We start from the raw sequence: 72,089 nt of genomic DNA on the forward strand, positions 1-72,089 counted from the left end.
TATTGGGAAATACCATAAACAGGTGTAGTGAGTGGCAGGTGAACAGGAGCGCTGAGGGGTGGAATCTGTCGATTTTGTTCACGTGTTATTACCCTTTATCAAAATGCCTTCTTCACTTGAAGCAGGACAGTATCATTAAAGATAATACTCGACCTGGTTTTATCGCGTGAGGTAGATTAGCCCTTACATTTAGATTGTCATTTTTGGAGGCTATTTGCCAGTCATAACTTCAAATATGTCAGCAATTAAACAACTAGATGGCAACGGTCCAAACTCATCACACACATCATGCCTGAGATCATTTGCCTTTTATGGTAGATGTCTTCCAATGGCAGGCTGAGCTCAGACCCTGGCTCCTCCCTTCGACATAGAAGTTTCCTCAGTTTCCCGGGCTGCATCCACAAACTGTCACAAACCCGTCCCGTTGCTACGAGGGGAAACACACGCAGGAGAAAAGGCCTAGACCATGTCATTATTCAAAAGTCGAGGTGTATTTGCGAGTCTTTGTTGGTGGAGTATCTTGTTCTTGAGTGTCAATGCGAAGACGAAGAGGGAAGACGAGACCCGGTCGATGAACGACGTCTACCGAGGGAGATGTGCGTCCAGGTGCCTCAGCTTGCACAGCACGCGCATAGCGACGCTCTCCAAACAATCTCAGGTGGAGGTAAGGCCAAAACAAGCGGGCGAGCATGCTGCTGTCTTCATGGAATAAAGTCAAAGTTTGATTGTTTCTACTGCATTAGATAATATTCCCTTTGCTTTTTATGCGCAAATGAATTAATAAACCAGAATGTGCTTGAAATAGACCATCCCATTGTTGATAAGAGAATGTTTGTTTTTCTTGTTTTGCTTTTGGTTTATTTATTTAGTTGATTATTAACTGATAACTGAAGTTTGGTTTTGGCCTCACAATAAGTGTTTTAGATTTGGTAAGTTTGCAAGCAAACTAGACACAATAAATGAAATGAGTTCAGTATCATATTCTGACAGAGGAAACTGTGAGTACACTGTACTCCTCATTAGAACGTTCTCTTCACCATGTCCCATTTGTAAATCTGATTCTGCATTGAGAAGTGGAGCAACCTACTGGCTGATGGAGAGAGAGAAGCTTGTTATCCAAATTACGTCCATATCAAGCCCTTCACTACCCCTCCAGTCCCAAGCCTATGACACTGTGACTGAGCCACCCAGGTCACATGATCAAGTTCATGTTCTCCTCCTTGGATTTACAGATGACATCTGTAAATAGCCCGTCCAACTACCTCATCCCCATATTGTTATTTATTTTTTTTCTCCTTTGCACCCCAGTATCTCTACTTGCAAGTTCATCTTCTGCACATCTATCACGCCAGTGTTTAATTGCTAAATTGTAATTACTTTGCCACTATGGCCTATTTATTGCCTTACCTCCCTAATCTTACCTCAAGTGCACACTCTGTATATTGATTTTTTTCTATTGTGTTATTGACTGTATATTTGTTTATTCCATGTGTAACTCTGTGTTGTTGTTTGTGTTGCACTGCTTTGCTTTATCTTGGCCAGGTCGCAGTTGCAAATGAGTTGTTTGTTGTTCTCAACTAGCCTACCTGGTTAAATAAAGGTGAAATAAATCAAATCAAATAAAACAGACAGTACATGGAGATAACTAAGCCTTAGCAGTGAACATGCCCAGTTACTCACTATTCAGCCTCAGGATTCAGAAGGATGGTCCTGTGAGAATACACACTAGTATACTCCCATATAGTAGGCCTATATAGTTGACTGAATGAATGGCTCCATAGGGAATATGGAATGGTGAACTAGTGAGACACATGGCTATTAGCTATGGTTTATTATCATAGGACTGGAACTGCACTGACATCACATCATTAGCCACACTGTTAAGCACTTGTGACCTCTCTAAGGGTCAGGATATGACCTTTAACCTGTTTAATCACTACTTCCCACGGATCATGTAGCAGGGTCAATGTTAGATTGCAAGGGCAGCCCATCTATTCCCTCTGCGATGGAATTCCTGTCATAGATCGTAGATCAAGTCTACCCATTGTAGGAGTGGATAGGATACTATGTCATGTCAGCCTATAAAATGGCTAATTCTTATTGCCAGACTTGGGTTTAGCTACAGTACGCTTCAGCTATACGTTTTCATCAATTCGACACATAGTAATGAACAGGTGAACGTGACTAAAATGAAGCATATTGTTTGAAAGGTCTCTGCTGGAAGCAGCCATGGAAATGCATCTTGGTACAGATTGTTGAATCTATCGTAAGCTTTCCATATTGAAAAGTGCCTTTCTGAGATTTTTTTAACATGACATAATCTACGTCAGACAGTGAATTCAAATCATGTTAATGCCACCATCAATCTGGATTATAGATGTTGGACAGGACCATTAGAGTCTGCTTTGAGGTGGTTCAAATTTAGGCTTGCATCCCAAATGACACACATTCCCTATGTAGTGCACTACTTTTTACCAGGGCCCACAGGGCTCTGGTGAAAAGTAGTGCACTATATAAGAAATAGGGTGCCATTTAGGGTGTAGCCTTACCATTGATTTTCAGTCTTTCACGTGTAATATTTCGGAAAACAATTGTCTGCCTTTTGAGACTAGTTCTGATTTGCGTCAGAGGTCACATGGTGCTCCACTCATTTAGTCAAAGTGACATAACAAAATGTCCTTATCTTTTTAAAATTTGTTTTATTCCACCTTTATCTGTTCTGACTTTCATGTCCCTTGCGCTGCCATGGGAGCCTTCATAACATGGGTATGATGAATTGTGTGAGTCCCAAATAGTATCCTATTCCCTTCATAGTGCACTACTTTTGACCAGAGCCCTATAGGCCCTGTTCAAAAGTAGTGCACTATAATGGAAATATGGTGCCATTTGGGATGCAGACATTCATTGACCTGATAATGACAGAGAGGTCAGATGACTATCTGTCTTTAGCCTTGCCTGCACTGTACACATCTGTGTGAACGTGCCTTAGGAATGCTGCAAGGAGGCATGAGGACTGCAGATGTGGCCAGAGCAATAAATTGCAATGTCTGTACTGTGAGATGCCCAAGACAGCACTATAGGGAGACAAGACGGACAGCTGATCGTCTTCGCAGTGGCAGACCACATGTAACAACACATGCACAGGATCGGTACATCCGAACATCACACCTCCGGGACAGGTACAGGATGGCAACAACTGCCCAAGTTACACAAGGAACGCACAATCCCTCCATCAGTGCTCAGACTGTCCGCAACAGGCTGAGAGAGTCTGAACTGAGGGCTTGTAGGTCTGTTGTAAGGCAGGTCCTCACCAGACATCACCGGCAATGGGCACAAACCCACCATCGCTGGACCAGACAGGACTGGCAAAAAGTGTTCTTCACTGACGAGTCGGGTTTTTTGTCTCACCAGGTGTGATGGTCGGATTCGCGTTTATCGTCGAAGGAATGTGCATTACACCGAGGCCTGTACTCTGGAGCAGGAACGATTTGGAGGTGGAGGGTCCGTCATGGTCTGGGGCGGTGTGTCACAGCATCATCGGACTGAGCTTGTTGTCATTGCAGGCAATCTCAACACTGTGCGTTACAGGGAAGACATCCTCCTCCCTCATGTGGTACCCTTCCTGCAGGCTCATCCTGACATGACCCTCCAGCATGACAATGCCACCAGCCATACTGCTCGTTATGTGAGTGATTTCCTGTAAGACAGGAATGTCAGTGTTCTGCCATGGCCAGCGAAGAACCCGGATCTCAATCCCATTGAGCACGTCTGGGACCTGTTGGATCGGAGGGTGAGGGCTAGGGCCATTCCCCCCAGAAATGTCTGGGAACTTGCAGGTGCCTTGGTGGAAGAGTGGCGTAACATCTCACAGCAAGAACTGGCAGATCTGGTGCAGTCCATGAGGAGGAGATGCTCTGCAGTACTTAATTAATGCATCTGGTGGCCACACCAGATACTGACTGTTACTTTTGATTTTGACCCCCCCCCCCCCCCTCTGTTCAGGGACATATTATTCCATTTCTGTTAGTCACATGTCTGTGGAAAATGTTCAGTTTATGTCTCAGTTGTTGAATCTTATGTTCATACAAATATTTACACATGTTAAGTTTGCTGAAAATAAACGCAGTTGACACTGAGAGGACGTTTCTTTTTTTGCCGAGTTTACCACTGACGGTCCTCTACTCTCTTCTCTCACTAGTAATTACACTACTGACTGTCCTCTACTCTCTTCTCTCCCTAGTAATTACACTACTGAATGTCCTCTACTTTCTTCTCTCCCTAGTAATTACATGACTGACTGTCCTCTACTCTCTTCTCTCCCTAGTAATTACACTACTGAATGTCCTCTACTTTCTTCTCTCCCTAGTAAATACACTACTGACTGTCCTCTACTCTCTTCTCTCCCTAGTAATTACACTACTGAATGTCCTCTACTTTCTTCTCTCCCTAGTAAATACACTACTGACTGTCCTCTACTCTCTACTCTCCCTAGTAATTATACTACTGACTGTCCTCTACTCTCTACTCTCCCTAGTAATTATACTACTGACTGTCCTCTACTCTTTACTCTCCCTAGTAATTATACTACTGACTGTCCTCTACTCTCTACTCTTCCTAGTAATTATACTACTGACTGTCCTCTACTCTCCCTAGTAATTATACTACTGACTGTCCTCTACTCTCCCTAGTAATTATACTACTGTCTGTCCTCTACTCTCTTCTCCCCCTAAAACTTACACTACTGACTGTCCTCTACTCTCTCTAGTAATTACACTACTGACTGTCCTCTACTCTCCCTAGTAATTATACTACTGACTGTCCTCTACTCTCCCTAGTAATTACACTACTGACTGTCCTCTACTCTCTTCTCCCCCTAGTAATTATACTACTGACTGTCCTCTACTCTCTTCTCCCCCCTAGTAATTACATTACTGACTGTCCTCTACTCTCCCTAGTAATTACACTACTGACTGTCCTCTACTCTCTTCTCCCCCTAGTAATTATACTACTGACTGTCCTCTACTCTCTTCTCCCCCTAGTAATTATACTACTGACTGTCCTCTACTCTCTTCTCCCCCTAGAACTTACACTACTGACTGTCCTCTACTCTCTCTAGTAATTACACTACTGACTGTCCTCTACTCTCCCTAGTAATTATACTACTGACTGTCCTCTACTCTCCCTAGTAATTACACTACTGACTGTCCTCTACTCTCTTCTCCCCCTAGTAATTATACTACTGACTGTCCTCTACTCTCTTCTCCCCCCTAGTAATTACACTACTGACTGTCCTCTACTCTCCCTAGTAATTACACTCCTGACTGTCCTCTACTCTCTTCTCCCCCTAGTAATTATACTACTGACTGTCCTCTACTCTCTTCTCCCCCTAGTAATTATACTACTGACTGTCCTCTACTCTCTTCTCCCCCTAGAACTTACACTACTGACTGTCCTCTACTCTCTCTAGTAATTACACTACTGACTGTCCTCTACTCTCCCTAGTAATTATACTACTGACTGTCCTCTACTCTCCCTAGTAATTATACTACTGACTGTCCTCTACTCTCTTCTCCCCCTAGTAATTATACTACTGACTGTCCTCTACTCTCTTCTCCCCCTAGTAATTACACTACTGACTGTCCTCTACTCTCCCTAGTAATTACACTACTGACTGTCCTCTACTCTCTTCTTTCCTTTCAGAACAATGGATCCCTGGGCTGGTGTCAAAATCATAGACAGTGTGCCAAGGTAACGTACTGATGTTTACATTCATACCATACCTAACATGACGGAAATCGCACAAAACTGAATGATCTATTTTCAGAGAGGAAAAGCTCTCAGGGAAAGTCAGCAGCTGAACAAATAGCAGGATAAATCATTGTCATATTGGTTCTTACACAGTACTCTATGTACCATGCAATACCATACATCACTGTCAGCCAATATACTGCAGCTAGCTATGTACTGTTCCTCTGTAGATCATAGAGCCTACAAAATATATGATTGCAACGTATTGCGACAGGTGCTTTAGATGGATGCTTGGCTGTTAAGCTCTTAGTCTCTCCACTTTGTATTTTCATCAAATACATTTCTGCATATCCCTTTCTGGAGGTCATAATTGTCTTTGGGTACAGAGGTCCACTCATTTTTGGTAATGAGGAAAGTAACGTTCTCTAACAGCCCTTCAGTATACTATCCCCACAGTGTACAGAAGTGAAGCTGACATGTTGCCTTTGTGCTTTTTCCACAGGCTTCAGTATATTGTAGTATACGCTAATAGAATGGTTGCACAGTTGTCATATCTCATCATGCAAACAGCAGTCAAATACCATTATGAACAATATTATCTCATGTTTTTGATCAATTGAATGTTTTTTTCAATAACACATTCACACTCGTAGCTATTTATTCTGAAGCCATATTCCTAATTAGTTTCGAATTGTCGTTGTGATTGTTTTGTTACTTTGTTTACTACAGTATAATACTCTGGTTAGTTGTGTGTTTGTGTCACCGTGTGGGAGTGAAGCACAACAACACGCATCTCTTTCTGAGACAGACAGACAGACAGACAGACAGACAGACAGACAGACAGACAGACAGACAGACAGACAGAACCCAGGGTAAGCTCACAGCAGAAACACAGTCAGCCCACCGCTGACCTCTCTTGGTGGATCCATAAAAACATTTGGCCAACTGCTCAGCAGATTTCTCCAGAACTCCAGAGAGAGTTTTCACTCAAACTTTAAACCAGGTCAATCCCTGTAGCATGATCGCATCCTCCACACTAGGACCAAACCGATGTGCTGTTTTTTTTGCTCTGTTTTTAATGGTGAAACTGAGCATATAATAAATAATACAATTATACATTTCAGCGCTCTCCTTGTTTTCGTGAGGAGTGATGATAATGCTATTTTATTCTCGTTAAGAAAGTAATAATGATATTCTATTCTCGTTAAGAAAGAACACAGCCAATTAGAATCCTCTTCGTTGTGGAATGTTCATTACATGGTAGCTAATTGCCAAATTAGAGGCTCTGAAGTGGAGATGAAGAATCAATTTATTCTCACTAAGGAGATCTTAATGTCTCTGCGGTCTCACTTTAAAAGTAATCTTGCTTTGCTTTCAGTTACGTATCACCAATGGTTCAGTATAGCACCAGAACTCAACATTAGATTTGATTGGCTGCTCAAGGATTTCAGTCTGATTTAAGGTCTTCCTGAAATGCCACTGCCTACTATGTAATCTGTAGTTCCAGCTCAACCACAAAATTGGAAGTCAGATTCTCATGTTTTGCAGTATTTGATTACAGGCGATGATTTGTTTCGCTGCGTAAGCCATCGCATGTCTGCATTTGGTGATTGCTTGCAGCAGTGTTTACGGCTACCCTAAAAGTCCACCCACAACTTATCGGAGACAACAACAGTGATGCCATTTTTTAATGCCCTCAGTGATTACATCCAGTAGAGCTATGATAATGTTTGGTCACAATAGTCCGATCATCCTGTACTTTGCCCATGCACACTCAGCATCACGTTGTCTCTATGGACCTCCCTGGTAACGATGAGTGACTGTTAATCTGCCTGTCACTATCTCGTCGAGGCAGGCAGTCAATTAAGGCTACTATAGATGATTACCATAGTCTGACACAATAGAGTCCGGTCACATCTTCATTCAAAGGCTTAGCAGGGGATGACAGGATCGCTTCAGTGCCTCATTTAGGAGAGCCGTGGACGGTTATAATTGCCATGCCATTACACCGGGCTGCCCGTCAGCCTCTCAGCTCTGCAGATATGAATGCTTAGTTGAAGTCATTATTTTTTTATCACCTCACGACAAGCCAAGGCTCTTTCAGATTGGCATTTAGGCAGCACTTGGGAGTCATTAGTGTACCAACTAACACTTACTGGTCTAGCAGTTGGGATGATGTGGACCTAAGGACTAAAAACAAGGCTGAAATGGCACCCTGTTCCATATATAGTGCACTACTTTTGACCAGAGCCCTATGCAGGCAATAGGGTGCCATTTCTAACACACCACATCTTCTTCCTTCCACCACAGACATGACCATGTGAAATAATGAACAGTGTTAGCACTACAGAGAGCTGGCATGGGCTTGTCCTCTTGTGAAAGACTCTGGAACCCCCCCAAAGCCTGTTCAATTTGTAGAAACAGGAAGGGAGAGACAAAGGCAGGGTCTTTTTTTTTCTCCAGGGAGGGTGTCATCTGGGCACGGTATCAAACACTGCTGTGTGCTACAGTACAAACAGCGTGCATCCCAAACGGCACCCGTTTCCCTATTTAGTGCATTTATTTTGACCAGGGCCCATATGGCGCTGGTCAAAAGGAGTGCACTATATAGAGAACAGGGTACCGTTTGAGAAGCAGGCTCAGTCTTCACCACGCAAACAGAACAGCAGCGTTATGCACGGTCAGAAGTCACTAAGGCCATTATCTACTGTCGTTCAGAGAGGAAACGGTTCAGTCTTGTCCTACTGCATACTGAAATGGCCATGTGCACCCTGCTGGTGCTTATCGTGTTTTCCCTGGTTCCTTTGTAAAAACAGAGCAGGTTTTCCTGTGTTCAAAAATTAAGAGTAAGCATAATTGACTTTCAAATGTCTATCAAATTTCTGCCATCAAGGGGTAATACTCCTTTGTCTTTTTCCATCAGTGGAAGAGAGTCCTTAGGTGTTCTGTAAATTCCTAGGCATTCTATTAGAGTCCCAGAGCTCTGCTTTATTTGCGGCCGGTCGCTAGTGGAAAGGAATGCTTGGTTTGAGTTTGAAATGGGGCGGAAAATGAAGCGTAGCCGAGAGGCACAATAAGAACGAGGAGACGAGAGAGTCTGAGCGTCAGTTGGGATTAGAGGAAGAATCTCAAGTTGGAGACCAGAGAAGGGAGATAAGAGATGACAGGCCGGGGACAGTCATAGTACGACATGGTACTAGGCTATGGCAGGGAGCCGAGGATCTAGACACTATGGGAGAGCTTTAAACATGCAGTACACTGTAGTATGGAGGGACTGTAGGAGAGATAAAGCGAGGACAGGGTACTACAGGAGAGTAAAGGGGTAAGAGAGAGCTAGTTGAATGGATGAGCAATGTATGAGCATGTGTTAGTGAATGGGAAAGGGTACAATGTCAGCCTGTAGCAGTTTCAGGATGTTCCTTCCATACAAGTAGCAGTGGGGCCTGGCGCGAGCTCGGCAGGGTCTCCGCATTTTCCCCACCATAAAGTGGGCACCTCAGCTGCATTTAAACGTGTGCCTCCTTCCTTCACGTTATTCAGAGTTTCCGACAACTACCAGCACTCTCCACCCCATTCCACCCCTCACACAATACCTCACACACACACATACACACGCTCACACACACACACACACACACACACACACACACACACACACACACACACACACACACACACACACACACACACACACACACACACTTGCTCATGTTTTCACAGCAACTGAAGATAAATGTGTTTCCCACTCTCATTCCGACCAAAACGTTGCCCCAGGACAACTCCGATCTTCACGCCTTGAAAACCTTCAACAACGCATTACATGGTTGAGGTTTTCTCTAGAAGGTTGTAGGAGTGTATTGGACATGCTGTTATACTTGTGTCAAGGCATAAGTAAGTAAGAAATAATAACCATAAGCATACCGAGTTTATATACTGAACACAAATATAAACGCAACATGTAAAGTGTTGGTCCCATGTTTCATGAGCTGAAAAAGATCCCAGAGATTGCCAAGACAATCCATCCACCTGACAGGTGTGGTATATCAAGAAGCTGATTAAACAGCATGATAATTACAAAGGTACACTGTGTGCTGGGGACAATAAAAGGCCACTCTAAAATGTGCAGTTTTGTCACACAACACAATGCCACAGATGTCTCAAATTTTGAGGGAGTGTACAATTGGCATGCTGACTGCAGGAATGTCCACCAGAGCTGTTTCCAGAGAATTTAATGTTAATTTCTCTACCGTAAGCCGCCCCCAGCGTCTTTTTAGAAATTTTGCCAGTACGTCCAACCGGCCTCACAACCACAGACCAATTGTAACAACGCCAGCCCAGGACCTCCACATCCGGCCTCTTCACCTGCGGGATCATCTGAGACCAGCCCCTCGGACAGCTGATGAAACTGAGGAGTATTTCTGTCTGTAATAAAGCCCTTTTTGTGGGGAAAAACCTGTTCTCATTGGCTAGGCCTGGCTCCCAAGTGGGTGGGTCTATGCCCTACCATGCCCACCCATGGCTGCACCCATTCTCAGTCATGTGAAATCTATAGATTAGGGCCCAATTTTTTTTTTTTAATTGACTGATTGCCTCATATGAAATGTAACTCAGTAAAATCATTGAAATTGTTGCATGTTGCGTTTTATATTTGTGTTCAGCATAGTTAAACCTGGATATCAAATGGATATTGTTACTCTAATATGGTAACTTTCAAATTACCCTTAGAGCCACCAGCCTTACTGTACATTGTGATGCAACATTCCCCACTGCCTTCCTCCATGGCTACCAACCACGGTGTTTCATTGCAGCATGAAATTGGAAATGTGAATATTCCCCATGGCAGCCTATCCTGGGTTACTCATGCAGGAAGAGTGTCTCTCAGGGGACAAGGACAGCAGTACAGATTTACAAGCCACTACAGGAAGCACATAGTTAATAACAAACACACTGTGGAAGAGTGGTGTTCTTTGATTTTCAAACATCCTATTTATTTCCCTTAAACTGATGTTCCCCAAATTAAATGTGGGTCCAGCAACCGGCTGTCAAGTTCTTTAGCTGTTCTTTCCTCAAGAGAGTCAGGAACACCGACAAAGCCACAGATGTCAGATGCATACAAAGATTCCTCCCAATAAACCTCAAGCTGCTAAAGTTTGTGGTAACACTTTTTGCTGTTATATTGAGGGAGATTGAGGGCAGAAGAAGTATTCAAGTATTTCTTTTGAATACCGTGGTGACACGTTTTTAATTTATTAAGCTGCTTCAGAAATCTCCTGTGGTGGCATGGAAGGTGTAACAAGCCCTCACCTCCATCTCTGTTTCTCTCACTTTCAAAGTGCCTGGAACCCTGCAAGGCCTCCTGGGACCTGAAGAGCCAGTGTCGGGAGCTTTGTGAGGTACGATGACTTTTGACAGCCTCCCACTTCGTTAAGTTAGGGGGGAGGAACACGCTGAGGAGAGGCTTCATGTTGAGAGGCTAAATTAGTAGAGTTCAGTTCAGATTCTCCTCCATAGACATTTTCTTGGCAAAAGTAATCTGACACAGGCATATTTTACCTCAGTGCTTCTTCAATTTCCTTAATCAGTAAGTAATCAGAAACGGATCTTTTTCCTACAGTTTCTGTACAGTTTTTCTGCATGTTATTTTAGTAGTAAAGCATCTATGCTTTCTAACACTCTCTCTCTCTCTGTCCCCCAATCCTCCACCCCAGCGATCAATTCCCAAGAAGCACTGGGAGTGTGTGACGAGTTGTGAGTTCCTGCGCTCGGTGGTGGCAGTGAAGCAAGGTGACTGCCCTGCTCCTGAGAAGGCCAGCGGATTTGCGGCGGCATGTGTGGAGGGTTGCGAGGAGGACAGAGAGTGCTCTGCCCAGAAGAAGTGCTGTTCCAACGGCTGTGGGCACACCTGCCAACCTCCCAAGAACCTTAACAAAGGTACAGCAACCTCCGGTACACACAGTATGTTTAGTAAAATAGACGGGAAACTTCAGTACACACATTTTTTGTTGGTTGGTTACAACCAATATATTATCTGCAACCAATTTGTCGGCCAATTCAAAGATGAGATAAAAAAATGAACTTTCTCTTAGATAATTCACTGATATCAGTGGAAGGTTCGATTCCCTGAGCTAACTATGTAAAAAAAAACAAATTGCTCTGGATAAGAACATCTGCTCAATGACTAAAATCGAATGATCACATAACCTTGAAACGACCCACTTCACCCTTCCAGGAGCCCCTCTGAAGCCCAGGAAGGAGCTGAGTTTTGAGGAGCTGAGGTCTGGCCAGATGGAGGTGAGCTGGTCCTCCCGATTCAACGTGTCGGCCGAGCCGGTCATCTACGTGGTCCAGAGGAGGTGGAACTACGGGATACAACCCAGTGAGGATGCTGCTACGCAGTGGGAGGTGGTAGCACAGGTTAGTCAGCCTTTTTTTGGGGATGCTCACTTATTAATACTGGATTTAGTTGATTATAAGGGGACAAATTAATGTAATCTACTTAGAGTTCACTGTGTGGCAATGTATTGATTGTTTGTGAAGTTAAACAACTCTCTGTCTCTCTCTCTCTCTGTCTCTCTCTCTCTCTAGACCACAGAGGAGAAAGCGCGGCTGGCTGACATCCGGGCAGGCCGGTGGTACCAGTTCAGAGTGGCAGCAGTGAACGTCCACGGGACCAGAGGGTTCACCACTCCCAGTCGCCACATCCACACCAAGAAAGGTGTGCGCGTGTGTTTGTTTGTGTGTCTGCTTGCGTGTGTGTCTGTGTGTGTGTGTGAGGCTGGCTTAAACAACCTGGGGTGATATTGCACTGGCTGTAATGAAGATGAATACAGACTAATTACATTGGCTTTTGGCCATTTCTGAAGTGCTTTATTGTGCTTAAGCCCCCTAGAGCTGTAATACCTTCCAGTCAATGTATGAATAGCTTTAATATACAGTTACTAAAGCTTCATGTATTTGGCAGCTGTAATGTGCGGTGTGGGTTAGCTGTGCTGCATTTGTCAGTGAGAATGCCTCCATGATTGATTGACCTTTTTACTGCAGTGGGTTAAATCAGGGTCACACAGGCTGATTTTCGGTACAAATCTACTTTGAAACTGAAGTATACACCTCACACACATGGTTATGGGCTTTAAAAAAAGAAGACAAATGTACCATGTCCATGTCAGATATAGAGTTTAAATGTATTACATTTTGAGTTTGCATCCCAATGTTACACTTTATATACATCACAGAAGACTGAAATATAACAAAACGGTTTAACATAGAAACACCAGAAACACTACTGATGTTTACTTCAGACCAATGACACCTGATTGATTAATGATGTCGTCCCCAGACCCCTCCGGCCCCCCTGCCCCATCTGAGCTGAGGGTGTCCAACGTGACCTTTGGCCCTGGCGGCAGGGCAGTGTCGGTCCGGCTGCGCTGGTCCATCCCCTCAGACCTGGATGTCCCTGTACACCACTACAAGGTTTCCTGGAGCTGGGCCACAGGCAGCACTGGGGCCACAGCACCACCTAAGACAAAGAGGAGGAAGATGGTCAATGGGGTAAGTCGTAGAGTTGACATGTTGGGCCCATGTGGTAGGTCAGTCATACCAATAGAAATGGAATGATGTGGTCTGAGGGGCTTTGGCGGTCGAGTTCTAGAAACTAAAAGGGTTCTTCGGCTGTCCCCATAGGAGAGAACCCTTTTGGAACCCTTTTTCTACCCTGACATGTAGGCACTCATTAACATGGGACATTCCCTGGGACAATGTAGAGTGGAAGCCTGTTCTTTCTTTCCTCAAGCCACAACAAATGGCTTGTTGTAAGGATAAACAATGGCAGTGTGTGTGGCTTTGATGGCATAAACCTTCCAATCGCATGGTGCTTAGTGCTTACACACCAAATCAAGCAATTGTATAGTTGTTGCCTCTGGCAAATGAATCGCAAATTGATGCTATTAAATCTGCATTAGCTTGTGTCTGTTTTGGAAAATGAAAATTTCCCGGCAAGTTATTGCTGTGGTTATTGGACCTACTTTGTACCTTTTGTTGTGTGGATGCAGAGGACACAGCACGGTCTTCCTGACCCCATAACCCCTCTGTCCTGTGTGTGTATCCAGGGGCAGAGCTATGTGGAGCTGGAGAGTCTGCGAGCTAAAAGGAGTTACAGTGTGGAGCTACAGGCCGTATCCTACTGGGGACAGACCCCACTGAAGAGTCCCAAAGCCACCCTGCACTTCAACACACAACACAGTACGTCAACAACAGTCAAAGCTTATCAGCTGTCATTTGTTAAGGAAAATGTTTGATAATTAGGCTCCTCAAATTCTGGGAACATTCTCAAAGTTCCCTGGTTTTTCTAGGAAATCCCAGTTGGAGGATTTACAGAATTTTGCAACTCTATTAAATATTTACCCAGTATATTGAGGTTGGAAGAGTGATACACTACATGACCAGTCACGAGTCATGACTGCAGTCAAATACCGTTTATCACGGTAATTAGGCTTCTCCAAGCTCTGATGCTGCTGATGGTCATTATTAGCCTACCAAACTTGCAAACTGCCTGGTACTCAGCATCAATGCAATTGTAATCAAAGATCTAATCAAACACTTCATGAGAGCCAATGAGCTCATATTGCGCAACATTTCTATAGGCTATGCAATTGCGTGAGAAAACAGAGTGATGGCCTCTATTAAAAAGAGGAGGACCCCATCAGCTTTCATAGGCTAGGCCTATTATATTTATTTCTCAACTTTCCTAATATTAAGCACATTGTTTATCTTTACAACAGCGGTATAGCCTTCCTGGCTGGCGTGAAAATTAACCACGGGAAAAGCTTCCTCCATTTGCTGTTTAAGTGCATAGATGGCATGTATTTGTTCCACTGCCCATGTTTTGAGACAGGTGCCTGATAATGGACCATTTTAAATCAAAACAAATTTCACACATATATTATTTCGGATATGTAAAGACAAGATTAAATTAAGAATAGTCTGATGGGTGACAATATTAGCCTATCACTTGTGAATTCTATATTACTTGTGAATGATGCCCAGCATAAGAAACAATGCCTTTTTTTGCGACTTTTTCTAATCATAGTCGCACACATAGCCCATAGGCCTGTTTTGATAAGGTTTGTATTACAACTAAAGTGGCCAAATAACTTGGTGGAGTGGTGAACTTTACACTACTCCAGCCGAGGCTTGGCATTGTGCATGTTGATCTTAGGCTTGTGTGCGGCTGCTCGGCCATGGAAACCCATTTCATGGAGCTCCAGACTAGCAGTTCTTGTGCTGACGTTGCTTCCAGAAGCAGTTTGAAACTTGGTAGTCAGTATTGCAACCGAGGACAGGCGATTTTTACGGGCTTCAGCACTCGGTGGTTCCATTCTGTGAGCTTGTGTGGCCTACCTCTTCGCGGCTGAGCCGTTGTTGCTCCTAGACATTTCCACTTCACAATAACTGCAATTAGAGTTGGGCGGAAATTTGACGAACTGACTTATTGAAAAGGTGGCATCTTATGATGGTGCCACGTTGAAAGTCACTGAGCTCTTCAGTAAGGCCATTCTACTGCCAATGTTTGTCTATGGAGATTGCATGGCTGTGTGCTCGATTTCATACGTCTGTCAGCAACGGGTGGGGCTGACATAGCCAAATCCACTAATTTGAAGGAGTGTCCACATACTTTTGAATATACTGTATTGTGTATGTACATTGGATGGTGGCCTCATTGATCGTGTCCCAGCTGAAAAATTTTCTGGGTATCTGGATTGACGGAAAAGGCTAATTGAGGACCTTTTTACTGAAGAGTGTGTTTGTTTCCTATGAATGTGTTTTGCATTTTGTGTATTGATGTGTATATTGATGTGAATATTGATGTGTATATTGGTGTGTATACAGGGCTGATCTGTGAAAGAGACCTTCGTCTCAGCATGACACCCTGTCAAAATTAGGGTAAAAAGGGAAAGCTATAGTGTTTTGGCATGTAGTGTATGTTTGCATCTGATCTAACATCGCTTTGTTCCCATTTTCATTGTTCCACAATCAGGGGAGGAGCAGAGGTCTGGCGCCCGCCCGGTCCCCATCTCCGAGGGCCTTATCCCTGATGTGTTGGATGTGGGCACCCCCTTCTACCAGGATGGCCAGCTGCAGGTCCGGGTCTACTGGCAGAGGAGCACAGGTATGCAGGGAGAAACCAAGACACAGCCACACACGCATGAATGAACGCACTCATAGGCGCACACACGCAAGCACACACACACACACACACACACACACACACACACACACACACACACACACACATTTGATTTGGCCTTTGATAAGAACAGCAGTGCTGCTGAGGAAATAATCCTCTAACCACCACCTCCCTATCGTGATGTAAACAGAGAGATTATCGTAAATGTACAGGCTGCTTGTGGGTAATTAAACAAACAAAAGGCTGAAACAAAAGGCTGCTTTCTTACAAGCTGATAAGATGCACAGAAGTACATCCTGAATCCTGTTCATGCAGGAATATGAGCACAGTAAGCTAGCATCGCTGATTCACTGGGCTACCCAGAGCACACACACTGGGCTACCCAGAGCACACACACACTGGGCTACCCAGAGCACACACACTGGGCTGCCCAGAGCACACACACTGGGCTACCCAGAGCACACACACTGGGTTACCCAGAGCACACACACTGGGCTACCCAGAGCACACACACTGGGCTACCCAGAGCACACACACTGGGCTACCCAGAGCACACACACTGGGCTACACAAAGAGCCAACTGAGGAACAGCTTTTCTTACATTTTGCATCAAATAATCTGTTCTGTCTGAACAAGTTGAGCTTTATTGTCCTTTTTTGAAAGGACAATGTGTGCTTCGTCACCAGTGTTATGCGACAAATCGGCAGTTGATGATGAATGATTATTGATTTATACTACTTTCAATTTCTCTCAGATCCCACTGTAGTTCGGTATCGTGTCCAGTGGGTACCAGAGTACTGTGGACACAACCAGACCAAAGGAGTGGACAATATCATCACACAGGTAACCAGTTTCATTCAGCCATACAACCGATTTATGGTGAAACAAGTTATGGTGAAACTTCAAGTAAGGCAAAGGGTATCTATCTCTATTGGAGTTACAGTATAGGCTGCTCTCATCATATCTGTGTCCGCTGTCTTATAGGAGGGCTTTGCCAGCCTCCCCGGCCTGCTCTTCTCCTGTAAGTACAGAGTGAACCTCCAGCCACTGGGTACTAAGGGACGTGCCCAAGCAGAAACCACCTTCTTCTTTACCCCCTCCTGCGCCAGCATCAGGGCCAAGAGCCCCAAACACATAGCCTGTCCCGGCCAGGAAGGTGAGACACCACTGACCACCCAAAGACCACTTTGGACACTTTGTCATTGACCTAGTGACCCTTCAGTTCACATGTCCATTGGTGTACCTCTCTATGTTTGAGAGGAACTACATTGAAGTCGGACTGAATCACTGATCTACATATCACCTTGCATCCTAAATGAATCGTCATTATGTGATCAAGATTTGCAATTCTGCGCATTGCTTTGCTCAAACTGGTCCCCTCAAACACTCTTTATGTTTGTCCCATAGGAACTCCTCCTCTGAAGGTGCTGTCCAAGGCAGAGAACCTGACCGCCTCCTTCATTGCCCACAAGGGTAACGTCACAGCTGTGTTTACATGGGAGGTGTCTGCGCCACTCCCACCCCGACAGCTCCACGGGTTCCAGGTCACATGGGCGGAAGTGACCTCAGCCAGTCGCCATAACAACCTTCCCAACAGCCTAATCTCACAGTCCCAGATACTACCACCAGTAAGTCCATCATTATAAAACCAAATAGTGCTGTCCCACCAGGCACAGACGTCATTTCAGCTTCTTTTCCACGTTGGTTCAACATAATTTCATTGAAATGACATGGAAACAACGTCGATTCAACCAGTGTCTCCCCAGTGGGGTACCACCATAACTGGAAACCCATATCAACTCAATGAATTAGCCCACCTTTATGCAACAAATCTGCCCATTTGTCTCAGGAAATCAAAATTCCCATAAATAACCAAAAAATGTCCAAGTAATCCATTTTCACAAATTCCCATGATTTGTTGCAGTTTAAATAAGTAGTTTCACGGCAAGGGGGGGGGGGGGGGGTAGTAGAGTAAGGTGACCAAAACATCCATATAGGAAAAAGCCAACCAGCCCCTTTTAACAGTTAATGAGCCCCTGTATTGTTGTCTTCCCTCTTCTGTCAGGAGCGTAATGTCCTGGTAGTGTCAGGTCTGCAGCTAGCCACCCTCTACAGGCTGGAGATCCAGGTGATTGGAGCCGGAGGAGAGGGTCCTGCCACCACCAAGACTTTTTGCACTCCCGACATCTCACCAGTCCTGCAGCACAGTAAGATCATGGATTGGATTATCTTGCTCTTTTCCAGACGCTAAAAGAGATTTATGATGTTGCAGTCTGACTAGGGTTGCAAAAGGAGAGTATATTACTGGAAACTTTCAAAGTCTACCAGTAAACTACTATAATTTTGTAACTTTCAAGAAATGTATGGAATTTTACCATATGACATCTAGTGTCCTTTTGGGGTACTGCTGACTATCTCTGGCCCTCTGCGTGGCCTCATGTAAAATATATTACAACAAATCCAATAAGATGATTTTAAAATAAATAAATGAATGACAAAGCTATACAACTTTATTCTAAATATAACTTTGTAAATGTATGTGTTTAATGTAAGGATTTCAGCATGAACTATCCTTTCTATTTTTTACTCACTTACTTATTTGACTATATCAATATGTTTTTGCTGTAAATGTTTTGGGTACAAACTGGTTGTAGTTGTGAAAAAAATACAATAGTTGGAGGAGTTGCAGAGTTCACTGAAAATAACGCCATTGTTGATTAGATGCTTTTTTTCATTAATTAGGCTATTTTCTCTTGAACCATGTGGTCTATCCACTAGAAACTCATGGACAATATGAACACAAATATAATAAATGTATACTTTATATATGAATAAATATACGTTTTGGTTATTCAAGTATAAATCACTATAGTTTCCATAGATTATCTGTTAATTGCCATTATTACTGAAGAATCTAGTAACTTTCGTAAATTACCGGTAGTTTTGCAACCCTAACTCTGACCATATTGTTGACTTGTTTGTCCTATCTCAGGACCTAGACTCAGGAACCATCACCAGCACCAGCCCAACATAGAGGCACTGAGAGATCAGCTGACCAGAGCTGACCAGACTGCACAGAACTAACCTCCCTGACCCAGGACACTAGAGAACAGCCACCAACAGAAGGGAGAAGGGTTCTCTTTCAGACTCTACTCAGTCATGCCTCTACTGTTGTATGTACACCCTACCAATCAAATAAATTGCTAACAAGTAGCCCACCAATAAACAGTTCACCCAACCCTTCAATGAGGAAATGCTTCTGAATGTTGCATGTGGATATGAGTCGTTATACAGTAGATTAAGATTCCTTAGAGACCTTGGCTTTGCATGTAAAATCCTAGTGTTTCTGGCATGAAATGGTTTGTATTACAACCTCCCTCTCTCCGACAAATAGACAGTGACTTGTCGCTGTTAATTAATACATTTTGTTATTTGACATTTTAATATGCTGAAGATGTCATTTTGTGCCCCAACTCATGTACTGTAAATGGTGTACATACAGTTAAGTCTATAATTTATTTATGTCTACAATGGTTTATTTGTATGTATTACTGTACACAGTTGTCTTTGTGTTACTTTTGACGGTGTATGTTCTTTCTAGTTCACCCTTTTGTAAACTGACATACCCTGTACAGAGATGTTCTAAGTCAAAGTAAATTCCATGTCAAAAAGCATTGTGTCTGTGCATATTTTATACTGTATGGTTCAAAAGTCCATCGTTATAAACCAGAGAAAATGGACGACCATTGTGTTTCTATTGACATTATATATTTGTTGGTGTGCAAACAAAAGGTTAGCTGGGGACGTGTGGAAACACAAACACACACACCACCCGGCAACGCAGTCTGTCAGCGTTCTATACTCATGGTGCATGGCTTCACACTTGTTCCCATTCAACCCAACCAACTGGGTCTCTGTTTCTGCCCGTCTAACTACACTATGTGTGCACATGCACCTGAATGTGACTGCTATGGTTTCTCTCTCTCTATTTTACATCTTCGGGGTCCTTTACCTGTTTATTTTTTATCTTATGAGGGAGTTGTTGGTTCAAGCGTCGAAGCCATGATTACTGATATGTTAATGCTGATTTAATTTGCTGTCTGTAACCCCGTTTCCATCCACAGATTTAATGTGAGTAAAGTCTAACTATATAAAAAAAATAGAATGACAGCTGTGATGGATGCAGGAATTTACCGACACACCCCTTGACTTTCAATTGGCACCCTTGACTTGTATGTATTCTCTCCTGATTGGTCTCTGTGGTGCTTAGTCAATGGGAACTCCGTTGCCGGCCCCATCATAATGTTTTTTACACAATCTGGCAGTCTGACTAAAGTGCCAGAGGTATGAGGAGAGACATCCTCCTTTGTATTTATGGGAACAAATATATCCTAACACTTTGGATCCTATTCTTGGACAGTTAGAAGACACAATGCGTCAATGCAACAAAAAAAAGGAAAAATGACTAATTACTGTCCATGAGTAACCTCAACCCTGCGGGTCTGTGGGTGTTTGGGCCAATAAAGTGCCAACTCAATTCTACCACTGACTAGTCTCTCATGCCCCTATGATTGGGGGCACAGGACAACAGTTTCTAATCTAAACCAGCCATTTTTTACTGGAGTACACTGACCCCTAATTGGGGCTCTTTTCTTGACACACTTTAATACACTTTGGTGCTTACAAACACTCTACATTTATTCATTCTGTGATAGGGTTGGATCCTATATGCTACTTGTATTATTCTCCTGTAAATGGTTCAGTGCCTATACTTTAGGCTGTGTAGAATGGGGCATAAAGGAAATTACCTCTACTAGATTATAGTGATAAGGAAATCAGCATACAGTTTTGGCATGTGTATTCGTTTGCCTATAACTAATCAGAATTCCATTATGTTTACATAAAAAAAGAGAATACTTCAAAATGAGAAGATCCTGCCATGGAAAAGACGACGGGGTGGACATAAAGTGTAAAGGAGGGGAAATAACTCCCGCCATGCAGCAGGACACCTTCAGCTGTGGGGTCTTTGTAATTAATATAGAACCTTCACAAAAACACATGGAGCAACTGCGAAAAGAAATGGCTGAGGATATACTAAAAATGTCTGGTATGTAATGTAAGGACATTTCATTCAAAGTAAATGTCAATTCTTTCTTTTTATTTAGTTGTGTGGAACAGCCATATGTTCAGTTCATGCCTATGACTTCAGAGTTCAACAAGGCCAACAACTGCTTCATGTGTGCCACTGATAAAGAACCTGGATGTTGCCGAAAGACTGACTGGTTTAGTAACTTTATTTAACATGTTTATAATCAGTGACGGCATGTAAGACAATTTATGATATAACACGGCTAATTCACCATACCGCATTAATATTTGATATTATTTATAACGTGTTATGCTTTGTTTTGTTTTAGATTGAATGTTTTGCATGCCAATGGTGGTTCCATGTGCTGTGCCTAGGAATGAAGACAAACGAGCTCAACAAAGTGAAGAACACAAACGGGAAGGGCAGTCTTTGTTGTTGTAAATGTATGCTATACCCCATCCACACTGAACAGGGTCTAAAATGTACATCAACCAGGGATAAAGAGGAAGTTAACACTGAAATGTTTTGTACTTATTTGAAGTAAAGTGTCTGTTGACATGTTGGAAAAGATTAAAGGTCTACAATTTCTGTTTAATTTGTCAATATTCCATTTTTATTCATTGTTTTACTGGCCACCATTACTGTGGTTACATGTTCAGTATATGTATTGACCAACAAACCCACTGCAGCCTACCTCACAAGCTCACTCTCCATCCCTGCTTTGCCCTTTTCCTTTATGGTTGATATTAACGATGAAAGGAGATATTATCTGTCTCTTTCCTATTGTGTACCGCTGTTAAATACTGCGTCAAAATTAAAAAACTGGGAAAATAAGTACTTTGAACTACCAATTATTATAGATAAATATTTAAGAAAAGGGTAAACACAATACTGGACTGAACCCCCTAATTGTCAAACTAATATTAATGTACAACAATATAGAAGATACATGACTAGAGGTTACGCAGTATGGGTGTATATTCACTGCATGCTACTTAGGTGTGTAATGGACATGACTAGGAGCTATTAAAATGTAAAACTATGAAAAAATGTATGTTACACTGAGTGATTTTACAGTGCACAAACAAGAGTGTGCAATATATAAGGTTAGTCCGTGGACATTCTGAAGTTTATTTGACCAAGGAGCAATTGAAATTGTTAAGTTAGAAAAATTAATGTAAAATCTTGTGAGATGAGAATGGACAAACTAAAAGGTGCGCAATATGTAGGCCCACTGACGGTACATTCTGAACCTTGTTTGAGTCCAGCTATTGAAATTAGAATGTTTGAAAAATTAATGTAAAAATGTGTGAGATGAAAATGGACAAACTAAAGGGTGCGCAGTATAGAAGGGCAGTGAGTGGACATTCTGAACATTGTTTGAGTTAAGTAGGTCACATGACCAAGGAGCTATTGAAATTCGAATACAAAAAAGTTTGTACTTTGTTTACGCTCCCTAACTAATTGAACTAGGAATACAAAATGCTGTTCACATTTCCACACGTTTATTAGCTTAGGAAAGCGAATTAATGTCCAAATCGTGAAAATAAGACCTGTGCAATGTTGTGCGCAATTTTTTCCAACATCGTGAAACTTATTTGGAGTCTGTGGCTCAAGTAGTTTGAAAGCGCGATTGTTGATTAAAAAAAAAAAATAATAATAAAAATAATTTTAAAAAATTATAATAACACGTTTGAATGCGCGAATATCCGTCGAATATCCCATTTGAAACTGTGTTTACCTCGGTATAAATAATAATGAACTTCACGTGAAAGTGCATTGTATGAGCTTGATGCTCCTTTCCAATACATGTCGAGGGTCTTATTCTGGTGACATGATGATCGACGCTTGATAAACGTTTTGTCAAATAAAAACATTCTCGCTCTTATCCATAGTCTCTTCGTGTAGACCAGCCTACCTGCAGCGCCTATCCGCACTGTATCTGCGAGCTGTTGGCTACATCGCACGTGCCAAGATCAGAGTAGGCACATTTGCTATTTAACGCAACAACGTTAGTGACAAAACTATCGGTAGAGTTGAAATGCGATGGAAACACATTGAACACTAGATTTCTATTTGGTACATGAAAATTAAAGCTAGAGTACATTTTGTGTGCACTATGTCATCACTCACTGTTTTTTCTATCTGCAACAAGTCAGTTTGATGGAAACAACTGGTGGGAAAATGCTATATTTTCTTCATGCAGATATGAGAATATTCCCATGAAAATCTGTCTCCAATTGGATGGAAACCTAGTTCATGCAGGCAGTGGCGGCTCCTCAGAGGAGGAAGGGGAGGACCATCCTCAGTGAATTTCATAAATATAAAAATGAAAAAAATATGAAAAAATGTATAATTTTTAGATAAAACTATACTAAATATATTCAAGTCGCAAAATAATTGATTAAAACATACTGTTTTGCAATGAAGGTCTACAGTAGCCTAAACAGCACACTGTAGGGTAGCACCATTGTGTAGCCAGAGGAAAGTTAGCTTCCGTCCTCCTCTTGATATATTGACTTCAATACAAAACCCAGGAGGCTCATGGTCCTCGCCCCTTTCCATAGACACAGTAATTATGACAACTTCCGGAGGATGTCCTCCAACCCATCAGAGCTCTTGGAGCATGAACTGACATGTTGTTCACCCAATCAAAGGATCCGATAATTAATCTAGTAGTGAAAGCATAAGCTACAGCTAGCTAGCACTGCAGTGCATAAAATCCTCCTCCATCATCGTAAGCGGCACTTACCGCTACTGATGGCAGATAATGGTGTAAAACACTTGTATGAACAGTAATCGGCTGAATGCTCTAGTATACACTGTACTGGGAGTCCTGAAAGGCCTTGCTGCAAACATAACCACATCTATCCAGCTCCATCCTGGTATAGTATTCCTAACTGTTTCAAGAGTATGTTCTCTTATGTTTATGACCTTCCCTGGGGGGTGGGGGGGTAGACAAATAGAGGTAGAGACGGAGGATGGAGGAAAAAGGGAGAACATATGGGATTTCTATCAAAACAGTTTAGAAGGCATGGTTAAAATATACAAATATATTTCACATATTTATTTGAATGTTTTAGCACCTAGCAACAAATGTCAATATCCTAGCAACAAACTAACTTCAAAATGTACAGTACCAGTCAAACGTTTAGACACACCTACTCATTCAAGTTTATTATTTTTATTTTTTTACTATTTTCTACATTGTAGAATAATAGTGAAAACATCAAAAGTATGAAATAATACATATGTTATCATGTAGTAACCCAAAAAGTTGGAGGTGTGTTTTGGGTCATTGTCCTGTTGAAAAACAAATGATAGTCCCACTAAGCGTAAACCAGATGGGATGGCGTATCGCTGCAGAATGCTGTGTTAGCCATGCTGGTTAAGTGTGCCTTGAATCAAAAATAAATAACAGACAGTGTCACCACCAAAGCAACCCCACACCATCACACCTCCTCCTCCATGCTTCATGGTGGGAACCACACATGCAGAGATCATCCGTTCACCTACTCTGCATCTCACAAAGACATGGCAGTTGGAACCAAAATTCTCCAATTTGGACTCATCAGACCAAAGGACAGATTTCCACCAGTCTAATGTCTGTTGCTCGTGTTTCTTGGCCCAAGCAAGTATCTTCTTCTTATTGGTGTCCTTTAGTAGTGGTTTCTTTGTAGCAATTCGACCATGAAGGCCTCATGCAGTCTCCTCTGAACAGTTGATGTTGAGATGTGTCTGTTACTTGAACTCTGCGAAGCATTTATTTGGACTGCAATCCGAGGTGCATTTAACTCTAATGAATGTTTCCTTTGCAGCAGAGTTAAAAACATTTTTTTTTACTAGGCAAGTCAGTTAAGAACAAATTCTTATTAACAATGACGGCCTACCCTGGCCAAACCCTAATCCGGACGACGCTGGGCCAATTGTGCACCGCCCTATAGGACTCCCAATCACGGCCAGTTGTGATGCAGTCTGGAATCCAACCAAGGTCTGTAGTGACGCCTCCAGCACTGAGATGCAGTGCATTAGACCGCTGCCCGACTCAGGAGCCCAAGAGGTAACTCTGGGTTGTGCTTTCCTGTAGCGGTCCTCATGAGAGCCAGTTTCATCATAACACTTGATAGTTTTTGCGACTGCACATTTTCTGGAGTGACTGACCTTCATGTCTTAAAGTAATGATGGGCTGTAGTTTCTTTTTGCTGATTTGAGCTGTTCTTGCCGTAATATGGACTTGGTCTTTTAGAAAATAGGGCTATCTTCTGTATACCACCCCTACCTTGTCACAACACAACTGATTGGCTCAAATATATTAAGAAGGAAAGAAATTCCACAAATGAACTTTTAACAAGGCACACCTGTTCATTGAAATGCATTCCAGGTGACTAGCTCATGAAGCTGGTTGAGAGAATGCCATGAGTGTGCAAAGCTGTCATCAAGGCAAAGGGTGGCTACTTCGAATAATCTCAAATATCAAATGTATTTTGATTTGTTTAACACTTTCTTGGTTACTACATGATTCCAGCGACGGTCCCCGCTCCGGAGCCTCCAGCGACGACCTCCTGTCCGGAGCCTCCAGCGACGGTCCCCAGTCCGGAGCCTCCAACGACGGTCCCCAGTCCGGGGCCTGCAACGAGGGCCCCCAGTCCAGGGACAGCAACGAGGGTCCCCAGTCCGGGGCCTGCAGTGAGGGTCCCCAGTCCAGAGGCGCCACCAAAGTGGGGGGAGCCAGAGGTGGAGCAGGGTCTGCGTCCCGCACCGGAGCCGCCACCAAATAGATGCCCACCCGGACCCTCCCCTATAGATTCAGGTTTTGCGGCCGGAGTCCGCACCTTTGGGGGGTGCGCCTTTGGGGGTCACGCCCTGGCCATAGAGAGGCTTTTATTCTCTATTTTGGTTAGGACAGGGTGTGACTAGGGGGGGCATTTCTTTAATTCTATGTTTTCTGTTTCTATGTTTTGGCTGGGTATGGTTCTCAATCAGGGACAGCTGTCTGTCGTTTTCTCTGATTGGGAATCATACTTAGGCAGCCAGTTTTTCCACCTTAGTTGTGGGTAGTTGTCTGTGTTAGTGGCCTGTATAGCCCTAGTCAGATTCACGTTCGTTTTTGGTGTTTCTTGTTTTGTTGGCAACATTCTTAATAAAGGATAATGTACGCTCACCACGCTGCACATTGGTCCGGTCATTTTCAAGATGACGTTCGTGACACTTGAATTTATTTTAATGTGTCGATATGGCTATATTGTAAATGTTTTGCCGCCAAACTGGTGGCTGTAGTGAAAAAGTAATTAGTTGGAAGAGTAACAGAGTTAATTGAATATAATTCCATTCTTGATTAGATCCTTTTTTCATTAATTAGGCTATTTTCTCTTTAACTATATGATCTATCTACTAGAAACTCATGGACAATATGGACACAGATCAAATTTAAAAAACTGTATATATGAATCATTTTTTAAAGTATAAATTACCAAAGTTACCATACATTGCCATAGATTACCTGTTAATTACCATTATTACCTAAGATGCTGTAATTTATTACCAGTAAGTTTGCAATCCTAACCCTGACCTTATTGTTGACTTGTTTGGCCTATCTCAATGTGACCATTCAGGACCAAGATTCAGGAATCATCACCAGCACAACATAGAGGCACTGAGAGATCAGCTGACCAGAGCTGACCAGACTGCACAGAACTAACCTCCCAGACTCAGGACACTAGAGAACAGCCACCAACAGAAGGGAGAAGGGTTCTCTTTCAGACTCTACTCAGTCATGCCTCTACTGTTGTATGTACACCCTACCAATCAAATAAATTGCTAACAATTAGCCTACCAATAAACAGTTCACCCAACCCTTCAATGAGGAAATGCTTCTGAATGTTGCATGTGGATATGAGTTGTTATACAGTAGATTAAGATTCCTTACTGACCTTGGCTTTGCATGTAAAATCCTAGTGTTTCTGGCATGAAATGGTTTGTATTACAACCTCCCTCTCTCCGACAAATAGACAATGACTTGTCACTGTTAATTAATAAAAAATGTTAATATAAAAGTTACATCATTTTACGTTTTAATATGCTGAAGATGTTATATTGTGTCCCAACTCTCATGTACTGTAAATGGTGTACATACATTTAGTCAATCATTTATTTATGTCACAGTGGTTTATTTGCATGTATTACTGTGTTTATGCTTTCCAATTCACCCTTTTGTGAACTGACATACTCTGTATAGAGATGTTTTAATCAAAGTAAATTCCATGTCAAAAGTGTTGTCTCTGCATAATTTTATACTGTATGGTTCAAAAGTCCATAGTTATAAACCAGAGAAAATAGACGACCATTGTGTTTCTATTGACATGATATCTTGTTTGGTGTGCAAACAAAAGGTTAGCTGTTGAAACACAGGTCTCCTGGGGACATGTGGAAACACAAACACACCACCCGGCAACGCAGTCTGTCAGCGTTCTATACCCATGGTGCATGGCTTCACACTTGTTCCCATTCAACCCAACCAACTGCGTCTCTGTGTTTCTGCCTGTCTAACTACACTATGTGTGCACATGCACCTGAATATGACTCTGCTATGGTCTCTCTCTCTCTCTCTCTCTCTCTCTCTCTCTCTCTCTCTCTCTCTCTCTCTCTCTCTCTCTCTCTCTCTCTTTCTCTCTTTTACGCCTGGCCGCAAAACCTTTACCTGTTTATTTTTATCCTATGAGGGAGTTGGTTCACACATTGAAGAAAGCCCTCCTTGCTGCTCTTTATGCTAATGCAGATATCATTTGCTGTCTATGGCATGTAATGGTGTAAAACACTTGTATGAACAGTAAACAGCTGAATGCTCTTGTAAACACTGTACTGGAAGTCTATTTAGTATAAGGAAAGAATGTCCTTGCTGTGAACATAATCAACTCTATCCAGCTCCGTCCTGGTTCAGGATTAATGACTGTGTTTTAAGACCGTGATCCCTCTATGCCCAAACACGTCTATGACCTTCCCTAGAGAGGTCATAAGAGAGATCAAGAGAGATGAGGCAGAAACATAGAGGGAGAGATGGAAAAAGAGAGGAGGAAGGAAGGAAGGAAGGAAGGAAGGAAGGAAGGAAGGAAGGAAGGAAGGAAGGAAGGAAGGAAGGAAGGAAGGAAGGAAGGAAGGAAGGAAGGAAGGAAGGAAGGAAGGAAGGAAGGAAGGAAGGAAGGGGGACAACATATGGGATTTATATGAAAGTTTAGACGGTATGGTTAAATTATTAAAATATATTTCTCATATTTCTTTAACTTTTAGCACCTAGCAACTGACTTCGAAATGATAACCTAGCAACCAACTAACTTCAAAATTATAACCTAGCAACCAACTAACTTAAAAATATATATTTTTAACGATGGCCTTATCCTTCACCTGATACCTCCACCTTTGTCCTCAGTTTTTACCACCATGACACAAACTTGTATCCTCATTGGGGAAAAAATAATTCTTTATCATTCTTCAAGGTCATCTTTGTGACTGAGGAAATATCCAATGTTGATATGTCAAGCTTATGTTACTGTATATACAGTGCCTTGCGAAAGTATTCGGCCCCCTTGAACTTTGCGACCTTTTGCCACATTTCAGGCTTCAAACATAAAGATATAAAACTGTATAAAAGCTATATATATAAAAGCTTATTATTTGTATGTCTTGCGTTTCGTTGTTGGTCTGTATAATTTGTTGTAAAGTATTTTGTAGCTGGTCCTGTAGAGGTATGTGTATGTCAAAAGGACTGTGTTTTTGATTATTGAAATTTTTCACTTTACGTTAGTAATTATTTTTTGGTCCCGGTGGGGATGGGGAAGGCATCTTGGGAGTGTTTAGGCAAGAGGCCTGCGGGCAGTAGTATGTACTCTGTCTATGCCCACTAGGTAAGACCTGGGCGGACCACCCCCTGTATTTTGGTTAGCGCACCAGGTGGCGTTAAGAATAAGTAAGTAGTGGGAAGGTAGTTAAGGTAGGAGAGGGGGCTCTTTAAATTGAACTTTCTTTGCTTTGGTTCCATCCAGCCCCTTTTCCCCAAATTACCGTGTGAAGGAAGAATAAATTCCCTGTTAATGGTAATATTCTCTGCCTCTGTCATCCTTACCCGCACCTACAGTCACATACAGTGCCTTGCGAAAGTATTCGGCCCCCTTGAACTTTGTGACCTTTTGCCACATTTCAGGCTTCAAACATAAGATATAAAACTGTATTTTTTTGTGAAGAATCAACAAGTGGGACACAATCATGAAGAGGAACGACATTTATTGGATATTTCAAACTTTTTTAACAAATCAAAAACTGAAAAATTGGGCGTGCAAAATTATTCAGCCCCCTTAAGTTAATACTTTGTAGCGCCACCTTTTGCTGCGATTACAGCTGTAAGTCGCTTGGGGTATGTCTCTATCAGTTTTGCACATCAAGAGACTGAAATTTTTTCCCATTCCTCCTTGCAAAACAGCTCGAGCTCAGTGAGGTTGGATGGAGAGCATTTGTGAACAGCAGTTTTCAGTTCTTTCCACAGATTCTCGATTGGATTCAGGTCTGGACTTTGACTTGGCCATTCTAACACCTGGATATGTTTATTTTTGAACCATTCCATTGTAGATTTTGCTTTATGTTTTGGATCATTGTCTTGTTGGAAGACAAATCTCCGTCCCAGTCTCAGGTCTTTTGCAGACTCCATCAGGTTTTCTTCCAGAATGGTCCTGTATTTGGCTCCATCCATCTTCCCATCAATTTTAACCATCTTCCCTGTCCCTGCTGAAGAAAAGCAGGTCCAAACCATGATGCTGCCACCACCATGTTTGACAGTGGGGATGGTGTGTTCAGCTGTGTTGCTTTTACGCCAAACATAACGTTTTGCATTGTTGCCAAAAAGTTCAATTTTGGTTTCATCTGACCAGAGCACCTTCTTCCACATGTTTGGTGTGTCTCCCAGGTGGCTTGTGGCAAACTTTAAACAACACTTTTTATGGATGTCTTTAAGAAATGGCTTTCTTCTTGACACTCTTCCATAAAGGCCAGATTTGTGCAATATACGACTGATTGTTGTCCTCTGGACAGAGTCTCCCACCTCAGCTGTAGATCTCTGCAGTTCATCCAGAGTGATCATGGGCCTCTTGGCTGCATCTCTGATCAGTCTTCTCCTTGTATGAGCTGAAAGTTTAGAGGGACGGCCAGGTCTTGGCAGATTTGCAGTGGTCTGATACTCTTTCCATTTCAATATTATCGCTTGCACAGTGCTCCTTGGGATGTTTAAAGCTTGGGAAATCTTTTTGTATCCAAATCCGGCTTTAAACTTCTTCACAACAGTATCTCGGACCTGCCTGGTGTGTTCCTTGTTCTTCATGATGCTCTCTGCGCTTTTGACGGACTTGGGGGCCGAATACAGTTTTATATCTTTATGTTTGAAGCCTGAAATGTGGCAAAAGGTCGCAAAGTTCAAGGGGCCGAATACTTTCGCAAGGCACTGTACCTCTTTCGTGTAGCAGGGTGTTGCGTTCCTTCCTCCAAGAGGCGTGCGTAACAGCCTGATCACCGACAACGATGAGACAGCATGTAGGGAGGAGGTCAGAGACCTGACCGTGTGGTGCAAGGACAACAACCTGTCCCTCAACGTGATCAAGACAAAGGAGATGATTGTGGGCTACAGGAAAAAGAGGACCGAGCATGCACCCATTCTCATCAACAGGGATGTAGTGGAGCAGGATGAGAGCTTGAAGTTCCTTGGCGTCCACATCACCAACAAACTAACAAACAAGCACACCAAGACAGTCGTGAAGAGGGCACGTCAAAACCTATTCCCCCTCAGGAGACTGAAAAGATTTAGCATGGGTTCTCAGATCCTCAAAAGTTTTACAGCTGCACCATCGAGAGCATCCTGACGGGTTGCATCACTGCCTGGTATGGCAACTGCTTGGGCTCCGTCCACAAGGCACTACAGAGGGTAGTTCCTATGGCCCAGTACATCACCGGGGCCAAGCTTCTTGCCATCCAGGACCTCTATACCAGGCGATGAAAAAAAAAAGACTCCAGTCAAAGCCAAAGACTCCAGCCACCCTAGTCATAGCCTGTTCTCTCTTCTACCGCACAGCAAGCGGTACCAGAGCGCCAAGTCTAGATTCAAGAGGCATCTAAATAGCTTGTACCCCCAAGCCATAAGACTCCTAAACAGCTAAGCAAATTGCTACCCAGACTATTTGTATTGCCCTCCCACTCCCGGAACGCTGCTGCTACTCTTTGTTTATTATCTATGCATAGCGAATTTAATAACTATACCTACATGTACATATTACCTCGACACCGGTGCCCCCGCACATTGAAATTGACTCTGTACCGGTACCCCCTGTATATAGCCATGCTATTTTTATTAACTACTGCACTTTAATTATTTGTTATTCTTATCTCTTATTTTCTTTAAACTGCATTGTTGGTTAAGGGCTTGTAAGTAAGCATTTCACTGTATTCTGCGCATGTGACAAATACAATTTGTGTTGGTCATCTACATGTCGCTAGCTATACAGCTATCACAGTGAGGTATCTAGCTATAAGTCAACCCTGATCAATCAAATGGATAGGTGTAAACAATTATAGTAGCTCCAACTGCCCTTAACTAGGTGTCACTAGGTGACAGAGAGACCCATACAGAAAGAGGTAGAGGAAGAAAGTGACAGAGGGGGAGAGAGTGGTGGAAGAGAGAGATGGAGAAAGAGAAACAGCAGTGCAAACTTACTTTGCCTAACAAGTTGGAATACAAGTCTATCACATGAACCTACATGGGAAGGATGGCCAGCCACACAGGAGGGTGATTTTCACTAAGGAGAAGGAGGCCGTGCTGACAGAGATGCACGTTGGACATTTTATTATGAAATATATTTGCATTTATTTCTGTTATCAATCAAGGTGAGACTGAACATCAACAAGGCGCAGGATAAGCAGAAGGAGAGCTACCGGAGGAGAATCGAGAAGGGGACCAAGTGCTTCGACATCCGGGCGAATGACTTGGTTTGGTTGAAGGACGAAAGGAAGTCGAGACCTGGGAAACCTTGCTGCTCTTTCGCTCCTAGCTGGGGTCATCATCCGTCAGGGTTGATGAAATATAAAAAAATCTCATAACCTGAAGCTAGTTTTAGTTTTCCTAGCATTTTTATCTTTATGTCTTCATAAGGGTTACCTCGGTGGAAGCCAACTATCTTCTCCAGTTGGAGCAGTTGGACACTTCCAACTGTTCCGTCACACTCCTGGTTAGACTATTTTACAGTTGATCATGCTCAAGCTCTTTTGCAGGTGCAGCATCCAGAAGTAGGAGGCCTCGTGGTGGGCGGCATCACCATGCTGTCAGCAGTACCAACACTGGCCCAGGGGTTTGTCCAGATAGTCAATCTCAAGGCTAACTACTCCGTCACGGTAAGTAGCCTTCGCTGCCAGGTAGGTACTGTTAAGGAGTATGACTCCAGTGGTCAGAACACAACCCCAGATTTTCTCTCACAACTGACAGTTCAGTTGCCCAGTTCCTTACTGGTCCTTAACCCCTTCTCCCTAACCATTAATCTCTCCTTAACCAAATCAAATTTTTAGGTCAGGTTTGGTATGGAATTGGACATTGGTTTCTAGTTAGTGTTTGCATATCTGGAGGTTCTAGATTTGTGTATGTAATATGGCAGAAGTATACCAGAGTCCAATACACAGCAGGGTTGAGTCATTACCATATTGCTACACCTATCCAAGCCCCATCAGGTCAAACACTACAAAGATAGAGTCGGGGGTTAAAGGCCTTAATTAAAAACAAAATCCTTCTCTCGGCCTATACCTTGACATGGTGAGAGAACTTCCAAATAAACCAGGCCCATGTTATTGAACCCCTGACTGAGACTGGCTGCCTGTCGAGGACAAGTGGCTGGAAAAACTAACTGCAGCAGTTGATCGAGCAGCTCTTGATTCTGTCTGTTTCCTCTCTCCTCATCCTTTAACTCTTTCTCTTCTCTCCCTCCAGACCTCTGCATGTAGTGACGTCTGATTGCCCAACAATCTGCCCACTCATCCCATCCCCTCCATCTCATTACATTATCTAAAGCTACTGTTATTGTCATTATCTGCTAATAAAGTTTGCTAGCCATATCACACTGGGCATATAATATGTGAGATACATAGATGAACTAAAAACCACTAGCACTCAGAACAAAGAGAGCCGCAATGCCTGGACTTCGCAGTCTCCCTCTTCAAATCCCCCCTTCCGAGACTGCCTGTTGAGAACAAGTGACAGGGAGAACCTCCCAACCACACAGCAGCCACCTCTTTAGTCCACACACCAGAATGATGTATTTCAGTCTGATTGCCATGTGAGTGTACCCCAAAAAACCTGTGAAAATAAATGAAAGGACACACCTGTTTCAAACAACTGTCACATTGTATGTAGTCAAACCTTAAATATTGCCAGGATGGTTTTCACAGCTGTTTCACAAGGTGTTCATCATTGTAAGTTGTACGGTATTTATTTGTTCCTCATGATTCATTGCTGTATCCTAGGACCTACAATAGATACATATATATTCAACCTACACGAATGTACTAATGAGCTATGCGAGATAGAACGAATAAATAATCATAATAGAGGAGTAGTGAAATGAGAGGATTTCCGTGTCGACAAGGGAAGGGCAGGTTACATTAAAAACATGACAGCCAGTCAAGCTGGGTATGAATCAAACACATTTGCATACGAATGGAGTGGAAATTAGCTGACTTCGTGATCTGTAAGGTAAGTCACTTTAGTGTGTCAAGCAGATGACACGTTTTCGTTGCCATTTCAGACACGTAACAACGTTTAAGACATCGATTTCATGTAATGTTAACAAGGTACCAAAAAGTTGTTAATTAATGTTTTCATTTTATTTGCTATACAGAACTTTGAAACTGTCACGGACATCAGCCTTGTTTGCATAGCGATGATGAAAAGAAAGTCATTTAGGCTGTAATGATCTCCAAAATTCTGATCATTATGTCATCACACCGTTGATATAGCAATGGATGCTAATAGTTTATCGAATCCCATTGTGACGTAGAGGGGGACACTATTTGGCCGAGGGACATTATTTGGCACGACAGGTCCCCATGTTGAGGATCAGCATGGCAGATGTGTTGTTACCTACCCATACCACCTGGGGACATCCCGTCAGGAAGTCCAGGATCCAGTTGCAGAGGGAGGTGTTTAGTCCCAGGGTCCTTAGTTTAGTGATGAGCTTTAAGCCTGTCCCAGACCTGCTGTTTTCAACTCTCTAGAGACAGCAGGAGCGGTAGAGATACTCTCAATGAGAGGCTATGAAAAGCCAAATTACATTTACTCCTGAGGTGCTGACTTGTTGCACCCTCGACAACTACTGTGATTATTGTTATTTGACCATGCTGGTAATTTATGAACATTTGAACATCTTGGCCATGTTCTCTCATAATTTCCACCTGGCACAGCCAGAAGAGGACTGGCCACCCCTCATAGCCTGGTTCCTCTCTAGGTTTCTTCCTAGGTTTTGGCCTTTCTAGGGAGTTTTTCCTAGCCACCATGCTTCTACACCTGCATTGCTTGCTGTTTGGGGTTTTAGGCTGGGTTTTAGGCTGGGTTTCTGACAAGGTACAAATCTGTCGTTCTGCCCCTGAACAGGCAGTTAACCCACTGTTCCTAGGCCGCCATTGAAAATAAGAATTGGTTCTTAACTGACTTGCCTGGTTAAATAAAGTTAAATAAAATAAATATCAGCTGATGTAAATACATTTAATTTGATTTAAGGACACTATCGAGTTGAACGCTGAGCTGTGGTTAATGAATAGCATTCTCACGTAGGTGTTCCTTTTGTCCAGGTGGGTAAGGGCAGTGTGGAGTGCAATAGAGATTGTGTCATCTGTGGATCTTCGTGGTGGTATGCAAATTGGAGTGGACCTAGGGTTTCTGGGATAATGGTGTTGATGTGAGCCATGACCAGCCTTTCAAAGCACTTCATGGCTACCGATGTGAGTGCAACGGGTCTGTAGTCATTTAGGCAGGTTACCTTGGTGTTCTTGGGCACAGGGATTATGGTGGCCTGCTTGAAACATGTTGGTATTACAGACTCAGACAGGGAGAGGTTGAAAATGTCAGTGAAGACACTTGCCAGTTGGTCAGCACATGCTCGGGGTACACGTCCTGGTAATTCATCTGGCCCTGCGGCCTTGTGAATGTTGAACTGTTTAAAGATCTGACTCACATCGGCTACGGAGAGCATGATCACACAGTCATCCGGAACAGCTGGTGCTCTTATGCATGCTTCAGTGTTGCTTGCCTCAAAGAGTGCTTAGAAGTCATTTAGTTTGTCTGGTAGGCTTGTGTCACTAGGCAGCTTGCAACTTTGCTTCCATTTGTAGTCTGTAATAGTTTGCAAGCCCTGCCGCATCCGACGAGCATCGGAGCTGGTGTAGTAGGATTCAATCTTAGTCCTGTATTGAAGCTTTGCCTGTTTGATGGTTCGTCGGATTTCTTATAAGTGTCTGGGGTAGAGTGAGTGGCGCAGCGGTCTAAGGCACTGCATCTCAGTGCTAGAGGCATCACTACAGACCTTGGTTCGATTCCAGGCTGTATCACAACCGGCCGTGAGTCCCAAAGGGCGGCACACAATTGGTCCGGGTTAGGGTTTGGCCGGGGTAGGCCGTCATTTTAAATAAGAATTTGTTCTTAACTGACTTGCCTAGTTAAATAATGTAAAATAATAAAGAGTCCCGCTCCTTGAAATGAAAGCGGCTTCTGGTTGGGGTATGTACGTATGTTCACTGTGGGGACGACGTCATCGATGCACTTATTGATGAAGCCAGTGACTGATGTGGTGTACTTCTCAATGCCGTCGGAGGAATCCCGGAACATATTCCAGTCTGTGATAGTAAAACAGTCCTGTAGCTTAACATCGGCGTCATCTGACCACTTTCGTATTGAGCGATTCACTGGTACTTCCTGTTTTTGTTTTTGCTTGTATACTTACTGTAGTGTGCATATTGGTTATATCTTTATCCAATACACTATACACTAGAACCTTTCATGTAACTACAGATCATATAGTGTTTAATATTGATCCTACAACACATATAGACAGCAAGTATGCTATCCAAGTGGTTTGTGAGTGAGTGAATGAGTGAGTGATTGTCTTGCTTGTTTAGTAGTGAGCGCCAAAATGTACAAGGTCAAGCAGGACTAGCAGATTAAATTAGGAACGTTCCTGTTTATTCTAATTAATAAAATGTCCTTGAAATGGAAGTGTGATTTCCAATGTAATCTAATATGATGTGCTCTGGACTGTAAAGAGGGACCTCTCTCTCTGTCTCTCCCTTTCTCTCTCTCTGTCTCCCTTGCTCTCTCTGTTTCTCTCGCCCTTCTCTCTTCACCACCCTTCTCTCTCCCTCTCCTCTTTCTTGCCCTCTCCCTCTCTCTTAGGGGACATGCATGATCTGCTGTGATGTGTGCTCAATATTGAGATGCTGGAAATTCTAATCCAGAGACACAGCCTGTCAGTAAGGGGGACAGTCCAAGGTCCAGACAGACCCACCATATCCCTCTAATAGAAGCAGAGATGATGCTGTGGGTTATCCCAGGGAGGTGGTTATGGATGAGAAATGCATTGTGTGTAATTTATGGCATGGTTTATAGCTCATTGTTTTTAAAAACTCAGCAATAGGGCAACAATGATTTATTGTACATGCAGCCATTTTTTATAGTACTGGTATGCACTCATGCATAACGTATAGGGTTTAAACCATTTTCTATGATCACATTTTTAAAGCCCACCATGGTAACTGCATTTATTACCTGTAGAATGAATAGTAGCTTGAAGAGGTTTATGTACCGTGTTGTTATGGAATATGTATGCGGTTAGGAACTGCGGAGCAATGGCAACACCCCGTATAACAGTGGGTGTTGGAGATGCTGTGTTGTCTGAATAACCCTGGCTGGGTTGATTAAGTGGGCTGGGAGTAAAATACTTCACCTTCACTCTTCATTGGACCTACAAAAACAATGAAACAGCAGACTTCACCTCGAGGCGTTCTCTGTCTCCCATTGTTTTGAAACGCTGTGTTGAAAGTCGTCAACTCACTCAACTCAGCTGTGTTGTATCTTCCATCCTGACGGGGGTTTCTTCTTTTCAAACAATGTACACTGTGATCAGCCAACAGAGAGAGAAAGAGAGAGATGAATTACCTCAGAAAGAAAGAGATAGAAAGAGATGGAGAGAGAGGGATACAGAGAGAGAGAGAGAGAGAAAGAGAGAGAGGGATAGAGGGAGATGGCTAGAGAAAAAGAGATTGAGAGAGAGAGAGATAGAAAGCGAGAGAGAAAGAGACAGAGAGGATGAGAGAGAGAGAGAGAGAGAGAGAGAGAGAGAGAGAGAGAGAGAGAGAGAGAGAAAGAGATGAATAGACATAAATGGATAGAGAAAGAGAGATTGAGAGAGAGAGAGAGAGAGAGAGAGAGAGACAGAGACAGAGACAGAGACAGAGACAGAGAGTGAGAGAGGGGGGAGATGATGGCAGCTCTGATAGGCTGATAAAACATGCATTGGCACTTAATCTAAACCAGAGGGCCTGGCAGCAGCACTTAGAAGGGAGGGGGATTCAAGGTGATACATTACAAATGGACGATATGCCAAAAGCAGGGTTTAACACAGGTCTGTAAGAGATGGAAAAATGTATGCAAAAATAGAGAAAAGTAAATTGGAACAATAGACCAATATCACATAGGGATGGTTCATTTTACAATGCAAGATGACAAACAACTAAATAATAAAATATGTATGTAGAAGTATGTATACTCTGCACGATTAAACCTAGCCTTGATTTCCAGGCTTCATCAACAATGAGACTTGGAAGGATGGCATCGCGAGACTAGCTTCAACCAAATGTCCTCATTCTCTTTGGTCTGCTATGTGTACTAAGCCAGTCATGAATGTCCTTGTAACGGTGACAGTGAGAGCTAGGTCACCACTACAGAAGTCTACCGTGCTGGCGTCCAACCACACAACCTTGGCCGCATTGATCTGCATTCCTATTCCCTTAGCAACAAGCCAACAACGCTGCACGTCAATGTTGTATCCGACCAACTCATTAAATAAACATGGATATTGATTGATAGGGTCTGTTGCACATAAGGGGTATCTGTGCTCCAATTGTCACGTTTATGGAGATTAACATGTCTTTGAGCAAGTATCAGCACAGCATGTGTGAAGCATACTCACTGTGACTGTAGAATTAGAATATAGACCATAGAAATTAGAATAATTCTGTGGCTGCGAGCCTGTGACAGCATTTCTGAAGAGATGACAGAGTATTGATGTGGAAAACTAATACTCGAGAATGAACGTGTGACCTGACTTAGGGTTTCCATCAACACAGACCCCGTTACTGTACCCTAACCAAGGAGGAGATGAATCAAAGAGCATGACATTCTATACCGTATTTGCCACCTTCCTCATTAGTGAACTATTACAAGTGTTATAGCAGTAGGACTGAGAAAACATCAGCTTGAGTGTTGAAGGGATATCAAAGTTCAGACACACTTGCACGCATACAGGCTCACACACACACACACACACACACACACACACACACACACACACACACACACACACACACACACACACACACACACACACACACACACACACACACACTCTAACCCTCACCCCCTCACACACACACTCTAACGTGCGACAATTCCCCTCAGAACATCCGCAGCCTCTATGAAAAGAGAATTTGGCGGTTTCATAATTCTGATTTGTGCTTCATGGCATATTTACTGTATGTGATCTTCAGGGATGTATAACTTGGATGCTTCCAACAGTCAGGAAGAGGCCTAGCAGAGGATATTCCCATTGGAAGAGCTGCTTCTAACGCTGATAGATTCATGCTGCCTCCCAAATGGCACTCCTGGTTAAAAGTACTGCACTCTATAGGAAATAGGGTGCCATTTGGGATGGAGCCTCAGCAGAGTAGGTTTCCGAAGAGTAGGCAGCCTGACCCACAGATATTGATAGACTTTAATATCACATAGTATTGCATGATCTCTGGCCTCTCCTCTACATTTCCATTATGCCTATCAAATTTTAGGTGATCATAATATTGTAGGTATTGAAACAGAATTGGCAGAGACAATCACTGAATTATTTGCAGATTGTTATGAATTATGAATCCAACTCTCTCTGCCTCCTATCTAATGGCATCTTCGGAGAATCACTCATTAGTTCATACAAACAAACCCGGACCTGTTACGGTATTGACAATATGAAGACAAACGTGAGTCTCTGCCCTTTGCCTCAATGGTCTTCCTGTTACGGTATTGACAATATGAAGACAAACGTGAGTCTCTGCCCTTGCCTCAATGGTCTTCCTGTTACGGTATTGACAATATGAAGACAAACGTGAGTCTCTGCCCTTGCCTCAATGGTCTTCCTGTTACGGTATTGACAATATGAAGACAAACGTGAGTCTCTGCCCTTGCCTCAATGGTCTTCCTGTTACGGTATTGACAATATGAAGACAAACGTGAGTCTCTGCCCTTGCCTCAATGGTCTTCCTGTTACGGTATTGACAATATGAAGACAAACGTGAGTCTCTGCCCTTGCCTCAATGGTCTTCCTGCTACGGTATTGACAATATGAAGACAAACGTGAGTGTCTCTGCCCTTGCCTCAATGGTCTTCCTGTTACGGTATTGACAATATGAAGACAAACGTGAGTCTCTGCCCTTGCCTCAATGGTCTTCCTGTTACGGTATTGACAATATGAAGACAAACGTGAGTCTCTGCCCTTTGCCTCAATGGTCTTCCTGTTACGGTATTGACAATATGAAGACAAACGTGAGTCTCTGCCCTTGCCTCAATGGTCTTCATGTTACGGTATTGACAATATGAAGACAAACGTGAGTCTCTGCCCTTGCCTCAATGGTCTTCCTGTTACGGTATTGACAATATGAAGACAAACGTGAGTCTCTGCCCTTTGCCTCAATGGTCTTCCTGTTACGGTATTGACAATATGAAGACAAACGTGAGTCTCTGCCCTTGCCTCAATGGTCTTCCTGTTACGGTATTGACAATATGAAGACAAACGTGAGTCTCTGCCCTTGCCTCAATGGTCTTTGTTTACGTGCCACAACCAGCGTTTTACATCAATAAGGAAACAAATGTAGTTCTTTGCAAGCATAGTGGAATAGAGTCAGAGCTGTCCACAGGAGAGGTGAATGATGAAACAGCTGGGTGCCTGGTTTCTCTCCCCTCTCCTTCCTATGACGCTAATGATGTGGTTATACACATCAGGTTTGTACAAGGCTTATGATCCACTGCCAGTTACCTCATTAAACACTAGGCTACTTTACTCTACATCAGGTATTCCCAAACTGGGGTACTCGCAATATCGTCGGGGGTACGCCAAATAAAAATGTGATTCACAAAAAAAAAGTACATTTCTATTTTCCAACAGGGTGAGTTTTTTTTCTTGCCCGAGTAGCAACGTTTCACTGCCAAAAATAAAATGAAACCATCTAGTATTCAGCGAAATAACAAAACAATGTCAAATACAGGTAGCCTAGTTAAATAATTAACATCCAATCACATGAAGTGTTACTCTCTCGTGGGAATTCCACTAACAGTCCGTATGTAGCCAAACGTAGCTGCTGCTCATGTTGGAGTGGTAACGCGCGTGCAAGCAGTTGCCCACGATATCACTTGGGTACACTGCAGCATCCACCAAGAGGCTCTTGGTGCCAAGGAAATGCCTGACAGCTTGAAAGACATTTTGGACACTACAGTGAAAATGGTTAACTTTGTTAAAGCAAGGCCCCTGAACTCTTGTGTATTTTCTGCACTATGCAATAATATGGGCAGCGACCATGTAACACTTTTACAACATATAGAAGTACGCTGGTTATCAAGGGGCAAATTATTGACATGTTTTTTTGAATTGAGAGACAAGCTTAAAGTTTTCTTTACTAACAATAATTTTCACTCGCCTGTCCGCTTGCATGATGATGAGTTTCTCACACGACTGGCCTATCTGGGTGATGGTTTTTCTCGCCTGAATGATCTGAATCTAGGATTACAGGGACTCTCTGCAACTATATTCAATGCGCAGGACAAGATTGAGGCTATGATTAAGAAGTTGGAGCTCTTCTCTCTCTGCATTAACAAGGACAACACACAGGTCTTTCCATCATTGTATGATTTTTTTGTGTGCAAATGAACTCAAGCTTACGGACAATGTCAAATGTGATACAGCGAAGCACCTGAGTGAGTTGGGTGCGCAATTACACAGGTACTTTCCAGAAATGGATGACACAAACAACTGGATTCGTTATCCTTTTCATGCCCTGCTTCCAGTCCACTTACTGATATCTGAACAAGAGAGCCTCATCGAAATTGCAACAAGCAGTTCTGTGAAAATTGTATTTATTCAGAAGCCACTGCCAGATTTCTGGATTGGGCTGCGCTTAGAGTATCCTGCCTTGGCAAATCGTGCTGTTAAGACAATGATGTCCTTTGCAACCACGTACTGTACCTATGTGAGAGTGGATTCTTGGCCCTCACTAGCATGAAAACTAAATACAGGCACAGACTGTGTGTGGAAAATGATTTAAGACTGTTGGGTGAATTTTGACCCGTTCCTCCTGACAGAGCTGGTGTAACTGAGTCAGGTTTGTAGGCCTCCTTGCCCGCACATGCTTTTTCAGTTCTGCCCACACATTTTCTATAGGATTGAGGTCAGGGTTTTGTGACGGCCACTCAATTGACTTTATTTGCACTTAAGCCATTTTGCTTGGGGTCATTGTCCATTTGGAAGACCCATTTGCGACCAAGCTTTAACTTCCTGACTGAGATGTTGAGATGTTGCTTCAATATATCCATATAATATTAATTCCTCATGATGCCATCTATTTTATGAAGTGCACCAGTCCCTCCTGCAGCAAAGCACCCCCACATGATGCTGCCACCCCCGTGCTTCACAGTTGGGATGGTGTTCTTCAGCTTGCAAGCCTCCCCCTTTATCCTCCAAACATAACGATGGTCATTATGGCCAAACAGTTCTATTTTTGTTTCATCAGACCAGAGGACATTTCTCCAAAAAGCATGATCTTTGTCCCCATGTGCAGTTGCAATAATCTGTCTGTAAACAATTGTTGGATAAATTACTTGTGTCATACACAAAGTAGATGTCCTAACCAACTAGCCAAAACTATAGTTTGTTCACAAGAAATTTGTGGAATGGTTGAAAACGAGCTTTAATGACTCCAACCTAAGTGTATGTAAACTTCTGACTTTAACTGTACATGTTAGCTAGATTGTCTATTTTTTCTAATTGTTCACTTTGTCATTGCTCAAAAGCCCTGTTTTACAGTAATAATATCGCTGTTGTTAGACAGTCCTAAAGACAGTTAATTCTGAGTTATTGATAGATATGTCAAGCACCACTGGATGTACGTCAGCACCAGAGGCGTGTGTGTTCATCGATTTCTACATGATGTGCTGTCAGGCATCTGAAGCCTGGCCAGCTCAGCAAAGGACAAATGGAACAAAAGTCATTAGTTAGTCACAGTTATAATTAATTATTTAACCTACTAACAGTAGAGTGCTGCTGTTAGTTTTAGTTCAGTATGCAGTGGTCTAGTAAACATTTATATTGGTTAATCTAGGAAAGTGGGCCGCCCACAGGGTCTTTCAGACAAAGGTGGTGCATTTTGAGAATATACTATAACATGGGAACACTTTCAGGATTCCACAGTGTGACGAGCTGTGTCAAACAGATTGTTCTAGTTGGAGAGGAAGAACAGAAATGTGTCTGCCTGCTGTTTTAGTAAAGTCCTGCATTTGTGTGACATTTAAGTAGTGGGACTGTGGACCACACTGTAAAAACAAATCTAGTTGTTTCAACTAAATATTATTAAGTAACTGGTTCTACAGACTTTTTTTTGTTTACTCAACTTTTCAGTCAAAGTGTTACCTGAACGTAACATTTTTAGTTGTCCCAAACTTAGCTCCAACATGAGAAAACAAACAACTCAGTCAACTTAAAATGATGTGTTTGCTCAAATTGTCTTATATGTTCATTCAACTAGAAAATATTATTTGCTAGACAAAAGGCTGTGGAATTAGTTGCACACACACAGTGGTATTAACAATGTTTCCAACTTACATATTTGACACACATGATTAGAAGGGGAACGTTCATATCGAGTCATTTATATTCAACATGTCCTCAACTGGGATTTGAACTCACACCTCTTGGTTCATAGCACATCAAGCTTCTTTCTATGCCACCAAGTCTGTGTCAATAATTGTCTCCACCTTTATTGCTGCACTTTATCTTCAAAGTAAATATCAGTTCTGCTAAATTACACTCCAGACAAACTATTTTATTCATCATAGTGATTCAGGAGTAATATTCCCCTCCAGACAACTATACGATAACAAGGAGGAGAGAATAGTCAGACTAACTGATCGGTTACACACGCGGCGGAGTAGCAGGGAGATTGGAATTTCATTCATCCAAGAGGTTACGAGATCAAATCCCAGGTGAGAATGTGTTAAATAATCAATAATGTTTAAATGAACATGCACACTATAATAATGTTGATAGTGTGTGGAACCAGTTCCACAGCCTTTTGTAGGTCAGATACCCAAATAATAATTTATAGTTGAATGAACATATGAGACAAATTGATCAAACACATCATTTTTTTTTTGCTGAAGTTTTCTCAAGTTGGAGCTACAGTACTTTCAAAAAGTATTCACACCCCATGGCTATTTCCACATTGTGTTGTGTTACAACATTTACATTTTGTGGCAGTGATCGGCACACAACACCCCATTTATGGGCAGCAGTTAGCCTAGTGGTTGAGAACATTGGGCCAGTAACTGAAAGATTGCTGGTTCAAATCCCTGAGTTGGTAAGATGGAAAATCCTGCTGTTATGTCTTTGAGCAAGGCTGTTAACCTTCAATAACAACTTCTCCCCGGGTGCCGATGACATTGATTAAGGCAGTCCCCTGCACCTGTAATAACCAAAGGGGTTGGGTTAAATGCTGAAGACACATTTTTTAAATTTAACTAGGCAAGTCAGTTAAGAACAAATTCTTATTACAATGACAGCCTAGGAACAGTGGGTTAACTGCCTTGTTCAGGGGCAGAACAACAGATCTTTACCTTGTCAGCTCAGGGATTTGATCTAGCAAACTATTGGTTACTAGTCCAATGCTCTAACCACTCGGCTGCCTGCCGCCCACTAGGCTGCCTGCCGTCAGTTGTGCAACTGACAAGGTATCCCATTTCCGCATAATGTCAAAGTAGAATTATGTTTTAGACATTTTTACAAATTAATATAAAATGAAAAGCTGAAATGTCTTTAGTCAATTAGTATTCAACTCCTTTGTTATGGTAAGCCTAAATAACAAGTCAGTGTCATGACGTTGCCCTCTTTGGGGATAGCGAGTACCATCCCCCTCTCTCTGCAACATCCCTCTCTCTCTCACCCCCTACCAACAGGCTCTGTTAGACAGGTCATAAATTCCTTGAGGAGTTCTCTCCTCATGGCCAGAGTATAAGAGAGAGTGAGTTTTCATAGAGAGAACAAATGAACTTCTTCCACATCACAGAACTTGAGAACTGAACAATATTCATGTTCTGGAGAATGTATAAACGGTCGGTGAAGTAGCCAGCTACGAACTGGTCCATTTTGTACAATTTTGTGAATCTCAGGAGAGACAATACAGCCACATTACCATAACTCAGTTTATACAAGAGTTTCAGTTGTGAGGCTTGCATCTAATTGTTGTATAAAATGAATGAGTAAAGATGAAACTATTTGTGAAATGATGTAATGTGAGTTTAAACTGTTTAATGAAGGAAACTCCAATTCCCTTTGGAGTTTAAATAAATCATGGGCCCGCCCCTTGAGCACAGACATTGATCTGGCGACATGGGACAGCCCCATTCTGCTGTTACGAATATAACCCTCACCTATGAAAATCCTCTTCAGACTAAGCTTACCTCAATTACGAGAGGGCTAAGGTTTGAGTAGAGACCAGTACCTCATCACAGAGGGAGTTAAGGTTTGAGTAGATTGTAATAATAATTACAGAGAATTTATTTATGTAATGTCTTTTTATAAGTCTTTTTATTGATGCCAAAGACACAACATCAGATAATAAGTTGCATGGACTCACTATGTGTGCAATAATGGTGTTTAACATGATTTTTAAATGACTACCCCATCTCTGTACCCCACACATACAATTATCTGTAAGGTCCCTCAGTTGAGCAGTGAATTTCAAGTATAGATTCAACAACAAAGACCAGGGAGGTTTTCCAATGCCTCGCCAATAAGGGCACCTATTAGTAGATGGTTAAAACATTTGTAAAGCATACAGTACATTGAATATCCCTTAGAGCATGGTGAAGTTATTAATTACACTTTAGATGGGGTATCAATACACCCAGTCACTTCAAGGTTACAGGTGTCCTTCCTAACTCAGTTGACAGAGAGGAAGGAAACTGCTCAGAGTTTCAGCATGAGGCCAATGGTGATTTGAAACCAGTTAGAGAGTTAAATGTCTGTGACAGGAGAAAACTAAGGATGGATCAACAACATTGTAGTTACTCCACAATACTAACCTAAATGACAGAGTGAAAAGAAGGAAACCTGTAAAAACAATTTAAATACTCCAAAACATGCATGCTGACAGCAACAAGGCACTAAAGTAAAACTGCAAAACGTTTGGCAAAGAAATCCTCAATACAAATCATTATGTTTGGGGAAAATCCAACACAACACATCCCTGAGTACCACTTCATATTTTCAAGCATGGTGGTGGCTGCATCATGTTATGGGTATGCTTGTCATTGGAAAGGACTAGGCAGTTTTTGGGATAAAAATACATGAAATAGAGCTAAGCACAGGCAAAGTCCTAGAGGAAAACCTGTCTCATTCTCATTCTGAAATGTTCTTCCACTTTGACATTACAAAGTATTTTATGTAGATCGTTGACCAAAAAATGACAATTAAATCCATTTTTATCCCACTGTGTAACACAAAAAAAATGGGGAAAAAGGGGTGTGAATACTTTCTGAAGGTACTGTAAGTTTGGGTAACACTCAGCTAACACTTGGACTGAAAAGTTGAGTAAACAAAAAAAAGGCTGTGGAACCAGGTACTTAATAATACTTAGTTGAAACTATTAGATTTGTGGGATTTAAAAAATATTTTTACAGTGTGCAGGCTGCTGAGTTATTGGAGATGGAAATCAAACTACTTGTTTTCAAATGGAAGTAAGACTGGGAAATCAGTCCTCACGTTCAGTGGTTAGTTCAGGCTCTGTGTGCCAAAGGTCAAATAGGGGGTGCTTATATTTGTCCTGCTTCGCTGCATGTACAAGTGGGTAACCTGTACGTGTGTGAGGTGTGAAATGGAATTTTTTTTTTTTTGCATATCCCAACTCCCCCTGAGACACCCTTGGAGAGTGGGGCCACGGCCAAGGATCAGCCATTATTGATCGCGACCCTGGGGCTAAGTGCCTTGCTTAAGGGCAGAACGACAAAATGTTTTAACTTGTAATTTTGGAGATTCAAAATAGAAACCTTTTGGTTACTGGTTCAACGGCCCAACGCTCTAACTTCTGCCAATCAAGGGAGTATTTTGTTAACTTTGATGTTGATGTTCTTAATGTTAAACCACCAAGCTGTTACAATGTTCAATATTTCATATTTGTGTGTGTGTGTGTGTGTGTGTGTGTGTGTGTGTGTGTGTGTGTGTGTGTGTGTGTGTGTGTGTGTGTGCAGTACTGCTGTGATCTTCATTAATGCACAATCCTGGTCTGTGCTTCAGTGCTCATTTTTGTTGACAGTCTATCACACACACAGCTCTGACAAACAGCTTAAGGCCTTGTGTGTCTTTTCCGGCTTCGACCTAAACCCTGCTTGTGAGTGTTGAGGTTTAGCCACCCCACTGTGAAAACCACAAAACACCCTCAGATATTTGAATGGACAGCACATAATACAACTCTCCAAAATAAATGGCTTCAAATGACACATCGATAGTTGCTGTCCACATATCTGGCATTTTTTTACCTGCCCACACCCAATCATGCTTATTTTTTAAATGTTTTATATATTTGTTCTTTATAGGGATGTAAGTTCTCATAATTCCAATTAGATTTCATAGAGGTTGTTTGATTCCAGTTCAAATACGGCATAACTGTGAACTAAATCAAACACTCTAACCATCTGTTGTGGTTGCGGCATGACCGGAGGGCTGCAGACAAATGAATGCACGAATCAAAAGTTTTTCGCTGGCTTGAACATCAAGTGAAACAGACCCTTTTGACTGCGCTGTGAAACCACTTGAACGGTTTGTCCCGGACTTTTATTCTGATAGTCATGTACATGTCAACAGGAAGACAATTGTTTTCAGTTGCAATACATTTTTGGAAAATGTACGATATACCCTCAAAAACATTATAGTCTCTTCAGGGTCTACCAAAGGCAGAGAAACTTAAGAGCATCGGATACCCAATTTATTGTGATAGCTCCAGTGTGAATGCCCCAGTATGCCACAGAAGTATGGAAATGACTGTCAGTGGAACAGTATAGTCAGTGGAATTCCAGGCAACAAACATGAAGGATCATTATAGAAATAGAATCAGATGTAAATCATAGAATTTTGTTTTTAGAAATTTCTCCATCCTATTAGTTACTTTTCCTCTCCTGACACAAGGGACAATTTGAAAGAGATCTCTGCATATTGCTGCTGCGTCCTCTATTTGTGATCAAAGATAAAGCATGAATGACAAGATCGTATGTTTTCCATATGGCAACATGTGAGGATGCCAACCATGAGGATTCCTGCAAATGTTTCTGAGTCATGGAGGTGTACCGTAAGAGATAACCACAAACACTCTACCTCACCTCTCGATCTGTCACCACCATGAGTGAGGGATGCCAGAGCTGTTCCTATCCAGGTGTGCTTTCAATGACCAGTATGATAAGATCTTGATGGGGGTAGAGAGAGAGAGAGACAGAGAGAGACAACAGAAAGAAAGAGAGACAACATAGAAAGAGACAACAGAGAGAGAGAGACTCACAGAGAGAGAGACAACAGAGAAAGAGAGAAAGAGACAGAGAAAGACAGAGAAAACGAAAACAAGAGAGAGATGCACAACCCTAACCATAACCTGAGTCTGTTATCACCCTGGGTGGGCAGGAAGGACCCCAGAGCCAGTAGGAGGAGAGGCCCTCAGGGGCTATAGACACTCTTACAGGTCATCTGTTGTCACTGAGACCCAGTCATGAACTATTCACATATCACATATCAAACGAAACCTGGCCCAGGCTGATAGGGGAGGCCTGGGGAAGTCTTGGACCTCACAGGGTGATGAGTGAATGAGTCCCAGACCCAAAGAAATAGAGCTGCATATTGGGGTCATCTTGGGGGGAGGGGCATGTCTGCAAGCCACATTATGAAGAGTTTGTCTTTGAGTATCAATCAGTCACATGCATTTATAAAGCCCTTTTCCAGCAGATGTCACAAAGTGCTATACAGAAACACAGCCTAAAACCCCAAACAGCAAGCAATGCAGATGTAGAAGCACGTAGAGGAGAGTTTGTCTTTGACAGAGGCTGGTGAAACCGACAGAGCTCCATTAGAAGAGGAAGACATAAGCTGACTCAATGGCAAACACAAAATAAATCACTGCGTACTGTGGTGAAGTTGTTTTTACACAGCTCTGTTGTGCAATGCTGCTCCCTGCTGGTGACATGTCCATACCACGTTGAATATCAAAATAGAAGACTACGATGCAAAGTGCACAAGGTGCATTTTTTAATAATCAAAATTTTTTCTAATATCAGCAACATTACCGTTGTTTATACACAGACTCAATAAGAACCAATACAAATGCTCCAATCACTAATTAACACAGCATCAAAGTGATGTTTTAGTGAATGTGGAATGACTGTTCAGGTTCATCTCTCTCCTGATTTACTGTGTTGTCAGACAGCTAGCGTATAATCAGCCTAATTACAGCCTAATTACAGACACTTTTTCTGGTCTGGAACTCGATTCCCTGTGGTGCTGTCGTGTTATCATCAGGCCTGTGATTCTGTGAATCGTGGTACACTGGATACGCCATAAATAGAACTGGTTTCATCTCTATGGGATGCACATCATGTGAACAATGTACAATGGACACACATTCAGAAGAGACTCTCTCTCTCTCTCTCTATTTCTGTAGATGAGTGTACTTTGAGTTCATGAGTGGCCGCCACCAAAGCTGTGTGTGGATGCATGAAGAACAGAGATGATCACAGAATCTGAGGAGCTCAAACCTGGGCTCACATACAGCTTGAAACTGACAATATCATACAGTATTGGAGTTGTACTGTAGGTGCTTTTACATCAGCTTGAATTGGAATACCTTTCATAACCCATGGTGTGTCCTTTTGTAATGGGAGTGGACATGATCCTATCAGTAATTGCTACGGTCTCATTGTACTGTACATGCTGGGGCCAGAGAGAAAACCGCTGTTAAAAAGAGGTCTGTGACAGTGATTGTGTCTTTGACGAGGCCTTGGATAGGAAGAACAGACGTAATGCTTTGATACTGGCTTCTTGCCGTGTGTTATGCTGCTTGGACTGTGGGGACCAGACAGCCAATAGGATGTCCCCTGAATGCTCATGAACACAGCTAATGGTGTGAGTCCTAAGGCAGACAATATACAGAGAGACAAACCTGTCAGGGCCTAGTTCACGTATGCATGGCATACAGAGTGATTTATGACACACCACACATGCCTTGCAATTTATACATCTACCATTGGTGGAAATGCGTTGCACTTGGATACTTATAGGAAAAGTAGTTTGAGATGGTACAACCTTCACAGAAGTTTGACTGTATGGACTAAAGAACATATCTGTTGCTGTTCAATATCTAAGTGGGCAGGAAAATGTAGAGTTTTACTGGGTAGTGGGTAGGACAGGCCTATTAAATGATCAGTTAACAGTTTCAAACATCTCCTAGTGTAAACATGCCTATCGTGCATATAGATCCCGACTCAGTCCCCTGTTCTGCAATATATGGCTTAGACAACAGATGACAGTATTTATCCATAGGAGACCAGACCTGGGAGAGAGGCGACACAGAGGCATAGTTCTCTCCTAGGAATAGGTTGCAGAACTACAGAAAAAATGTACGGATATATGGAAAATCCCTTAACAGATTTGTATTACAAACGGCTGTAAAAAAAAAAAAAAAAAAAAAAAAAAAAATGAAAAGCCGTGTAACAAACAAACACCCCCACCCATCCCCATCATCTAAATCTAAGCTAGCTTTTCATAAGGGTATATATTCCAACGGAAATGTCGTATTACCATTTCCTCAATTGCAAATTTCACATGGTTGGAATATTTCCATGACAAGCAATTGATGTGTTTGTAGGATTTCACCCCTCTCTTCTTTTCACTCAGTCATATGCTTCTCCTGTGGAATATGCAGCTCAACATCAAACGACTAATCAGCTTGCAAGCATCAATACAAAAATCACACCCGAAAGCTCGACATTTTGTAATGAGTATTTAGACTTCAGGGACACTCATCTGCAACCATGCATACTAGTTAATCACTTTGCTGAGGGATTTACAGTGGGAATAATTAATATTTGATAGACCAAAAACAGCACAAGTGTGAATATTCAATATTACTCATATCACAGTGTGATCAGAGTCTGTTATGAGAATCAACCATGGATAATTTGAATGTGAAGTCATCCCAGAAGTAATAGAATTTAGAAGTCATTATAATTCTATGGTCAATCCTCTGACCAGTGTATAAACCAGACTTGACCTACCATCACAGTTTCCTCTTTCAACAGTATCTAAAAGATAACTGGTCAATGCCTGTAGACCAGTTCAGTTCATCCAACCACAGATGATGATAACATCATTTGGTTCTACAGCACATCTAGGGCATTTATATTCTATGCCTCCTATTTATGTATGAAACAGTCATGTCCTATTCTGCTAGAGGGGTATAGAGGGGCATCAAGAACATACACCAGGAACGTTGTCTTCAAGGCAGGGACAACAGCATTGGTCGGAAACTGAAAAGTGAATATTGTGAATGTAGGCCTACTCATAGAGCCACGATGGAACCACTGGTTGCAGTGTTCTACTGTAGACCTATGCCAGAGTAAATTACATTTACTAAAACATGAATTGTAAAGGTGTAATCTGTAATAAACCAGCGTGTGAAGAATATTGTCTCACTTTATTAATATGATCCACTAGCGTGGACTTCCTGACCTTATGTTCCTGACTCAAGGGGTATCTAAACATGTTAAATAAATATTGGCAGGGATTAAGGCTGCACATTGGATTGTAGGATTGCACCATAGAGGGTTGAAGTCTACAGTATTTTAGTCTTGATTGCACTACATTTAGGCAGCTCACAGGTCACCTAAAATATTTGGATTAACCATAATCCAATGAGATTGCTTCATTCCTAGTCACATGACAGTTGACAAAAAAAACGTACTTCCTGTTTCTAGTAAAACATTTCGAGACATGTATATCCACGAAGGTATGATTTGAACGACTTGCCAACAACAACGTATTCTGTCTTAATTCAACAGATCTCTTTATGTTGGTATTTTGGGAAATTGTTGAACGCGTATTGCTATAATAGGAGCGTTCCTATTGAACTTGCAGGATAGTTGTAGTAGGCAGTAGCCACCGTCAAAACCTTGTTTTATGAGTTGGACTCGCCTATGCTTTCTGTTACTGGTTGGTAGCCAGCTAACACTCAGGAACCAGCATTTGACTTTTGAACAAACACATGAATGCTTAGCCAATAACCACTTTACTTATTATGCTCAGCATTTGCCCCTCCGGCTTTCTCACTCACTCTATTTATAGTCTAGTTTGGCGATATAGTATTGATCGCTACGTAAGAGTATATGGAGACTGCAGGCATGTACTATCTTCATGCATGTTTGGCTTTGTAGCTTAGACACATCATGTTATTGGTTTCTGAGCAAGATGGTGAGCGATTTCAGACATGGTGAAGAAACAGAGCATGATTCAGTAAACAGGCATGCTATTATATCATCCTTTATTGATTAAGGCACAGAAGGGCATAGCCTTTACCAGGGCTTTACCATCAACTAGATTCAGCCGCGGGACGATTTTCTTTCTTGAGCTGATGGTCAGGTTGCCAGAACATAATTACAAATCATTTGTATACTGCAGATAGCAAGAAGCCCAAACGCATATATTTGTCTAAAACATAATCATTTCAAACCATGCTTACAATTGTATACGATCAGATACATATCTCTATTATGGGTGGGAATACTTCGGAGCAGATTTCCAAAATTTAAAATGTTTTTTTTTATAGTCTTATGTCCAAATAAATTCACCCGCAGGCCGCCAGTTGGGGAACCCTGGCCTAAACTGTAGCTATCTATGGTTTCTAGGGCTCTAAAATTTATATTTGCCCTGTTCAAAAGTAGTACACTATATAGGTGTATATGGTGCCATTTGGGACGTCACATTAGTAACATTTGCTCTAGCTTTCTTCAAATCAAAGTTTATTGGTCCCGTACACAGATTAGCGGGTGCAGCGAAATTCTTATGTTACTACCTCTTAAAAATGCAGTAAAATGTCAAACAATTAAAATGTAAGGAGAGAAAAAAGACAACGGCGGGGCAAATCTGATTAGCAAGCCAAATAGCCCTGTAGCAGTAATCAAATGCAATCTATACCTATATACACAGGATTCACACAAGATCAACTAAGAATTATATGTACAGCAGTATACAGTGCATTCGGAAAGTATTCAGACCCCTTGACTTTTCCCACATTGTGTTATGTTACAGCCGTCTTCTAAAATGGATTGAAACAGAGTTATTTTCCTCATCAATCTACACACAATACCCCATAATGACAAAGCGAAAACATAAAAATAAAATAAAAACAGAAATACCTTACTTCCATAAGTATTCAGATCCTTTGCTATGAGACTCGACATTGGTGCATCCTGTTTCCATTGATCTTCCTTGAGATGTTTCTACAACTTGATTGGAATCCACCTTTGGACAATGTAATTGATTGGACAAGATTTGGAAAGGCACACACCTGTAATGTCCCAGAGTTGACATTGCATGTCACAGAAAAAATCAAGCCATGAGGTCAAAGGAATTGTCCATAGAGCTCTGAGACAGGATTGTGTCGAGGCACAATTCTGGGGAAGGGTACCAAAACATTTCTGCAGCATTGAAGGTCTCCAAGAATACAGTGGCCATCATTTTTAAATGGAAGAAGTTTGGAACCACCAAGACTCTTCCTAGAGCTGCAGCCCGGCCAAACTGAGCAATCGGGGGAGAAGGGCCTTGGTCAGGGAGGTGACCAAGAACTCGATGGTCACTTTGACAGAGCTCGAGAGTTCCTCTATGGAGATGGGAGACTCTTCCAGAAGGACAACCATTTCTGCAGCACTCCACCAATCAGGCCTTTACTGTAGAGTGGACAGATGGAAGCCACTCCTCAGTAAAAGGCACATGACAGCCCGCTTGGAGTTTGCCAAAGGGCACCTAAAGACTCTCAGACCATGATAAACAAAGTTCTCTGGTCTGATGAAACTAAGATTGAACTCTTTAGCCTGAATGCCAAGTGTCACATCTGGAGGAAACCTGGCACCATTCCTACGGTGAAGCATGCTGGTGGCAGCATCATGCTGTGGGGATGTTTTTCAGTGGCAGGGACTGCGACTAGTCAGGATCGAGGGAAAGATGAGTGGAGCAAAGTACAGAGAGATCCTTGATTTAAACCTGCTTTCAGGACCTCAGACTGGGGTAAAGGTTCACCTTCCAACAGGACAGCGACCCTAAGCACTTAGCCTAGACAATGCAGGAGTGGCTTCGGAACAAGTCTCTGGATGTCCTTGAGTGGCCTGGCCAGAGCCCGGATTTGAACCCGATCGAACATCTCTGGAGAGACCTGTAAATAGCTATAGAGTGACACTCCCATTCCAACTTGACAGAGGTTGAGAGGATCTGCATAGAAGAATGGGCATAAATACAGGCATGCCAAGCTTGTAGTGTCATACCCAAGAAGACTCGAGGCTGTAATCGCTGGCAAAGGTGTTTCAACAAAGTACTGAGTAAAGGGTCTGAATACTTATGTAAATTTGAAATAATAATACTTTTTTAATACATTTGCAAAAATTTCTAAAAACCTTTTTTTGCTTTGTCATTATGGGGTATTGTGTGTAGATTGATGAGAGAATTTTTTTTCAAATATATTTTAGAATAAGGCTGTAACCTAACAAAATGTGGAAAAAGTCAAGGGGTCTGAATACTTTCTGAAGGCACTGTGTATATATATATATTAATATATATATATATATATATATATATATATATATATATATATATATATATATATATATCAGTAAGCTATGTCAAGAATCCACTGTATAAATACATACAGTGTGGCAAAAAAGTATTTAGTCAACTTGCACAATTGGTGGCTGACTAAATACTTTTTTGCCCCACTGTATGCCCTGTGTATAAACAGTAACTGAAAAACAATGTACAGTAGGATAAATAAATGTGATGTGCTACGTCGGGGATAAAGTATTTAAATAGACAGTGTGAAATGAGAGGTGACCAGTGGTTCAATGTGTGTGAGTGCGTGTATGTGCATTTGTTTGTGAGTATGAGGTGTGTGTTTGTGTATCAACAGTCTGATGGCCTGGTAAATAGAAGCAGTTTCAATCTCTCTGTCTTAGCTTTGATGCACCTGTACTGTCTCTGTCTGTCGGACGGTAGCCGAGTGAACAGGTGGCTGAGGTCCTTAATGATCTTCTTGGCCTTTACTTTGACTTCGGGTGCCGTCGATGTCCTGGAGGGCAGGCAGCGTGACTCCGGTAATGCGTTAGACTGCCCACACTACCCTCTGGAGAGCCATGATGCAGTTGAGGGCAGAGCAGTTGCTCTACCAGGCGGTGATGCAGCCCAACAGAATGCTCTCAATGGTGCATCTGTAGAAGTTTTTGAGAGTCTTAGGGGCCTGGAATTTCTTCATCCACCACAATGTCGGGGTGCCGAGACCATTTCAGGTCCTCAGTGATGTGCACGCCGAGGAACTTGAAGTGCTTGACCCTATCCAATCTCTCGTATTGCCTCTGTCTTTGCTTCTCCAGTGTTCATTTGAAAAATGAAGTCCCCATGGATCCCATGCTGTCTAGGTTTACTGTTGTTGTTTGATGTGTGCTATGCCTTGAATGGTGACAAAAGGCCGAATTTTGTCCTGATGATGGTCGATGACTTGGGGATTGGAGACTTGGGCTGCTATGGAAACACAACCTTGCGGTAAGTCACAGTGATATAAACTGCAACAGGCTTTTTTTTTCATGTTCTTTCCCATGTTTCTAAGCATGGCTTTCCTGCATTACATAGACTTCTCACTTGTAGCTGTGATTCCAAACAAAAATGTACATCCTCGGAAGACAACGTTCTGTTATATTCCTTTTATTCTGACTTCTAATTCTTGCTGTGCCTCTGTGCTCACCTTTTAAAACCTCCTTCCAGATGATGAGCCCAGCTGGGTGGTAATGTGCTGTGTCGTTGTGTCTGCAGGACCCCCAACATCGACATGCTGGCTCAGGAGGGGGTGAGGCTGACGCAGCACATCGCTGCGGCCCCCCTCTGTACGCCCAGCAGGGCAGCCTTCCTGACGGGCCGATACCCGATACGATCCGGTGAGGCGAGTCATAAACAACAAATCAAATGTTATAAGTCACATGCGCCGAACGGGCGTAGACTTTACTGTGAAATAGTCAAAATAGTAACACAATAGCAATAAAATATACTACAACAACAACAGCAAGAGCTCAATGTGTATCCTATCCTCCTAGTACTATAATCTGATCACTTAACAGATCACTAGCTTGTATTGATAGGCCTTACGAGTATTATGTGGTGTTAGGGATGCATTAGTTAGGCTATGTGGAGAGAGCAGTTCATAGGACAGGATAACTAGCACGTTGACCACAATGCAGCAGGTTGAATAGTACGTCATCATTCCACTGTATAATTGTATACTTTGTTACTCTCCCCACTTTGTGATTTGATATCCGTTTTTGATCCTATTTTTTTTGTCTTGAACAGGTATGGCCGGCCTTGGACGGTTAGGGGTTTATATCATCTCTGCTGCATCTGGCGGTCTTCCCAGTGAAGAAGTCACCTTTGCCAAGGTGGCCAAACAACAGGGCTACGAGACTGCTCTCATAGGTGAGCCAAAGTCCTCTCCTTTGTTACTGTGTAAAGCGTCTTTAGGTCCATGAAAAACTCTACATATAACCCATTTATTATCGTCATGAGTATGTATCAATACTTCTCACTTTGGGAATAGGGAACACGCAGAAGCAGTGACAGTTCATTTGATTGGTTGCAGCAATGTGTCTGTTTTGTTTGAATGTCTTTAAAATTCTGACTGTATAGCTATGATTGATTTGATTTGAACAGTATAATAGCTTTCGTACTCGTATTGGCTTCTCAATGGTTGCCCAGACAACAGCCTACAGCACATTTACATGTGAGTTGACATTCAAGGTCTTGTTCTTTGATGTGCAATATGCCTCACAGGCTTTTCAGTAACCCAAGTTGACATATTATTAAATGTAATAATTGGCTTTATCAAGCTTTTTTCTCCACTGTTGAAAACACTTTGTTGCCTTTCAAGGTCGTTGTTCTTTGAAGATGCCTTAAGTTGCCAGTCTATATGGTCCGTCACCTGGCTGCTTCTTTCCACTGTAGGAAAATGGCACCTTGGTCTTCACTGTGAGAGGAACGACGACTTCTGTCACCACCCCAGTGCTCACGGCTTCGACCACTTCTACGGTATAACCCTGACCAACCTACGTGACTGTCAGCCCGGCCACGGCTCCATCTTTACCAATGTCCAAGCACACATACCATTCAAGGTGATGTACAGTGTACAATACATGTTTATGACGTACACTATTTTGGTTTAACCTTTTTAAATTAAAATCAAAAATATATGTTCTGCTGACAATAATGACAATTCATGTTTGTCTTTAATGCAGGGTTTAATCTAAACTGCATGTACAGTGGGGCAAAAAATTATTTAGTCAGCCACCAATTGTGCAAGTTCTCCCACTTAAAAAGATGAGAGAGGCCTGTAATTTTCATCATAGGTACACTTCAACTGTGACAGACAAAATGAGAAAAGAAATCCAGAAAATCACATTGTAGGATTTTTAATGAATTTATTTGCAAATTATGGTGGAAAATAAGTATTTGGTCAATAACAAAAGTTTATCTCAATACTTTGTTATATACCCTTTGTTGGCAATGACAGAGGTCAAACGAGGTTTTCACACACTGTTGCTGGTATTTTGGCCCATTCCTCCATGCAGATCTCCTCTAGAGCAGTGATGTTTTGGGGCTGTTGCTGGGCAACAGACTTTCAACTCCCTCCAAAGATTTTCTATGGGGTTGAGATCTGGAGACTGGCTAGGCCACTCCAGGACCTTGAAATGCTTCTTACGAAGCCACTCCTTCGTTGCCCGGGCGGTGTGTTTGGGATCATTGTCATGCTGAAAGACCCAGCCATGTTTCATCTTCAGTGCCCTTGCTGATGGAAGGAGGTTTTCACTCAAAATCTCACGATACATGGCCCCATTCATTCTTTCCTTTACACGGATCAGTCGTCCTGGTCCCGTTGCAGAAAAACAGCCCCAAAGCATGATGTTTCCACCCCCATGCTTCACAGTAGGTATGGTGTTCTTTGGATGCAACTCAGCATTCTTTGTCCTCCAAACACGACGAGTTGAGTTTTTACCAAAAAGTTATATTTTGGTTTCATCTGACCATATGACATTCTCCCAATCTTCTTCTGGATCATCCAAATGCTCTCTAGCAAACTTCAGACGAGCCTGGATATGTACTGGCTTAAGCAGGGGGACACGTCTGGCATTGCAGGATTTGAGTCCCTGGCGGCGTAGTGTGTTACTGATGGTAGGCTTTGTGACTCTGGTCCCAGCTCTCTGCAGGTCATTCACTAGGTCCCCTCGTGTGGTTCTGGGATTTTTGCTCACCGTTCTTGTGATCATTTTGACCCCAAGGGGTGAGATCTTGCGTTGAGCCCCAGATCGAGGGAGATTATCAGTGGTCTTGTATGTCTTCCATTTCCTAATAATTGCTCCCACAGTTGATTTCTTCAAACCAAGCTGCTTACCTAGTGCAGATTCAGTCTTCCCAGCCTGGTGCAGGTCTACAATTTTGTCTCTGGTGTCCTTTGACAGCTCTTTGGTCTTGGCCATAGTGGAGTTTGGAGTGTGACTGTTTGAGGTTGTGGACAGGTGTCTTTTATACTGATAACAAGTTCAAACAGGTGCCATTAATACAGGTAACGAGTGGAGGACAGAGGAGCCTCTTAAAGAAGAAGTTACAGGTCTGTGAGAGCCAGAAATCTTGCTTGTTTGTAGGTGACCAAATACTTATTTTCCACCATAATTTGCAAATAAATTCATTAAAAAACCTACAATGTGATTTTCTTTTCTCATTTTGTCTGTCATAGTTGAAGTGTACCTATGATGAAAATTACAGGCCTCTCTCATCTTTTTAAGTGGGAGAACTTGCACAATTGGTGGCTGACTAAATACTTTTTTGCCCCACTGTATAGAGAATCGTTCTGCTACATCTGAATTCCTTGCCGCTTGGGGTTTTAAGCTGGATTTCTGTAATAGCACTTTGTGACATCTGCTGATGTAAAAGGGCTTTCTAAATGCATTAGATTTGTCTACAGTTTACTCTCCAATAGTCAGCACCTCTACAGCCATTTTGGAATGTGCTTCAGCTCATGCTTTTGACTACAGTGTTGCGTTGAGCATTTGAACCTTTATTTATGTGTCCTGGTGTAGCATGCGGTCACGGATCTGTTTCTGCTCTTGCCAACTCCATTGCTGTCACTGTCAAGCCAAACACAGTGAGAAGGAGTTGGCATGATGGCATAAACGGACTGGTAATCAGACTAGTTTTAATGTTTGTTGTATGTAGTTTGTTTGGCTTTTTAGCTATAAAGAAACATGTCCCTCAGGGATATAGGATAGTAATGATTCTCAACTCTACCCTACAAGACCCTGGGAGTGGGTGTGGCTACCGTGACCCTCCTGCATGCGAGGGGTGTGGTCACCGTGCGGAGGAAGTTGGTTCTGAGCGCGGTGGCGTTGGTGGGCGCGGCGGCGGCCATCTTTGGCACATTCGTCGCCACGTTCCCCTACTTCAACTGCTTTCTGATGAGGAACCGGGAAGTGGTGGAGCAGCCGTATGTCTCGGAGAACCTGACCCAGAGAATGACAGATGAAGCAGTGGACTTTTTAGAAAGGTGTGTGTTGAGTTTTTAAAATGTATATTTCCCCTACTATGTGATAGACTGAGACGGAATAGAAGCCAAATCAAGTGTTTGTGTGTGCGTGAGTGTGTTTGATTATTGATGTTTGTTTGTGTCTTGCATGTGGGAAGAAACTCTGAAGGGCATGTAAGGAAAGTGTGTGTAAAGGGCTGGTGTCCTAGGTGACCCTGTCTGTAAAATGAAAGCATACTGTACACAGTAGTTTGCATTGTTGTCGTACAATTATTTTCTTCCATTTACACTGTGTTTGTTGACTATTTTGACAGGAACTCTGCACTACCCTTCCTGTTGTTCTTCTCCTTCATCCAAGTGCACACGGCCATGTTTGCATCGCCAGCCTTCCAGGGGACCAGTCAGCACGGTATCTATGGAGATGCTGTTCACGAAGTAGACTGGAGTGTAGGTAAGACTTGATATTTACTTTATATTGCTGTATGGTCTTCTTTTTTTTTGTCCAATAATATAAGGTTGGAAGATTTAAAATGTCCACACTAATTATATTTGAAAGGTTGGAAGATTTGATTGACTTTTACCTAAATGTAGCAAAAAAAAGTCACTGTCAACTGTGTTTATTTGCAGCAAACTTAACATGTTTGAATATTTGTATGACCAAAACAAGATTCAGCAACTGAGACATGAACTCAACAAGTTCCACAGACATGTGACTAACAGAAATTGAATAATGTGTCGCTGAACAGAGGGGGGAAGGTCAAAATCAAAAGTAACAGTCAGCATCTGGTTTGGCCACCAGCTGCATTAAGTACTGCAGTGCATCTCCTCATGGACTGCACCAGATTTGCCAGTTCTTGCTGTGAGATGTTACCCCAGTCTTCCATCAAGGCACCTGCAAGTTCCCAGACATTTCTCATGGGAATGGCCCTAGCCCTCACCCTCCGATTCAACAGGTCCCAGACATGCTCAATGGGATTGAGATCTGGGCTCTTCGCTGGCTATGGCAGAACACTGACATTCCTGTCTTGCAGGAAATCACTCACAGAACGAGCAGTATGGCTGGTGGCATTGTCATGCTGGAGGGTCATGTCAGGATGAGCCTGCAAGATGGGTACCACATGAGGGAGGAGGATGTCTTCCCTGTAACGCACAGTGTTGAGATTGCCTGCAATGACAACAAGCTCAGTCTGATGATGCTGTGACACACCGCCCCTGACCACAATGGACCCTCAACCTCCAAATCGATCCCGCTCCAGAGTACAGGCCTCGGTGTAATGCTCATTCCTTCGACGATAAACGCGAATCCGACCATCACACCTGGTGAGACAAAACCGTGACTCGTTGGTGAAGAGCACTTTTTGCCAGTCCTGTCTGCTCCAGCGATGGTGAGTTTGTGCCCATAGGTGACATTGTTACCGGTAATGTCTGGTGAGGACCTGCCTTACAACAGGCCTGCAAGCCCTAAGTCCAGCCTCTCTCAGCCTATTGCGGACAGTCTGAGCACTGATGGAGGGATTGTGCTTTCCCAGTGTAACTCGGGCAGTTGTTGTTGCCATCCTGTACCTTTCCTGCAGGTGTGATGTTCAGATGTACCGATCCTGTGCAGGTGTTGTTACACGTGGTCTGCTACTGCGAGAACTATGAACTGTCTGTCCTGTCTCCTTGTCTTAGGCGTCTCACAGTACGGACATTGCAATTTATTGTCCTGGCCACATCTGCAGTCCTCACGCCTCCTTGCAGCATGCCTAAGGCACGTTCACACAGATGAGCAGGGACCCTGGGCATCTTTCTTTTGGTGTTTTTCAGAGTCAGTAGAAAGGCCTCTTTAGTGTCCTAAGTTTTCATAACTGTGACCTTAATTGCCTACCGTCTGTAAGCTGTTAGTGTCTTAACGACCGTTCCACAGGTGCATGTTCATTAATTGTTTATGGTTCATTGAACACGCCTTGGAAACAGTGTTTAAACCATTTACAATGAAGATCTGTGAAGTTATTTGAATTTTTACAAATTATCTTTGAAAGACAGGGTCCTGAATAAGGGCTGTTTCTTTTTTTGCTGAGTTTATTATGTCATGTTTCATAACATCTGTTCTTAGGTCAGCTCATGCAGACTCTGGACCGGTTGAACCTGAGGGAGAACACACTGGTGTACCTGACCTCAGACCAGGGTGCACACCTTGAGGAGATCTCAGTCCGGGGGGAGGTGCACAGAGGCTGGAACGGGATATACAAAGGTACGGTCTGTTACAGCTTCAGAAGAACAGGTCAACAGAGACCGAACAACCAGATGTCGAATTTTCGGTTAAAACAGATTTTTTTTGTTAATAGGTTACATTTTTTTTTAATAGGAGAAAAAATACTCAACCTAGAAGTGCATGTGCAGAGAGGCTTTAGCTTGCATCTGCAGTGGTTTAGTAGGGTATATTAATAGGAATGTAAATGGGAAGTCAGAGCCAGTCAATGTATAGAATAATAGATCACTAGATAAATAGCTCAGATTATCTAAATGTCCTAAGAGACGAGATGTTTCCATGAAAGGTTCTGGCAAGCCTTATATTTTGGGTCGAGTGATAAAGGACTTCCCATATTCTCAGTCCTCACACAGTGCTTCGATCTGTCTCTGAGCAGCCGGGAAATCCACCAATTGGGAGGGGGGGATCCGAGTTCCAGGACTGCTCCGTTGATCTGGGATGTTACCTGCAGGGAAAGACATTGATGAACCCACCAGCAACATGGACATCTTCCCTACTGTGGTGAAGCTAGCCGGAGGGACGGCACTGGGGGACAGGTGAGTGCTGTGAAATTGCTGAGGTCTGAGGGGTTTTGTTTGTTCATTGACTTCTATTGCTATGGGTAAGCCCAAAGCACTTGGTAGGTTTTCTAGCAGCCTCGCCTGTCAGTCAAAACTACAGCGTTTGGAATCTAGGTCACCATAGAAATGATATGCACTCTGTGCTCTGAATCACCCTCTAGCTAGAGACATTATATTCACAATAGGTGTCACAAGGGACCTGCTAGAAAAAAATCTCAGCTAATGAAAAAGCTCTCAAAACGGATCAGGCTGATCTAAACCTTTGATCAAAGGTTTTCATGGGCCTTTGAGGTCTCGCTGCCTACGCAAAGGATCATTCCTACAGTGTGCTCCATTTCTGTGTCTCAGAGATAATCTATTGTGTTGTTTGTGTGTGTCTTCTCTTCCTAGAGTGATAGACGGTCATGACCTCATGCCCCTGCTGCAGGGGAAAGTTGAGAGATCAAAGCACGAGTTTCTCTTCCATTACTGTAACGCCTACCTCAACGCTGTCAGGTGGCAGCCTCCCAACAGTAAGTCCACATTTCCAATGTAATAGTTTTAAGAATGCAATTGAATTAGCAGTAGCAGTGCTGCTAATTATGATTTGAGTAATAATTCCAATGGTAAACTACTATGGTGGTTGTAATTCATTGTAAATCTTTAAGGTTATACAATATGGAAGTTGTTCTTTTTCACTCCGGACTTCTACCCCGAGAACGGGACAGCCTGCATGCATACCCATGCCTGTTTCTGCACCACATCCTACGTGACCTACCACGACCCCCCTTTGCTCTTTGACCTCTCCCGCGACCCCTCGGAGACCACACCCCTGACCCCAGACACGGAACCTGCCTTCCACTCGGTCCTGGAGAAGATCCTGGCCGCGGTGGCTCTCCATAAGGAGTCCATCACCCCCGTTCAGGACCAGCTCGCTCCGGGACACGTCCTATGGAAGCCCTGGTTGCAGCCCTGCTGCTCCTCCCTGTCCCAGCTCTGCAGGTGTGAGAGAGATGGTGGGAGACACGGCCACCGGAGCACTGCGGCGGCAGAGGCAGACTCTCCACAGGACCAGCACATCATTGCTTAACACTGAGGGGAGGGTAACGTAGGAACCCAGAACCAATCTTTTAGTGGGTATGTAAACAATCTGTGACAAGAGACAAACGGCAGGGAAATGACCCCCATTTAAATGTTTGATTTAACCAGGTAGGCCATTTGAGAACAAGTTCTCATTTACAACTGCGACCTGGCATTTTAACTGGGCTTGTGGGTAGAAGTGACTTGGATCTACTTTACGTGTGTATGTGACTTCACTGGGTGATCTGTAATAACAGACATTTTAGTATTTGGCCTCTCAGGAACACATCCCGTAAAATATCCAGTAAATTGCATTGCCTATGCTTGCTCCCTGAGGGGTTTATGCAGATGCTGCTATTTGGACTAAAATGTATTTTAAAGCACTTTTTGACAAATGTATTTGTAAAAAAAAAAAAAAAGAAGAAAAGCGCAATATGAATCAAATGTGATTGTTGAGGCCAGTCCTCAAATATATAAAGTAACCAGTATATATAGAGGAGAAACCTAGCACATTGTACAGGAGAGGAGAGCAACTCGATGCACTGATTAGCACAAGGTCCACCTCAAGTTGGGGAATTTCTTGTCTTATTCTCCGGGGCACTACAATAACCCTGTGTTACCCTTGCAGGGTACCGATGATCATTTAATCACTGTTCATCATTTAGACTCTACGGGGTCTCTGTAAAAGGCATCTGCACATCCAAGAAGCAATGAAACTGAGTGGTCAACCGACATGAAAAGACATGGCTGTATTAGCAAATAGAGCTGTATTAAGACGTTCAGTAGAGCTGCCGTGTCTAATGCCAACAGTCAGTACAGAGTCAGCCAGAGTCCCTGAGTCACACACGGCTCATCCCCCTGTGGCCACAGCCAGCCGTAAATCTTCATCACCCAGGCTAGCTTTAAGCTTAGCTCTTCATTTGATCTCAGGTTTTCAGGGACATTTAGTTAATATGTATCTTATTCTCCCTTTAACTCCTATATCCATCAGCCTATTTGTCAAAAAACTACCATTAGCAAATCTCTGAATATTAAGGAGTACTCCCTCTCCCCTGTTCAGTCATTTATATGATGGATGCTGAATGCTGATTTATTTTTGCGCGTTCCCACACACCCACTATGCGTTGCATTTTATACCATGTGTTATTTTTGTTACCACGTGTTAATTTGTTTCAACACATTTTTCTAATGTAAACGAATAATGATCTGATTTGTGTGGGGTACCAGCTACAACAGCACTACTGTTGCTACCAATAACTACCAGAACCAACTACAGAACTACAGCGACGATCACTAGAACTGTATTCTACTTGACTGGTATTCTGACAATGTGTATAAATCTAATTATTTTCCTCCATCCATGGCCCTGTGATCACAGTGGCTGATCATTATTTGATCCATCCACAACAGAGTTTGGCAGTGATAGAAGCCAGCTGTTTATCTCGTCTTTCACTCGGGTCTGCGTCCCAAATGGCACCCTATTCCCTACATAGTGCACCACTTTTGACCAGTGGCCGGGGCTCTGGTCAAAAGTAGTGCACTATTTAGAGTGCCATTTGGGATGCAACCCCGTGTGTTGGCTTGGCCGCTGGTCCATCACATCCAGCCCAGCCTCTCTGCTCCCGGACGCCAGAGAAGTGGAGCGCAGCACAGCGCTGCTTGGACAGGCCTGCCAATGCACATGTGCACCTCAGAGATATGGCACCCTATTTATCTTAGACCTGGGCCCATACAGTTGAAGTCGGAAGTTTACATACACTTAGGTTGGAGTCATTAAAACTAGTTTTTACAACCACTCCACAAATGTCTTGTTAACAAACTATAGTTTTGGCAAGTCGGTTAGGAAATCTACTTTGTGCATGACACAAGTCATTTTTCCAACTGTTGTTTACAAACAGATTATTTCACTTATAATTCACTGTATCACAATTCCAGTGGGTCAGAAGTTTACATACACTAAGTTGACTGTGCCTTTTAAACAGCTTGGAAAATTCCAGAAAATGATGTCATGGCTTTAGAAGCTTGTGATAGGCTAATTGACATCTATTGAGTCAGTTGGAGGTGTACCTGTGGATGTATTTCAAGGCCTACCTTCAAACTCAGTATCTCTTTGCTTGACAGAAATCAGCCAAGTCCTCAGAAAAAACAATGTAGACCTTCACAAGTCTGGTTCATCCTTGGGAGCAATTTCTAAACACCTGAAGGTACCACGTTCATCTGTACAAACAATAGTACGCAAGTATAAACACCATGGGACCACGCAGCCATCATACCGCTCAGGAAGGAGACGTGTTCTGTCTCCTAGAGATGAATGTACTTTGGTGCGAAAAGTGCAAATCAATCCCAGAACAACAGCAAAGAACCTTGTGAAGATGCTGGAGGAAACGGGTACAAAAGTATCTATATCCACAGTAAAACAAGTCCTATATCGACATAACCTCAAAGGCCACTCAGCAAGGAAGAAGCCACTGCTCATTAAACCGCCATAAAAAAGCCAGACTACGGTTTGCAACTGCACATGGGGATAAAGATCGTACTTTCTGGAGAAATATCCTCTCGTCTGATGAAACAAAAATAGAACTGTTTGGCCATAATGACCATCATTATGTTTGGAGGAAAAAGGGGGAGGCTTGCAAGCCGAAGAACACCATCCCAACTGTGAAGCATGGGGTTGGCAGCATCATGTTGTGGGGGTGCTTTGCTGCAGAAGGGACTGGTGCACTTCACAAAATAGATGGCATCATGAGGAAAGAAAATTATGTGGATATATTGAAGCAACATCTCAAGACATCAGTTAGGAAGTTAAAGCTTGGTGGTAAATGGGTCTTCCAAATGGACAATGACCCCAAGCATACTTCCAAAGTTGTGGCACAATGGTATAAGGACAACAAAGTCAAGGTATTTGAGTGACCATCACAAATCCCTGACCTCAATCCTATAGAAAATTTGTGGGCAGAACTGAAAAAGCGTGTGCAAGCAAGGAGGCCTACAAACCTGACTCAGTTACAACAGCTCTGTCAGGAGGATTGGGCCAAAATTCACCCAACTGGGAAGCATGTGGAAGGCTACACAAAACGTTTGACCCAAGCTAAACAATTTAAATGCAATGCTACCAAATACAAATTGAGTGTATGTATGCTTCTGACCCACTTGGAATGTGATTAAATAAGTAAAAGCTTAAATAAATCATTCTCTCTACTATTATTCTGACATTTCACATTCTTAAAATAAAGTGGTGATCCTAACTGACCTAAGATAGGGAATTTTTACTAGGATTAAATGTCAGGAATTGTGAAAACTGAGTTTAAATATATTTGGCTACGGTGTACGTAAACTTCCGACTTCAATTGTATGTGTCTGGTCAAAAGTTGCCCACTTTATAGGACCATAGGGTGTCAAAAGTCCTAGGTTCAGGATCGGGACAAGGGGAGGATGTTTTTCTTGAACTGAATGTTTGTGTGACCTAGTGCAATACTTACCCCCACTCAGCCATATTTGAATGGTACAAGTGCAACAGCAATGTCTGGTAGGACATCTGATGATCATATTGCTTACTTTGCTTTTTCATTTGTTATTCAAATGAATGTAGCTGCTGGACTTTTAAGGACCTCTCACCGTCGAGGGATTGCGACATAAATGCAAGGGTTTGCAATCATAATGCAAAGCCTTTATCCAATCAACTGCACACACACGTAACTGTTTCCAGGTGTGGAGGAGAACATACTGCAGTAGGCAGTGGAATAATGAAATGTACAGATGCTTCTTTTAGTTGGTACGTTCCCTGTAGAATAGCCCCTCTGGTCTTCTAGTGTTATTTAGAGTTTTCCTCAGAGAGAGAGAGAGAGAAAACCTCAATAATATTAAACCAGAAGCCAGGGAATCTATGTCCCCAGGTGTTAATTACAACTGTGGACAAAAATTTGGCTCATTATTAGCAACAGCAGGGAGGCTGGATAGCGGTAGGAAAACACCATGGTTACTTCACTTTAGTGTGTGGATGGTAAATCCTGTTTACTTACAGGACTGTGTGGCCTAGTTGGTGGTGTACAACTGATGTGCAATTCATTTGACACACTGATTGTGATACAACAGACATTTCTATGACATCACGGAAATGTTTACATAGTCATTGTGTGGTTTCTGATCAAGCTAAATCTCAGCTTTACTGTACAGATCTGCGCTTTGCCCTCATGCTGATGAGTGTGCAGTGCCAAACATATTTATTTAAACTCTTTTTGGACAATTATGCTTTTATCAGTCACATTGGGATTGTAGTTATAATAATTCAGCCTTGTGTTAATAGACAGATATGGTTCTTTGTTTTGGGGTTAGATTATTTCAGCAATTGCTACTAGATTTGAAGGCAGTGAGTAATTTAAACAGCACATTTTGCCTTGGTATCCTCAGAAGATCCGGAGGGAGGTGTGTAGTGAGTGTGTGTGTGGGGAAATGATCTTGAACACAGTGCACGTCGATACCCTAGGACCGTAAGAAATTAAATGGTTCCTCAGAAGGAGAGAAGAACGTGCAGAGTTCAAACAACCATTTCTATGGTAACATCAAAGGGGTACTCCATCCTTGTCCTGGAGGAGCTGAAGGACCTCTGCTAGGTTAGCGTGACTCCACTGCCCGTTATATTATGTACTTCTGTGAAGTGCCTTACTGATTTCCCCATCGCCTGCCACTGCTGGCTCAGGGGTAATGGATCGCTGCTGGAAATTGGTGAGGCGTGTTCAAAGACTGATTTTCCACAAGGAAGTCCATCAAGCCCAGTTACCTCACATGGGAGATATAGTTACATGCTGATATTCCAACGTCTCCTCAGATTATAGAGTTATTACTGTTGATTGTATGGGCTACAGTGGATTTGCAGTGAATGTGCAAAGAGCAAATTATACATTTTTACTTACATTGTCTATGTCTTATCACAAAATCTAAAATCATGTGAATGCACCACATTTAAAAGTAGTAAAAACACTAAAAACAAAATTCTCAATTGAAATTGCAACCCTACTAGATCCAGTTCCCTTTTCATCAGAAACACCACTGCATCGTCATGACCCTCTACAATACTGGTTCATCCTTTCCTCTAAAGGAGGGGATAAGGACTGGTTTAACCTGATGATGTTCTCCTTGGAAAACTGAGGGATAAAAACAACACAAAACATTAACAAAAATGTCCGCATATCAAACCAATTTAAATACTGCAAAAGAACTGTGTTCAGGCAGCCACTAAATTACAGTTCTGCATCATGCAAAATGATGTGCAAAACCATTCCCTGAATGCTATACACACACTTGTCTATGTGTACTGTCTGTATCCCTGTGAACATGTAATAACCATTACGTCCATGTTGGCCAGTTTGAGGGGGAGGTTCATGAGCCCTCTGTGTTTTGGGCAGAAAATGAATAAACAAACAAAAAAGTAACAGTAAGCTCGTAAAGGATAACATCCATGGGTTGAGTTTGAGATGCAGCTAAAGTGATTACCTGTCCTTGTCATTCCACCGGTTTGATTCCAGCATAGACGGGCACAAAACGACTGGCCAAGAGTGCCTTCAATTAAAAGAAGCAAAGGAATTAGGTCAGACCAAATCCAAAAATATGTAGTGAAAGAGATTTTGAAATGTTCCTTGACCCACACATATTGCAAGATATGAATTGCTCGGTCACTTGACTGAGTTTGAAACACAGAACCAACCCAACAATGCAGTGTATCGGGGGAAAACAATGGCCGTGCTCCTCATAAACATTTACAACATTTTGTGTTAAAGCCAAGGTTTATAGTAAGATACAGTAATATAATCGGCTCAGGCTTGTGGCAGGCTAGCTTTATGAGGTCCTCCCTGGAGGCTAAACTGGATAGGATGGTGTTCTTGCCACTTTTTGAATGCGTTATAGAGATGTGAAGGCGATTGCCTGCTTTACTGTGGGCATCGCCAGGCAGAAACTCCTCGATGTCCTCCCTGGGGAGAACAAAGGGACAGATGCTTTTTTGTCATGTTTTTAATAATTCATTTAACAACACTGTACGGCTCTATAATAAAGCACGCACTTATTACACAATCTGTTGGCTGTGTAATGTGTGCACTTAATGAAGACACAAATGCGACCATTGTTCAGTTCTATAGCCTTAGGTTGAATTTACTCCCACACATGAATAGCTCCATTTATTACAAAGAAGGTGTTACAAAAGAAAGAAAATGTACATAACACCCAGTTATCTAGGTGTTAAAGAAATACAGTGTACAAAACATTAAGAGCACTTATTCTCATTCAACCCAACCAACTGGGTCTCTGTTTTTCTGCCTGTCTATGTGTGCATATGCATCTGAATATGACTGTTCTGTACACTGAGTATACAACACCTGCTCTTTCCATGACAAGACTGGCCAGGTGAAAGCTATGATCCCTTATTATGAAGGTGTTCCTAATCTTGGTATACTCAGCGTGTAGCTCTCTCAGAGTTATATTAAGTGACTACCTGAGTGTAAGCATGACGTTATATCCAGGACTCACAGCTCCAAGCCTCTGGCATCTTTGGCAAATCTGAAGGTAAATTCTTTGGCAATGGATAAAGACCAAATGTATCAACCAGCAGTAGGCCTAAACGCAACAACAAATGTACAAGGAATAGAGGAATAGGATAATGAGGAAGACCGTATCTTACCTCTAGTTTGTCTGGAGCAGTGATCATGACTGCAGCCACCAGAGCTCCAGCACATGACCTGAGAGAGCCCAGCAGCTTGTCTCCATGTCTCAGTATGGCTCCACATGGTAGATACCCAGGAATCCACACGCAGCAAAATAAAGGTTCACCACTGGCACTGTCATATCTATAAAGAGAACATAGCTAGCATTATTCATTGAATAAACTATGAAGTTAATTGACAAACATAGCTACTGTAACTTCACCAGTGAAATATTGTGTAAAAAGCCTAATCAAATCCATATTAGCACAGTGGGATTTTGGAGCTAGATAAACCTGATGTGGGCAACTGTAGTAGGCTAGGCTAAACAACATAGCTAGGCTTATTCACTCATTACAGAAGCAGTCAAACTAGTACTGTAAACTACAACAAGCATGTCCCTGCACGTTAATAACAAGCGTAGTATTCAAGGTTAATCTACACATGCATAAAAATACTACCTTACTGTTTATGGTGGCATTACGGTTTTAGAAACAATTGCAGTAAACTAAAACGGCTTGTTCTGCACTTCTGTATTAATATTGATGACAATGTAAAGAAGTGCTGGATTAGTGATGGGTCGTTCGCGAACGAGTCGGCTCTAAGAGCCGGCTCTTGTAGGTGAATGTTGGGAGCCGGCTCGCATATCAGAAGAGCCGAATCTATTTATAAAAATATATAAAAATTAAGAAATTCAAAGAACGAAAAAAGAAATGAAACAATATAGGCCTAGATGCTCAAGCGCGCACATTCGTTCTGACTGTCTGCTCAGATTAACAGCCTCACCTGTTGTTTTGTGTCAATCAGACACGCAGTGTCAACCAATGAACCAAAGATGCGTGAGGGAGAGCCGAGCCAACTCACTCACAGTCACACACTTAGCAGCCGAGGAGAGAGAGGAAGGACAGCTGTGAAAACAACAGCTGGAGAATGAGTCTGAAGCACAGTAGCATTTTGATGCATTTTAGTAATGTAGACCATGTTAGAGCACAGTGTAGAATTTGCCAAAACAAAGTCTCATATAAAGTCGGTTCTACGTACAACCTACACCGGCATGTGCGAACTGTCCACCCAACTGTGAAGCTAGCTGTAGTGGAGCTTCGAGAAACTAGCGGGCCTGCTAGTGATAGTGGTGGAGCCAGCACCTCCACACGTGGAGATGTATCCACTCAGTCAAGTAGGCCTACTCCACGACCCACAGCAACGCAGTCGTCTATGGCCCAGTTCATGCCAAAGTCTATGTCTGTAGCAAAACAAGGACAAATTGATATTGCATTGGCTTAAATGATTGCCACTGATTTCCAGCCGTTTTCGATCGTGGAGGACAGAGGTTTAAGAAATTATAGTAATAGTCTAAGTCCAATGTACACAATTCCAAGCAGGAAAACCCTTTCAAAATCACTTATTCCACAACTGTATGAGAGCACACAGGCTTCAGTGCGGGAAAGAGTCCAAAAAGCTTCTGCAGTTTGTCTTACCACTGACTGCTGGACATCAAGGGTAACCACTTCTTACATGTCGGTTACATGTCACTTCATTGAAGATTTTCCGATGTCTAGCTGTCTTCTGGACTGCTTTGAGTTCAGCGACAGACACACCTCAGAGAAATTGGCAGAGGAACTGTTGAGAGTGGCCAGAGAATGGCAAGTAGATGGCAAAGTGGTATGTTGTGTTAGCGACAATGCAGCTAACATAACCAAAGTCATGAACATTTTAAAATGTCTTGCCCACACAATCAACCTGATTGTAAGAGATGCTCTGAAGGTGATGAAGCCCACTGTGGGCAAAGTGAAAGCAGCTGTGGAATACTTCCACTGAAAAACTAAAGTCTACACAACGCCAGATGGGGATGCCTGAGCTGAGGCTTAAACAAGGCTGTACTACAAGTTGAAATTCAACATGTTATATGTTGAAGCGGTTTCTTGAGTCAAAGGATGCCATCATCTCTACCCTGGCCATTGTCAATGCACCTGTTGATGCTCTGACCCAAGAATAATGGGAGGTGGTGGAGGAGGTGTGCAGAGTCCTGGAACCCTTTGAGCAGGTCACTGTGGAGATCAGTGGAGAG

The 72,089-nt window shown here is 42.6% G+C and overlaps 2 protein-coding genes across 3 annotated transcripts; both read left to right on the forward strand.

The window, feature by feature from the left end:
* Positions 1 to 396: 396 nt before the first annotated feature.
* On the forward strand, positions 397 to 26,750 carry LOC139414160 (anosmin-1-like). Of its 2 annotated transcripts, XM_071162042.1 has the most exons (15): positions 418 to 664; positions 5,701 to 5,748; positions 11,082 to 11,141; positions 11,457 to 11,679; positions 11,978 to 12,162; positions 12,334 to 12,463; positions 13,085 to 13,296; positions 13,854 to 13,986; positions 15,782 to 15,913; positions 16,686 to 16,774; positions 16,916 to 17,087; positions 17,339 to 17,559; positions 17,997 to 18,138; positions 18,924 to 19,022; positions 26,733 to 26,750. In XM_071162042.1, the coding sequence occupies exons 1-14, from the start codon at positions 467 to 469 to the stop codon at positions 19,013 to 19,015; spliced, it is 2,037 nt and encodes a 678-aa protein (XP_071018143.1). In that variant the 5' UTR covers positions 418 to 466; the 3' UTR covers positions 19,016 to 19,022; positions 26,733 to 26,750. The 2 variants fall into 2 exon arrangements, with proteins under 2 accessions (XP_071018144.1, XP_071018143.1); XM_071162043.1 differs by lacking the exon at positions 26,733 to 26,750 and having other exon boundaries at positions 397 to 664; positions 18,924 to 19,602.
* A 24,866-nt stretch (positions 26,751 to 51,616) lies between these two features.
* LOC139413053 (steryl-sulfatase-like) lies at positions 51,617 to 63,759 on the forward strand. The gene is given in 11 exon segments (XM_071160068.1): positions 51,617 to 51,650; positions 55,276 to 55,444; positions 55,712 to 55,833; positions 56,243 to 56,365; positions 56,891 to 57,057; positions 59,236 to 59,483; positions 59,777 to 59,913; positions 61,558 to 61,695; positions 62,090 to 62,249; positions 62,664 to 62,785; positions 62,921 to 63,759. Coding segments are annotated over 10 exon segments (1,794 nt in total). The 5' UTR covers positions 51,617 to 51,650; positions 55,276 to 55,289; the 3' UTR covers positions 63,343 to 63,759.
* The last annotated feature ends 8,330 nt before the right edge of the window (positions 63,760 to 72,089 follow it).

The sequence above is a fragment of the Oncorhynchus clarkii genome, chromosome 7 (assembly GCF_045791955.1).
Source record: "Oncorhynchus clarkii lewisi isolate Uvic-CL-2024 chromosome 7, UVic_Ocla_1.0, whole genome shotgun sequence".
In the NCBI taxonomy this organism is placed as follows: domain Eukaryota; kingdom Metazoa; phylum Chordata; class Actinopteri; order Salmoniformes; family Salmonidae; genus Oncorhynchus; species Oncorhynchus clarkii.

Excerpts from the sequence above, each read along its gene's own strand:
- LOC139414160 (XM_071162043.1), top strand. The coding sequence starts at position 467 with ATGTCATTATTCAAAAGTCGAGGTGTATTTGCGAGTCTTTGTTGGTGG. Across the intron at positions 12,163-12,333 it reads AGTGGGAGGTGGTAGCACAG|ACCACAGAGGAGAAAGCGCG; the intron begins GTTAGTCAGCCT and ends CTCTCTCTCTAG. Across the intron at positions 12,464-13,084 it reads CCACATCCACACCAAGAAAG|ACCCCTCCGGCCCCCCTGCC; the intron begins GTGTGCGCGTGT and ends TGTCGTCCCCAG.